The following is a 72,089-nucleotide window of genomic DNA, read 5'->3' on the forward strand; positions in this document are numbered from 1 at the left end:
TTTCCTTCTCTTCCTTCTTTCCTTTTCTCTCCTTTCTTCCTTTCCCCCTCTATTCCTTCTTTCTTTTCTCTCTTCCTCCTTTTCTTTCTTTCTTCTCTTTTATCTTTTTTTCCTTCCTCCCTTTTTTCTTTCCTTCCTTCCTCCTTTCCTTCCTTCCTTCTTTCTTTCCTTCCTTCCTTCCTTCCCTTTTCTTTTCTTCCTTCCCTTCCTCCCTCCTTTCCTACTTCCCTACTTCCTTCCTTGCTCCCTCCCTCTACCAGTATAAATTGCAGCTATCCTGGAGCTTATAATTTTAGAGAATTGATATGCTTGCAGTAATTTGTCCAAGGTCACATAATCACTAGGTGTAAGGGGCAGGACTTGAATTCATCCTGTCAATTCTATCTCCATAAGAATAATAACAAGCATTTATTTAGCACCTTAAGGCTTACAAAGCACTTTACAAATATTATCTCATTTTATTCTTACAACTCTGAGGAAAAGGTTCCATTATTATCTCCATTTTATAGTTGGGGACACTGAGGCAGACAGAGTTTTTTTTTTTTTTAAAGTGACTTGCCTAAAGTCATATTGCTAGGAAATGTCTGAGGCCAGATTTGAGCTCATATCTTCCTCCCTTTGGCCCAACATTCTATCCACTCTGCCCTCTAGCTCCACAATATATTTATTGCTTCCAGGGCCAACACCCTACTGGACATTTCAAAGTGGATGTCCCCTAGTCATCTCAAACTCACTGTGTGCACATGTAATATAGTGTCTGGCACATATTAAGTGCTAATTAAGAAATCTGTCTGTCTGTCTATCTGTCTTTCTGTCTGTCTGTCTGTCCATCTATCTACAACACAAAGCTCATCATTTCTCCCCCAAATCCTCCTTTCTTCCCAACTTTCCTGTTACTGTTGAGGGCACAACCATCCTTCTAGTTACCTAGGTTAACAATTTAGGCTGTGCTTTTCACTCTCCTTTTCCCCCAACTGTCTCTCCCCATATCCAATCAGCTGGCAAATACTGTTGTTTCAATACCCACAAGATCTTTTGCTTATGCACCCTTCCCTTTGCTCACATGGACATCACCCTGGTTCAGACTCTTATCATCTTTCACCCGGACTATTGCGATAACCTTCTAGTTGGTCTCCCTGCCTCAAATCTCACCCATTCCACCCTCCACACACATGTTAAAGCAATTTTCCTAAAGCACAGATCTGACCACATCATCTTCCTATTCAATAAACACCAGTGGCTCCCTATTATCTCTAGGGTCCATTATAAACTCCTATGTTTTCTATGAATAAGTCTCCAAATCCCAGCTGCTTCCTATCTTTCTAGTGTTTTGTTGTTGTTGTTGTTTGTTTGTTTTTACATTACTGACCTCTAAGATTCAGCCATGCTGGTCTACTTGCTATTCTCTACACATGACGCTCCCATTTCCCATCTCTGTGTCTTTGTACTGCTTGGTTCCTCCTCACCTGTACCTCTTAGAATCCCGGGTTTCCTTCAAGACTCATCTCAGCTGCCACTTTCTGTAGGTGGCCTTTTCCTGGTTCCTCTAACTATTAGTGCCTTCACCTCTAAGGTCACCTTGTATCTATACTTTATATATCATGCATATATTTATATTTGTACATGTTGCCTCCCCACTGGAATATAAGCTTCTGTTGGGCAGGGACTACTTTGTTTTTGTCTTTGTATCTCAGTGCTTAGAGCAGTGCCTGACACATTGTAAGTACTTAATAAATGCCTTAATTAGGGTCTATCCTAGATATGACTATTAATAATATATTAATATATAATAATATATGACTAATAATTGCTAATAATTACTGTTGACTATTATAGTATATGACTATTAATATAGTAACTATTATATATAATATTGTTATAATGACTATTAATGTAGTGATTATTATATAATATATACTATGTGACTACTAATAGTATATTGACTATCACATATAATATATAATAATATATTAATATAATACATTGACCATTATATAATATATGTTGGCTATTATATAAACATTATATTAACACAAACATTATATAATATATTATATAAACATTGTATATAATATATGTAATAATATATAATATTATGTTGCATGTTATGGAATAAATATAATATATAATGTATTGCTATTAAGAATATATTGGCTATTACATCATATGCTATGTATATTATATAATATATTCAATGGTATATAATATTATGTTATATATTATATAATATGATGTATTATATAATAATATATAATATATGACTGACTAGTTCATATATAATAATGTATGACTGTTAATATATTAGTATGTTATATGATTATTAATACTATACTGGCCATGACATATAATACATAACTATTAATAATATGCTATTATATAATATGTATGACTGTTGTTGTTCAATTGTTTCAGTTGTGTCCGACTCTTCATGACCCCATTTGGGGTTTTCTTGGCAAAGGTACTGGAGTGGTTGGCCATTTCCTTCTCTAGCTCATTTTGCAGATGAGGAAACTGAATCAGCCAGGGCTAAGTGACTTGCCCAGTATCACATAGCCAGTAAGTGTTTGACGTCAGATTTGAACTTAGGAAGATTGAGTCTTCCTGATTTCAAGTCCAGTGCTCTATTCACCGTGCCACCTAGCTGCCATGTGTGACTATTAACAATAAAATAATAATGACTAATAATAATAAATAGCTATTCTAACATCTTTCTAATTGGTCTCCCTTCATCCAGGCTCTTCTTTCTCCAATCCCTCTTCCACATAGCTACTAAACTGATAGCAATTACATCCAGGGTAAAATATAAACTCTTCTGTTTAAAGCCCTTCCAGTCAGGCTCCAGCCTCTCTTCCCAGGCTGATCACATCCTCCCCTCACATACATTACGTTCTGGCCAAATTGGCCTGCTTGCTGTTAATCATATGCTCCATTTCCCACCACCATGCCTTTGCATAGGTTGCTCCCCCTGCCTGGAATGCTCTCCTTCCTCTTTTCCTCTGGGAACCCCCAGTTCCCTTCCAGGCTAAGTTCTCATGCTCTCTGCTACAAGAGGCCTTTTCTAGTTTCCCCAGTTGTTAATGCTTCTTCTCTCCCTCAATCAAATTAATTTGTATCAATCCTATATATAGTGTGTATTTACTTAATTGGGAGCATGTTCTCTCCCTATTAGAATATAAGCTCCTTGAGGGAAGTGACTTCCATTTTTGTCTTTTAATCTCCAGTGCCTCAGCACAGTGCCTGGCACATAGGGGGCACTCAGTAACTGCTTCCTGTAAGCGGAATAATAGTCATCTATGGGGTATGATTTGCCCGACCCAAGAAAAAACCCCTTACAACCAATCTCCTTCATCCACATACTACAGTGTCTGAAATCCCTCTATTTAATGAGCCATTTCCTTAGACCTTCTTTCCAACTCCTCGTCATTAGAAAGCAAATTCCCCTGGAAGCAGTAACATATTGTCTCCTCCCTGTGAATTATTTTGTTAGATGACTTTTGGCAGTGACTGCATTGGGAAAAGCATGAGCACAAGAGGTGTGTGTGTGTGTGTGTGTGTGTGTGTGTGTGTGTGTATGTGTATTGTAATAGAAGCTACCAGAGGGGTGGGGAGAGGGTATAACAGTAAGGAAGGGGAATGTGAACAACAAACCAGGCCTTCTTCATAGTTTTGCTTAGACTGGTCCTGAATGTATACATAGGTAAGGAACATTTTGATCAAATTCATAATTTAGTTTAGCATTTTCCCATTCAATTCAACAAACATTGATTAAGCAGTCTACTAATGCCATGACTCATCTAAGTTTTCAAAACCTTTCCTATGAGCAAGCCTATTTGTGAACACCATTTGAACTTTAAATGACAAACAGTGGGGTTCGTGTGTGTGTGTGAGTGTGTGTGTGTGTGTGTGTGTGTGTGTGTGTGTGCGTGCTTGTTTCTTCTCCGGTGTCAGTTGGCTAGCTACATTTGAGTTTTAGGAGAATCCTTGGTCCCTCTGCAGCATCTGGCTATGATTACTCCTCATTTTTGTCTCTTTTCATTGCAGGTCTTCCTATGAGATCTAAGTGATTTCCCCAACACTGCCTGCTGTCTGTGCTGAGCACACAGCCAGGCTGGAGCGGATGCCTGAGAAATACTTCCTTCCTCTCTCCTCCTGGTCCTCCCACTCCACATTTAGGAGCCCATTGGGACCTCTAAATTAGATAGCAAAAAGTAACAATGATGATGATGATGGGGGTCAGGGGATGGAGGAGGAAGGAAGAATAATCAGAGCAAGGTCCTGATTAGGGTTACCATTGAAAGTAGAGGATATTTACCTTGTGTCTAAGACTGAGATTCCCCATCCCCAACCTCCCACTGATCCTAAAGGGAAAGAAGAGAATGTCAGTAAAGGTAGAGAGAAATCCTGAGGTATTGAGGAAGGGAAGTTGAAGGCAGGGATGTCCTTCTTATCTGTCAAATGGAGATCATAGGTCTCGAGCTTGAATGTACCTCAGAAGCCATCTGGTCTAACTCCTTCATTTTATAGGGAGATTTCAAGATGTTTCCAAGGTCACAGAGTAGCAAGCAGGATTTGAACACAGGTCCTTGGATTCTATTGTACCGTGATGCCTATGATGCCGCTACCCAACTTCACAGGATTATTAGAAGTACAAGACAAGAGAAATCCCTTCAAGAAGCTATAAGTCTTCTTTAAAATGTTGAGAAAGCAATGAGGGAAACTGCCATTCTGAGCATCATTCTGACTCCTAAAGAGGACTAGGTTGCTGAAGTGGAAATGATGGAGAGGAAGTGACCGTGCCATCATAGAGTTCATTTCAGTCAAAGCAGGAAAAGCTGAGTATGGTCTGACATGCAGCCTAGATTTGAGGAGAGCAGATTTCATAAAATGCAGAGAAAGGGTAGACAGGATGCCATGTCTAAAATTCTCCTGGGGATAGGCAGCTCTTGAGAATGAAATTCTGATGTGCCAAAGTCAAGTCAACAAGTATTTATTAAGCACTTACTATGTGCCAGACACTGTGCTAAGCTCTGAGAATGTAAAGAAAAAAAACAAGGTCCCTGCCCTCAAGGAGCTCACATTCTAATAAGAAAAATGACATATAAATAACTAAGTCCATATGGACACAGTAGATTGAAGGTAACAGAGGGGAAAGATATTAGTAGCTGGAGGAATGAGGAAAAAACTCCTGTAGAAGTTGGGAAGGGATGGAACAAGCATTTTTTGGTACAATGTTTATTTTTATTTTCCTTAGTTACATGTAAACAATTTTTTAATTTCCATTTTTAAAAATTTTGTGTTCTAAATTCTCTCCCTCCTCCCAATTCTCACCCTCCTTGAGAAGGCAAATGATTTGATATAGATTATACAGGTGCAGTCATGCAAAACATTTCCATGTTAGCCATGTTGCAAAAGAGAACACAAACAAACAAACAAAAACAATCTCCAAGAAAAATAAAGTGAAAAATAGTATGCTCCGATCTGCATTCAGATTCCATCAGGTTTTTTTTTTTCTGGAGGTGAATAGTACTTTTCATTATAAGTCCTTCAGAATTGTCTTGGATCGCTGTATTGCTGAGAATAGCTAAGTCATTCATAGCTGATCATCACACAATGTTGCTGTTACTGTGTATATGGTTCACCTGGTTCTGCTTATTTCACTTTGTTCATATAAGTCTTTCCAGGTTTTTCTGAAACCATTCTGTTCCTCATTTCTTATAGCACAATAGTATTCCATCATGTACCACAACTTGAAACAAACATTTATTAAGCATTTACTATGTGCCAGGTACTGTACTAAGTGCTTTACAAATATTATCTCATTCAATCTTCATAACAACCTTGTGAGGTAGGTATTATTATCTCCATTAAGCTGAGAAAACTGAGGCCAAGTTTAAGTGACTTGTCCAGGGTCATACAGTTAAGATCTGAGGCCAGATTGGAACTCAAGTCTTTCTGACACCAAGCCCAGCACTCTATCTATTGCACTACCTAGCTGAGATGTGAGCCGAATCTTGAAACAAGCTAGGGAAACTAAGAATCAGAGATGTAGAAGGGAGAACGTTCCAGGGAAAGTGAGAGAATATGCAAAGGCATGAATATGGAAAATGGAATGTCATGAGCAAGTAGGCCAGTATGACTGGATAACAGAGTTGGTGGAAGGATCTAAAATACAAGAAGACTGGAAAGATAGCACAGGGTCAGGTTTTAAAGAGCTATAAATGCCAAAAAGAGTTGAAATCCAAAAAAAGTAGGGATATTTTAAGAGAGCACCTAACCTTCTCAATAAGTTCAAGACACCAATACCAGTCTGTACAGAGGATACAGATCACTGGTATCCCAGAGCACCAACAAAACTAGAGGTTATGATTATTGAGTCATTGTTGGTGATGTCTAAAAAATCATGGTGAATGAGAGAAACATTGTAGGATTAAGTGAATGTTGTCCCATTGGGGAAAGAAAGGAAAGTTTTACAGTCTTCTAATAATAGGTCAAGGGCAGCTAAGTGTCACAGTGGATGGAGTGCCAGACCTGGAATCAAGAACAATCATCTTCCTGAGTTCAAATATGGTCTCAGACATTTATTAGTTACGTGACCCTGGGTAAGTCACTTAACCCTGGTTGCCTCAGTTTCCTCATCTGTAAAATGAGCTGGAGAAGGAAACAACAAATCACTGCAGTACCTTTGCCAAGAAAACCCCAAATAAATACTTGTTGACTTGACTTTGGCACATCAGAATTTCATTCTCAAGAGCTGCCTATCCCCAGGAGAATTTTAGACATGGCATCCTGTCTACCCTTTCTCTGCATTTTATGAAATCTGCTCTCCTCAAATCTAGGCTGCATGTCAGACCATACTCAGCTTTTCCTGCTTTGACTGAAATGAACTCTATGATGGCACGGTCACTTCCTCTCCATCATGAAGGGTCATGAAGAGTCAGACATGACTGATAATGATTGAACAACAACAATAGGTCAGTGAGCTTGATTTTCATTTCTGTAACTTTCAGAAAGGATGTGGTTTGTGAATACTTAGAAAGAGAAGCAGTGATTGTGAAAAGCCAGTGTGGGTTTATCAAGAGAGGTTCATTTCAAACTAGCCTTGAACAACTTAGAATTTAAAAGGACATATACAAAAGGTGAATTTTAGTGCAGATAGTAAAATATGAGGACAAATGAGTGGCATAGTCCTGTAGAAATAATGTCAGGAACCCTAAAAATTGAAGCAAAAGGGAGGTGGTAGTAAATGGTGATGGAAACATGAATGGCTGTCCCCACTGTCAAGGACAGCCAGGTGGTGCAGTGGATAGAGTGATGGGCCTGGAGTCAAGAAGACTCATCTTCCTATATTCATATCTGACTTTAGACACTTACTAGCTGTGTGACCCTGGGCAAGTCACTTCACCCCATTGCCTTGCCAAAAAAAAAAAAGGATAAACACTCCAGTATTTTGGCCAAGAAAATCCCTAATGGGGTCACGAACAATCAGACATGACTGAAACAACTGAACAATCTCAGGGAGCTCACTATTTAATGGGGAAACAACATGCAAACAACTACATCCAAACAAGATGTATGCAAGACTGGAAATAATCAGAGAGAAGACACTAGCATTATGGAAGAACAAGAAAGGCTTCTTGTAAAAGGTTGAATTTTAGCCGGAACTTGCAGGAATTTAGGGAAGTGGAGGAAGGGAATAAGCAGTTGCATAGCACCTATTTTGTTCTAGGCTCTGTGCTAGGTGCTTTATAAGTATTATCTCATTTAATCCTCACAACAACCCTGGACGGTAGGTGCTGTTATTATCCCCATCTTACAGTTAAGGAGACTGAGGCAAACAGAGGGTAAGTGACTTGCCCAGGATCACACAGCTATTAAGTGTCTGAGGTCTGATCTGAATTCAGATCTTCCTGACTTCAGGCTCAGTGCTCTATCCATTGCACCACCAGCTGCTTGTAGGAAGCCAGCAGAAGGAAATTGAGGAGGAAAATTGAGGGAGATCCAGGTATGGGGGACAGAGAGTGAAAATGCCTGGAGATGGGACATGGAGTATTGTGTGTGAAGAACAAGGAGGCTAGTGTTACTGAATAGCAGAGTACATGGAGTGAGTAAAGTGTAAGTTGGAAAACTAGGAAGGGACCAGGTTATGAAGGGCTTTAAAAACAAAAAAGAGCAGTATATAATGTAAGGAAAGTGCTGTAGGTAAGACCAAGTGTGGTGAGGGGCTGTCCTTGTGTGGCTTGAAGGGAAGTGGAGTAAACTCTGACTCTTCTTCCGTCCCCTTCTCCAAGTGGAAGCAGGAGGTTGGGGCCACAGGCCACTACTCTGTTCTCCTCAGAGAAAGGGGCTACTGGGCTAGAGGTTTATCTAAGTGTTCCTTTAAATATTGTTCTTCTAGGGGATATGATTGGCTTCCATCTAACTTTTGATTGTTTTGTTATTTTGGGGAGAAGGAGGACCCCAGGCTTGATCACTTCCTCACCTAATACCAATTCCACAGTAAACACACATAGAGAATGGCTTAAAAAAATTAATCCAAATCATAGCAAAACAGAGATAAGAGAAGGTATTCATAAGATAGTATCTGCCCGGCAATGCAGAGGGAAGGAGCTGTCCCATGGGGAACAAGATGATTCAACTCAACCAAGACAGTATCCTGGATCGCACCCAAGGGGAAACTCCCCAAAGTCTCCAGGGAAGGAAACAGGGAACAAGAGACTACCCACTCCTTTCATGTCTTCCCAGAGATTTTTCCTTCAACAGCATGGAGTCAGTCTCTTCCATCTTCTCTCTTGAAACAAGAAGCTGACAACATCCAAAGAAAACCTGAAGCTTGATCACCCCCAAAGGGGGGACTGTTGAGAACTGAAGCTGTCTATCTCTCCCACACCATCCTGCCCCTCATATAAGGCAGGGCCTTCAGCTCCATCAAAAAAGAGAGATTCACCTATCAATGGACTTTGGGGCAGGGTTACTATAACAACTGCTGTCAAAAGTTCCTATGATAACTGTTCACTCATGGAAATCAGAACTTGAAGCAAAGTGTTCTAACTGTAGAGCTTGATTTAACAAAAATTTCTTAACAATTAGATACATCCAGATGTGGAATGGATTTGCTTCAGGAAGTAATGATTTTTCCATCATGGAGGTCTTCAAGAGGATGTTGGGTAAATGCTTATTGCAGACATAGAAGGGGATTACATGGGTTGGGCTAGATGTCCACTAGGTCACATATGAGATTTTGTGCTTCTATTTGAATGTTGTTCTAGTGTGGGTAATAGTCCTTCTCCTCTCTTTCATAAGAGGAACAACACTCCCAGTTGAGCGTGAAGGGACCCAAAAGATCTGGCCAGAGGTGTTGCTTTCATATGGTGATATATGTTGTGGATTTTTATTTTTCCTCTGGTGCTTAACAGACTATTGTCTTATTGTTAGGGGCTATTGCCAAGAGTTTCCATTCAATCCTTTCCAGAGAAGGAAAGGAGACCACAAGGAGAACTTGGGAGGAATAAACACCTAAGATCTAAAATTAAGACTTTGGGCCAGGGTTCCCTAAGAAACACTGAATCAAAAGAAAGGAACTGGGTGCCAAGTGTTCCCTAAGCCATGCCAGTCTATCTAAACTGTATAATTTAGAATCAGCTCAGGATCCTGGGCTCTGTTTGTATTTTTAAAAATCTTTCTTAAGATTGTTTCTTAAAAATGTTTCTTAATAAAGGTATATTTAAAAAACACACACACAACCCTCCCACTGTTCTCTCAGGTAAACTTAGAAGAAAAGAAATACCCTATATTTCTGCTAGGCTTAGGTAAGGGAACACATGTTCTTCAGGTCTGGGCCAAGGGATAATGGGTAGGAAGGTGTTGGCTAGATTTGCCCTAGAACCTGAGGAGGGCCTTGACAAATTTAAAACAACAATAACAACAGAAGTTAGAAAACAGGAAAAGAAAGTCAGAGCCCCCCTGTGGTTTGAAAAGGAGTGTGATGTATGTAAAAAAGATTTGAAGGACCCAGGTTCAAATACCAGTTCTGCCATTTAAAAGATGTATGACCTTGGGCAAGTCACTTCATTTCTCTTGAGCCTCAATTTCCTTATCTGTAAAATGAGGTAGTCAGATTAGGGGAAACCTGAGGATTTTCCCAGCATGACACCTGTGACCTTATGGCATCAGCTGTTTCTTTTCTAGAACAGTTTCTAGGGAGGATGAAGATGACCAGAGAATCATAGATATAGAACTGGAAGGAAACCTAAATACTGCACAGTTCAAGTTCTTCATTTTACAGATGAGAAAACTGAGGTTCAGAGAGATGAAATGACTTCCCCAAGGTCATATCTAGTAAATGGTAGAAAAAAAGAGCAGGCATTTGAAATTAGGTCCTCTCCTTACAAAACTAGGGCTCTTTCCACTGTCTCCAAATGTTGATGATGAGGCTGAGTGATTGTTTTTCCCTTTTGTACTAATTCCCATATGCTGAAATATGCTGTCAAAGAGGTGGTGCAGGGGATAGGATGATGGGCCTATAATCAGGAAGACCTGAGTTCAAATTCTGCCTCAGATACTAGCTGGACAAGTCACTTAACCCCTATATGCAGTTTCTTCAACTGCAAAATGAGGACAATAGCTCCTGGGGTTGTGGTGAGGATCAAATGAAATTATAAAATGCCTGGCACATAGTAGGCACTTAACAAATGCTTGTTCCCTTTTCTCCCTTCTCAGCCCAAGAATACTCAGACATTCAGAAGGTTTACCTGTCCAGGGCATACCAAGAATGGAATGCCCATTCTCAAAAAGAGACCCAACATAGGCAACTTTCAGAGAAAACAGATCCACCCTCTAAATACTCAACCACAATTACCCATTCTTTCAGCCAACACGTAGGCAATAGCAGCCTACCCACTTCTGTTTACTGATGCATTTCTATGGTGCCTATCACCATAGTACCTACGGCACTTAGAATCTCAGGACTTAGGCAGGTGACCAGCCTGATTGCCCATGGTTCACAGATTTTAAAAAGTATGAGAATGAGGCTAAGTGGCAACCTAGATAACAGAGCTGGGATCCTGACCTCATGCTCTCAGCTTTTTTGTCCTTGTGGTTTCTGTTTGATCACAGCTCTCTTAGATAAAGTTTAGGATAATAGAGAGATGTAAACTCATACCCTCTAACCAAATGCTTTTTCATAAAAACAGCCTATTCATGTATTGTCTAGAAGCTATACGTGTATGAAGAGGACAGCATGTACAATGAAACTCTTATTAGCAGTTGTATTATCAGAGCACAGTGCTCCCTTCCTATTCAGTATTGCATTATTTATCCATACAGACATACAGGGCCACACCTGAGAATCAGAAAGGTTCCTGTGTGTATGTGTGTGTTCAATATCTAGGAGCTGAGAATATAGCAGCAGGATGATTCTAAAAATCTGGTTGGGATTTGCCAAGCAAATGGACCGCATTCAATTCAACTCAACAAGCACTTATTAGGCACCTACTATATGCCCATGTCCTACTGAGTTAGGAACGAAGGATGCAACAACTGAAATGAATGCAGTCCTTACTTATCTGTGAATTGTGACCATGGCAAGTGCTGGCTGGATTTCCTGCTGGGTCATGTGTCTCTTTGCCTTAAGGCACTGGGGGCCAGTCCAGTGGAAATTGGGAAGAAAGGTGGGACAGTGTAGGGGAAGGTTTTGGAGAGTTAGGAACAGTTGCTCAGAGCTAGACAGGCCCAGTTACCAAACCCCACTAACAAAGCCTCTAGATTTTGCCTCCCAGGAGGAATCGTGCTGGGGAATCCTGAGGGTGGGGGTGGAAATGGAGAGACTGAGAGGGTTCTCTTGGGAGCTGCCAAGGGGGTTGGTGGAGAGTGAGGAATTTGTTTTGTGAAGGGCCAAGAAGAGGGGTGGGGCGAACAGAAATGAAGGTGGAGTGTCTGAGTTCCCAATCAAACCCAAACTGGAGGAGAGTGAGATGGGGAGAGATAATGAGAAGAGGATGTGGGGGTGCGGGGTGCGGCGTGGGTAATGAAACGCATACACAGTCTCATCATCGAAAGACTGGGAAGATGGATAGTTTTCCGAGATGATAGCGGTAGCCCCCGCCTACTCTGTCGGGAGACGTCAGTCTACCGAAGTTGGTAGTTTAACAGCACCCCCCTTCTCATCCCCCCCGCAGGATTTCCATATAAATTCGAGTTACTAGCAGAGGCAGCAACTAGCGGCAGAGGCGGTGGTAGCAGCTTCTCGTCCTCTAGTCACCCTCCTCTTCCCCTACCCCCAGCCTCTGGAGGTAACCGAGCACAGGATTCGAACTTGCCACCCGGACTCACCGCAGCGAACAGGAGATTACAGCTCTCTATCCCCGGGACCAGGCAGCGGCGCTACCATGAGGGGCTGCGAGATCTCCCTGGTCCTCTTGGCCCTGGTCCTCTGCGAAGCGCCCTGGGGGACCGCGGCTCCCTTGGCGTCAGTTGGCTTGGAGAACCTGATGGCCAAGATATACCCGAGGGGGAACCACTGGGCTGTAGGTAAGTGTCCCAGAGCTGCACCCGCTCTCTTTTTATCTGCGGGGTCTTCGACACCAGGGGCCGTTGTATTTAACCTGCCTGGTGAGTCCTCTCCCCCTTAACTCCTCGTTTACTGTCGGACCAAGGCTGGGATCCGGACTCAGTCCATGCACTTCTCCAGCTGTACACGTGCTAGCCCCCCCCCCCCCCCCCATTTAGACACTTGCCCCTATTCATCCCAAGCCTCTGTAGCATCCCTACCTGACTGTCCCTCCAAGCCTCTCTGGGACACCAGTCGGTTCCTAGCTGGCCACCCACGTGTCTACTCCAAGGTACCATCCTCCGAGACAACTCACCCGCGCCCGTTCACTACCTGTGCCAGTCACTCAGTGCTGCCAACCTCTGAGCCTCGATCTGCACCTACGCCACGGGAGTGGGTAAACCAAGTAAAGCTCCCTCGGGGTCTTTCCCCGAAATGGCTCTCCGCTTATCGATCCACTTTTAGACTTTTGTATACATGCTCCACTCCCCATCCCGCAATACAACTTTAAGAGCTGGGCTCGGTCTGTCGGGGGCTCGGGATGCCAGCCCCCAGCCCCACTGTCGCCCGAGACTCGGGCTTCGCTCTGGGCTCCTAGAGAGAGGCGGCTCTTTAGCCGTGAGCCAAACCATTGGTAGGAAGCAAGAACGGATAAAAAGGGCTCTGGAGCCAGGGCAGTGGGGTTTGCTATCCGTGGTTCCGTTTCTGAGTTTGGCTCTTTGCTAGTTGCTGTTCCGCGACATTCCCCATTTTCCCTCCTTCTCCCTCCAGTTTACAGAGTTCCTTTCTCAGGAAGATGTGGTTCAGCTTTTCCATGCCAACAAGAACGCGTCCAACGGGAGCTGGGAATGGGGAGGGGGGCGCTGCTTCTCCTTTTAGAGGACTCCTAATTAGCCGTCGCCTTCCTCTCTCCCCTCCTAGCCTTTACCCTCCCTCTTTTCATTTGAGGCTTTCTTTCTCTTTCTCCTTTCCTGCCTCGCAAACAGGTGCGGGGAGCTGGGGTTCTTGTCTCTCTCGGCGTTGGGGTACCCGAGGGAAGAGGGGGGCCTGCGGGATCCTCGAGAGGAGGGCAGCAGGCTTTGGGGGCTTTGTCTGCTAAGTTCGCTCACTTTCCGCCCCAGCCGGAGGACAGGCAACGCCCTTCCCCCAGTGTTACCCTCACTCGGTCTCCTGGGTCCCCTGGAAGGATGCAGTTTCTTCAGATGTAGCATGCCCATTGTGCTCAGCCACCAAGTCTTCTCTGCCTGTAGACCTGACCTCTACAAACTGAGCAGGTAAACGGGAAAGAAGTGGGAGAGCAGACACTTCTGTTCAAATGCCACAGAGCTGACGGCATCTGTGTTTCTTCCTACTTCGAAACAGTTACCGGGAAGATAGGAAATGCTGTTTTACTGGACTGTTCCCGGTGAATTCTAGCTGAACCAAAGAGATCAAATTCCCCAGCTGCAGGTGGTTCAAGAATATCATCCACCTGCCTCCTGGCCAGCCCTATCTCTATGGCTTAATTGGATCATAAGATCTTACATTTAGAACGGCAAGGGACATTAGAGGTGATAGGTCCAGGGATAGTCAGTCAACAAACATTAAGTGACTACTATGTGCCACACACTGTGCTAAGCGCTGGGGATACAAAGAAAGGTAAAAGTCCCTGCTTTCGAGAAACTCACGATCTAATGGGGAAGACAATATTCAGTAACTGTACAAACAAGCTACAAATAAAGTGGAAAATAATAAATTGGAAATAATCAATGGAGGGAAGGCACTAGAATTAAAGGGGATCAAGAAAGGCTTCCTGTACAAGGCAGGGTTTTAGGTGACACTTGAAGGAAGCCAAGAGACAAAGATGAGGAGGAAGAGAATTTCATGCATGGGGGACAGACAGTGAAAGTGCCCAGTCGGGAGACGGAGCGTCCTGTTTGAGGCACAGCAAAAAGAGTTAGGGTGTAAGAGTAAGAGTAAGGGTGGTGTAAGGTATAAGAAGCCTGGAAAGGAGGTGAGAGTTGGGCAGGTTATATATGGCTTTGAACTAGAGTCTAGAGGATTTTATATTTGATCCCTGGAGGTGATAGGGAACTGTTGGAGTTCATGGAGTAGTACCAAGGCATTTTAGGATGATCCCTCTGACAGCTAAGCTGAGGATGGACTGGAGTGGGGAGATACTTGTGGTGGGAAGACCAACCAGCAGGCTATTGTAATAGACCAGGTGTGAGGTGATGAGGAACTGTGCTAGGGTGGTGGCAATGTCAGAGAAGAATGGGGATCTATAAGGGGGAAAGATTGGGGTAGTAGTGAAAGAAAGGAGTTCTTGAGAAAGTTTTGTCAACAGCAGGTAGCCGTGTAAGGCTTTTTGGAGTAGTTTGGAAAATACTTTCATTTGCATTTGTCTGGGTAGATGTTGATCTTTTGCTATAAAATTCCTTCTCCACAACAAGGCTTTAGTAATTTTGGGACCCAGCAGCAAAAACATTTTTGGTAAACCTGTGATTTTATCAGTCCAGAGAACTCCTGGGAAAAACTTAAAAGTTTTTGAGTTGCTTGGGAACATTGAATGGTTAAATGCCATGGCCACAGCAGGTTTGTGTGTCAGAGGTAGGACTGCACCCATGTCTTCCTAAGATTGACCCTTTCTGTCCCATTGCCTCTGGACAATAGTAACGGGTCACATTTGAGTAGCACTTTACAGTTGTGCAAAGCATTTTCCTCACAAGGTCCTTGTGAAGTAGGTAGGCTATGAATTCAGGTTCTGACGCTAAAACCAGTGAGCTTTCTACAACCCAGGTGTGGGGAACCTGCCACCTGGAGACCACATGTGGCCTTGAGGCCACAGGTTCCCCACTCCTAACTACGCTATATAACTAATTCTTGTAGCTGCTACTTCAATGGATTGTAGTGAAGATCAAATGAGGATAATGCATGTAAAGTGCTTTGTAAACCTTAAAGTACTATGTAAATATCAACTGCTGCTATTATAATATGTCTCTATTCTATAGAAAAGAAGCATTATGAGCATGAGTCTCCTTTGGGATGGTGTTTCCAGCCATTCCACTCCATTCAGAAATCAGAGAATGTTTGTTTAGCCTGTAGAAGGAAAAATTGATATGGAGGGAAGGAATAGAAGTTAGAGGTTTCTTCAAATAATTTTGGAATCCTCAGGTAGAGGAAAGCACAATAGTCAACAGGATATGGTGGAAGGAGGCAGCTGGGTAGTGTGATGGCTAGACTGCTGGAGACTTGAATTCAAATCTTGCCTCACACACTGTGTGACTCAGAGCCTCTTAATTTACAGATAAGGAGACTGAGGCCCCAAAAAGTAAAGTGACAGCTCAAGATCACACAACTAGCAAGTAACACACGTGACCTTATCCCAGGTCTTCTAGTTCCAAAAAATGCAATGCAGTTTTCAACAACAATAATAATAATAATTGTGTGACTCTAGACAAACCACTTAACTTCTCAGCCTTAGTTTCTCAGCATGAAAAATAGGAACAATAATCGTAACTACCTCACAGGGTTGTTGTGAGGACCATATGAAATAACATATGTCATTCAGTCAACTATCTTTTATTAAGCACTTACTATGTTCCAGGCACTGTGCTATGTGCTGGGGATACACAGAAAAGCAAAAAAAAAAAAAAAAAAAACAACAAAAAACAAAAAACAACCAAAAAAACAGTCCCTGCTCCCAAGGAGCTCACGGTCTAGTTGGGGACACAACACGAAAACAACTATGTACAAATAAGATATGTACAGGACAGGAGAGAGTGGAGGAGAGCCTTCAGGAGTTAGAAGTGTTAGATTTCAGGAACAGCAAGGCCATTATTACCTATCCCAGAGAATGGATTGAAATACCCCCCAAAAAGAGGGATGCTTATAATGTCTCTTTTCCAAAGAATAGAGACATGCCTTATAATTAACAGGGGTTGGTATTTCCATAGAATTTTAAGGTTTACAATGTACTTTACATACATTTTCTTGGAGTGCTCGGAAGGTAGTAAAGTATTAGAAGACTGGAAAGGTAGGAATGCCCTACATTATAGAAGGCTTTAAAAACCAAACAGTAAAATTTCTGTTTGATCCTGGAGGCAATAGGGAATTTAAGCACTTTTCAAGCCTTAAAGTGTTATATATATAAATGCCTTTTATTATTATTGTTGTTGTTATTGTTACTATTATTATTATAATTGAAAAATGCATTGGACTTGGAATTAGAAAGCCTGGGATGAGTCACTTGTGCTGCTACGTACCAGTTTTGTAACCTTGGGCAGTCACTTCCCCTCTTTGGGTCTCAGTTTCTTCATCTGTAAAATAGGAGGTTCTGACTAGATGAGCCAGCTCTAAAATTCTACACATTAGATTTGTTCTGTGTGGCCCTGAGAGGGCAAAAGTAAGACTAATTGGTAGGAAGTATAAGAGTCAGATTTGTCTCAATATAAGGAAAAGCTTTTTATAACTTAAAGCTGCCAAACAAAATGGAATGGTCTGCCTCCAAGGGTAGTGTGTCCTCTGTCACTAGAGGTGTTAAATAGAAGTCAACTTGATCCCCCAAGGTTGATGTTCTAAGGCAGGGGAGGGGAAACCTCTGGCCTCGAGGCCACATGTGGCCTTTTAGGTCCTTGGGTGTGGCCGTTTGACTGAGTCCAAGTTTTACAGAACAAATCCTTTTATTAAGGGGATGTGTTCAGTGAAGTTTAGATTCAGTCAAAGGGCCACACTAGAGGACCTAGAGGGCCACATGTGGCCTAGAGACCACAGGTTCCCCTCCCTTGTCTAAGGTTTCACATGATTCTATGACCAGTTGCTGAGAATGGAGTTAATTCATAGCTACAGGGAATGTCAACCTTCTAATTAATTTGCTTGTGTCAGACCTACAGTTCAAGGTTTATTTGGGCTTGAAAAGATTCATTCCTAGGGTTTCTCAAGACTTAGATTCCTTCAAATCCGTCCCTAGAGTCTCTAAAATAATACTAAAAAGGCTTTCTTGAGCTTGCCCATGGAGGAACTTTTTAAAATGTAGATCTCAAGGGCATCAGTGAATGCTATTTTAATATTTGGTGCTTTATAAAGGCTTCTCTGTTTTTCCTTTCCTGGTATACATAGACAAAGGAGGTTGAGAGTAAAATAGGACAGGAGAAACACTTTTCTAACCCAACAGTAGGGTTGGAAAAAGCATGGTTTGTGTAGACCAGGCCTATGCTGAATTATCTGAGGACACTCAGATGAGGAAAGAGAATGGTGGTAGGATTTTAAATTTAGGCCACCAGAAACAACAAGCAAATGCCACATCCTCCTTCATAATTTAGTTTTAATTACATAAAACTGTGGCTATATATTGGTGTCCAGGAGGAAGTTGTCAGCACATATTTGCAGATTTGTAAGTGAATTACTCCTTCAATCTGAAAGAAGCGTGATAGAGCAATCTAAACTGTTAATGGAGAACAAGTTTCCAGATTGAAAACTTAATATGGCCTCATTTGGCTTGATATTTATAGAAGTGTTTTCTTCTGAATTGAAAAATGTACATCTGAGCCTGAAATTGGAGAAATACACCAGAGATTCCTTTTGACGTTCCTTGTCGATAGAATCTAACATGGGACAAAGAAGCCTTGGAGTCAGTCCAGAAAGACTTGTTTCCAAAGAACCCAAGGGATTTTGTTTTGGTAGTGTTTTTATCAGTAATATAGACCCTGCAGGCCAGGCTTGAGCCTAGTCCTGGGACTGGATGATGGTCTTTATCAAGTTGTTGATTGCAGGAATGCTCATCCTCTAACAGTTCCTCTATTCCACATAATAAACTAAAAAAAAAAAAGCTATTGAGTGCTTACTGCCTACAAAGAACTAGAAATCCAAAGAGAGGCAAAGATAGCCCCTGCTTTCGAGGACCTTAAGTTCTAATAGAGAGAGACAATACCTGTAGGAGGTTTCAGCTGCTAGTCCAATGGAAAAGGCCCCATGATCCTTGGGGTACAGTGGCAAAGCACATGGTAATGCATCATCTTAATGCTATTTCCACTCACACATATTCCATCTAATACGTATTCATTTCTGATATTGAACTATTGATGATACCTAGGACTTCTATGAATGATTCCTCCCCCACCCCCAGTAGTTGTGACTACAGAAGGGGTAGGATCTGCAGCACCTGAAGAGGTGGTTACCAGATTACATCACACCAAGGGTTGCTTTTGTGGATGATGGTTGTGAGGCAGGGCTGGTGGTCTTGGAAAAGGAAAGTCACTGCTATTCACAGACTCCTGAGATCAGGATTCTGAGCTGCCTCCACCTTAGTTGGAAGGGAAGTGATGGTCAAGATGGTGGCAGTAAGTGGATTAGCTTGACACATGCCACTTCTTGTCTCTTCTACAGGGTGAGTGGCTGCTTGATCTAGCTAAGCTAGATGCCCTATGGGTGGCAGGCAGTTGGTGAATATGGTGGGTCCCATCTCCAGTGGGATTGCATTCCTTGATGATGGCAATGATGGCTGATCCAGAAGCAAAGCCAGTGATCTATGTAGCACTGCTATTCCTGAGGCTCTTGGTCTTACCAACTGTCTTGTCTGATTTCTTTCTGTGATACAAAGTGAAGATGGCAAACTAAAGCTTGGTTGGAAATAAGGTTTCTTTTCTAATGCTGAGTTCTTTATACAGATAAAGTGGAATCATCTAACAAATGGCTTTTGGTGGAGAAACAAAGCAGATGTTATTGATACTAGAGAGACAATTGGATTTCTTGACAGTAATGAAACCCAAAGGCACAAAAATAAGAAACCACAGTGAATTGTATTCAAGAAGGGTTTGTTATATACACTATAATGTAAACAAAGCTAGGAAAAATCGAGAAGGGATACAAGTGTTTGTGCATACCTATCAGGAACTAAGATGATACGAGTTTTCATCTAGAGTGCTTTGTAAACTATCAGACCTATGGATAGAAGAATTTATGAATAAACAGGAGATAGAAAGCATTGTGAGATATAAAATGGATAATTTTATTACATTAAATTAAAAATGCTTTTGTCCAAATAAAACCAATGTAGTCAAGATTAGAAGGAAAGCAGAAAACTGGGCAGGGCAGGAATTTTTATCGACAGTTTCCAAAATAAAGGTTGTGTATCTCAAATATATAGAGAACATTGTCAAGTTTATAAGGATATGAATCATTCTCCAATTGATAATAGTCAAAGAATATGAATAGGCAGTTTTTGGATGAAAAAATCAAAGCTATATATAGACATAAGACAACATGCTCTAAACCATTATTGATAGAGAAATTTAAATTAAAACAACTTTGAGATATCTTACACCTATCAGATTGACTAAAATGATAGAAAGGGGAAATGGCAAATGTTGGAGGGGATATGGAAAAATTGGGACACTAATACACTATTGGTGGTACCTTTACCTGATCCAACCATTTTGGAGAGCAATCTGGAATTATGCCCAAAGAGTTATTAAACTGCCTATGCCCTTTGACCCAGAAATACTACTAATAGGTCTGTTTCCCAAGGTGATCAGGGAAAAAAAAAAGAACGTATATGTTCTAAAATATTTATAGCAGCTCTCTTTGTGGTGGCAAAGAACTGGAAATTGAGAGGATGCCCAACAGTTGGGAGATGGGTGAACAAGTTGTAGTATATAATTGTGATGCAATACTACTGTGCTGTAAGAAATGATGAACTGGTTGATTTTAGGAAAACATGGAAAGATTTGCATGAAATAATGAAGAGTGAAATGAGCAGAACCAAGAGAATGTTGTATATAGTAGCAGCAATATTGTTCAAAGAATAGTTGTGAATGACTAAGCTAGTATTATGAAGTTATTAAGCTAAGCTAAGTATTATGAACATTCAGACCAACTACAAAGGACCTGTGAAGGAAGATGCTATACATCTCCGAAGAAAGAACTGATAAACAGAAGTATGCATAGTATGGTTTTACATATCTGTCTATCTATCTATCTATCTATCTATCTATCTATCTATCTATCTATACTATCTATCATGTCAAATGGTGGGGAGGGAAGGAGGGAGGGAAACAGTTCAGAACTTAAAATGTAACAAAAATAAACAAATAAAAATAATTTTAAAAAGGGTGTTTTGTAAATCTTAAGGCACTATATAAATATGAGCTGTTATTTACTTTTAGACTGGATTTGCAGATTTGTAAGTGAATTACTGCTTCAAACTGGAAAAAAAAAACACAATAGAGCAATCGAAACTGTTATTTTCCTGTTACATTTCTTTCGTTGTTATAGAGAACTGACCAGCAAGGAGGCTTCCTTTAGTAATGCAGATTTACAACTTTTCTGCAATTTATTGTCCTAGAGATTTGCTTGGGGCATCGAGAAGAAGAAAAGTAAGTTGCCCAGGGTCAGAGAACCTGACCATGTCAGAAGCAAGTCATGAACCCAGGCCTTCCAGCTCTGGTGCTTACTCTTCATCCCCTATGTGACACCACTACCTATATTTGTTGCTGATAGCAATTGTTATTATCATTATTAAAACTGCCTAATCAGCACCAGCCCTGGATTCAGGAGGACCTGAGTTCAAATCTGGCCTCAGACACCTAACACTTATTAGCTGTGTGACCCTGGGCAAGTCACTTAACCCCATTGCCTAGCCCCTCCCCTCAAAAAACTCATCTAATCTATTATACTTCTGGAAATGATCCAAGTTTTCCCTAATTTATTTCAGGATCCTTTAGCTTTCACTGTTACGAGGTCTTTCTTGTCAACACTACACTTATGTTGACCAAGCTTGTTCTTGAAGAAGAAATGACAAAATAAACCTCCCTTCTTTCTGATGTCAGGCAGGTAAAGATTCAATTAAAGATTTTGGCCCGTTACCTGCATCCTACCTAAGATAGCATTGGATTCCAGAAAGTAAAAATAATCAAAAAATTTATTGGAACTCACCTTCCCTACCCCGCCCCAACCCAGAGCTGGAAGCTCTACTATAGCTTTGGTGGTCCCATCTCCTCAGCTCTGCATATAGTAGCATTTAGCTGCTCTGCCTTCTGAAAAGTCATGTGGATTAGTCCTCATTATGGATGTCTTAACAATATCAAAAGGAAGGCACCTTAAGAGCTTTCCTAGTCCAGAACTTTGATTTTATGGATGAGGAAACTTGAAGCTTCATAAGGTGGAGCCCAAGTTCATCCAGCTCCTCACACATTAGCTAGGCCCATTGCCTAGAATTCTGACTCAGGCCAATGTTCTTTTCCTTAAAACATGTTGTTGATACAAATTACAGAAAGAGCTTTGGATTTAGAGTTGGTGTGTCCAAGTTTGCATCCTGGTTCTTTGTTGTTGTCGTTCAGTCCTGTCCGACTCTTCATGACCCCATTTGGGGTTTTCTTGGCAAAAAAATTGAAGTAGTTTTCTATTTCCTTCTCCAGCTCATTTTACAGATGAGGAAGCTGAGGCAAATAGGGTTAAGTGACTGGCCCAGGGTCATACAGCTAGTAAGTGTCTGAGGCTAGATTTGAACTCAGGAAGAGGAGTCTTCCTAACTCCGGGCCTGACACTCTATCCATTGTGCCACGTGGCTGTCCTGAATCTTGGTTTTGCCATTTACTATCTATGTGACCCTGAATAAATCAATTCCCTTCTGGACCTCAGTTTTCTCATCTGTAAATTAAGGGACTAGAAGACTTCTAATATCCCTTTCGGGCCTAGAGTTGTGATCCTACAAACATTTCTAGGCACTAGATTTAACTTACAGTTTGTTTAGTTATGCTAGAAATCTGTATGTCAGAAACTACTTAGTGAAGGACTAAACTTTGGCTTAATGGTCCTTGATATTCCACAGACTCAATCATCATTTGACAAATTGTGTCTAATACATAGATGCAGTGGGCAGATGTCATCTTCCCATAGTATTGCAGAAAGTTGGTAACAGTCATTATCCTTTCCCAGACACTGCAATTTCTGCCATTTCTTCTTTAGGAACTTACTGGCATTTTATTTGATGATCATGTGGAAGTAATGGAAATTTCCCTGTAAAAGAAGTCACTGCTCTTTAGCCAGGAGTGGGTGAATCAGTAGGATAGAAGCCTTTTTCTACTTGCAGTGGAGAAAGGCTTAGCAAACACTCACTCCTGGTAGTGTTGTCTCCTTAAGTGAGGCTTACCCTGAAGCAATTCAAAGCTGAAATCACAAAGGGCTCTTCACTCTTGGGTCCTCAATCAAAAGCGTATTACATTTCTAAATATTACCAGCCTGGCTGTGCAGCAGAGCCCATTCCTGTCTATCAAGAGCTTCAGCAAGTCCATTTAAGAAAGGAAATGACTTAATGCAAACACATGTAGCAGCTCAATCTATCAACAGTCTGAACCTTGAAAATGAGACTGAACATGGTATGATTATATTGACCCAGGCTTGTTCTTGGAGAAGAAATGACAAAATGCACTCTCTTCCTTTTCGCAGAGGTGGGGATTGGGGTGGTGGTGACTATAGGTTTAGACCATCGCATATACTGTTTGGCTCAGGTGATGTGTTGAGTTTTATGATGTTTAGTTTTTATGAATTGCTTTTTTCATTTTTTTCAAGCATTTATTAGGCACTGTGCTAAACTCTACAAAAATTCTCTCATTTGATCCTTGTGCTATCCCTGGGAGGTAGGTACCATTTTACCCCATGTATCATTTATCAGTATTTTACAGTTGTTGAGGCTGAGGCAGACAGGGGTTAAGAGACTTGCCCAAGATCACACAGCTACTAGGTGTCTGAGGCTGGGTTTGAATTCGGGTCTTCCTAAATCTAGGCACAGTGCTCTATCCAACTGTCACCTAGCTGACTCTTTCTTTTTTATTTTTTTTTTTACAAGGGAATGGCTTGATGGGTAAGGGAGGAGGCATGGATTTATATCAAAATGAAGGTATTAGAGGAACAAAAGATACCAATAAGAATGCTAAAAATTGAACAACCTGAACCTTGAATTCAATAACCCAGTTTGAGACTGTTTTGATCTGCAACAAATCTCACTCCTCATGCCTGGTAAATTTCCATCCATTCAGTGGATTTACCCATTTCATGGAAACCTATCTCTCAATTAGATATATACCCTTGAGTTGAAACTGGGCCTTAAATAGATTGCATCAGGAGTAATCACTGCTGCTTTGTGGGAGGAAAGCTTTGGCCAAAGTTTTTTTGGGGGGGGTTTTCCCTCTCATTATTACTTTCTTTAAAATTGTCATTTCTGGGTGAAATTTTCCAAATTCAAGCTCAGCTAAAGTTTCAGCATAGTTTAAATGAAAAAAATTCCTTTGACAATTTGGAAACACTGTAGAAAATAGAAACACAACTTTTCTTTCTCATCTCAAAGAAAAGCTTTGAGACTTAATATCAGCAGTAATTCAGAAAAACAACTAGGGAAAACATTCAGACAATGGTATTCTCAGTTGGGAATAGAACTTATTATAGCATCAGAGGACACTATAGTCAGAAGGGATCTTGGGGATTGTGCAATCTAAATACTTCATTTTTACCAACAAGGAAACTGAGGCTTAGAGAGAAAGAATGACTTGCCCAAAGTCTCACAGATAAATACATGAAGGACCTCAGAGGCAGTGTAGTCTAATGGAAAGAAGATTGGGTTTGGAGGTAGAGGACCTGGTTCTACCATCTATGTGACCATGGACAAATCATTTAAACAGGCTTCAGTTTCCTCATTTGTAAGATGAGAGAGTTACATATGATTAACTCTGAGGTCTCCTTCAGCTTTAAAGCTATGATCAAGTTTTAAGACCATGATCAGAACCCAGGTGTCTTAACATTCAGTCTGATATTTTTCCCATAATGCCTCCCATATTTTGGCAGGGAGCCTTGGGAGGGATCAGTCAATAAAGATGCAGCTCAGCATATTTAAACATTGGTTTTATTTTCCAGTTGACAGAGAATGACCCCAAATAATCCAGTTTATTTTCTTTCTCATCTCCCCATTACCCTTTGGCTAAGTAGGTGGTTTTCTAATGTTTTTCCCTCCTAGGGCACTTAATGGGAAAAAAGAGCACTGGAGATTTCCCATATGCTTATGAAGGAGGAGACAAGATACCTGTGGTACCTGACAGTTCCGAGCGGCTAAGTGAATACCTGCAATGGGAAGAAGCAGAGAAGAATTTACTGCCCCTGTTAGAAGGGAAAGGTAGTAGAAGCAGTCAGCTACTTCGGCATGGTCTCCTGGGCTACCGTCAGCCTACCGGGGAGTTAGACAGTGATGACCACACTAAAGATGTAAGTAGAAAATGTGAAAGTGAAGACATGGAGTAGGCTTGTGTGTAATTGGTAGGGAGGGGGAGATTGGGCAAGAGGGGGATTGAGACTTTTTTTTCCATTTGGTGCTATATAGTTGTCATAAGATTGAAGAATTACTGCTGATTCACAGGATTTGGGGTACCATGCCCATTCCCCATGCTGCACTGCACTGCACTGCACTGAGTTCAGTCCTGGGGAAAGTTAGGTTCCCTTTTCTCGCTCTTCAGCTCCTTATACCCCTCCCTCAACCGGAGCACCATGGGGATAAATTTGCTTAAGGTTTCTCCAGAAAGGGGAGTAAAAAGGTATTCAATATGAATTAATTATGGAACAGTTATTCTCATACAGTAGTTATTCCTATACACAAAATAAATGCTAAACATAAGACTGACTGAATGCACTAACAGAATAATTTAAATCAGTTATTTAACTCATAAATACTCATAATCTGGGAGCTTAATGCTTAAACCTCATCAAATACATAAAGCAGTTAGAACTGCTAAGAAGATAGTTGATATTTCACCTTGGCCCTGCACTGTTTAAACATCTCCTGGTACATGTCTTTTGGTTAAATAACCAGGCTTGGGCTAGTCTTCTAGGGGTCGCTCTTTCTAAGAACACTGGAATAAGTTCCTTTCAGCTCTGAACCAATGGGATCCAGAACCTCTGGACTTAACAAACTCAAGTCTTCCAAGCCTAGATAGGTTTGGGATAAATACTCATTTCCTAAAGTCGAGAAAGAACAAACGAAGTGAAAAAAAAAGCTAGCCCAGGGGCCCAAGCTCTATTAGTTGAATCTCCATGCATCAGATGCCATGGTTGCCATGATCTTGGGCCTTAGTTTCCTCATCTGTAAAATGAGTGGGTTGGATTAGATCACAGCTTTAATTTTGTGATCTGAGGGATTCACCAAAAATAATATTTTTTTAGAATGCCTCCACCAGTTTAGGAATAAGTGAATTAACACAAATGAGATTTTTCCACTGTCTTCTGGAATAATCTGCAATGTTTTGATGTAATCGTAGTCTCTAATGAGGACAAAAAAACATTAAGCTCATAACAGAAACCTCAATCCAGACATTATCTTCTATTTTTCTGATTGTGGATGGCTGTGAACTAACAATGGACATAGCCATTCCTGTGGATTTATCCATTAAAGTGAAAAAGAGACTTCTAAAGGATTTAGAACTAACCACCAGGTATCTTTATAAAGTAATAAGACTCATAAGCTTATCAGTCCATCCACTTTCAAGTGATTATCGCCTCCTACATGTGTCACCCTTAAGAGGTTATACTCTGATTCGATTCAAATGTTCAAATTCAACAAATATCGCTATGTGCTAAGCACTAGGAAGACAAAGACGAGCATGAAACAGGGCCTGACCTCAAGGAGCTTCTATTCTACCAGTCATCATTTCTGGGCTGCTGCTAATGCTCAAAGTACTGTGGGAATGCCTGCTCTTGGAATTCCCTTGAGAATCTAGTAGGGAAAATAAGAAATATACACAGAGAAGCATGTTACAAATTAGACTAGAGGAGCACATTGGAAGCAAGAAAAGTACTGACGTTGTAATTGCAAATTGTTTTTGTTTATTCAGACAAAAAACCAATATTCCCCAGCTTGATCACAGACCTTATTCACCAGACTTAGATCTAAATAGTTTTTTGACCATTCCCTGAAGTCAAAACTGTCCTCAAAGGGCAAACATATGCCGGCACCAAAACTATTCTGGAGAATATGTTACTGGTTCTAAAGCCAGTTCTAAAAGAGAAATCCCAGAGTGTTTTCAGTAATGGCAGCAGTAGCAGATTAGTCATGTGACCTCCTCAGGTGATGACTTTGAAGGAAACCACACTCATTTGGACATCGAATTTTCATGAAGCACTTTCAAGGACTAGTCTATGGGACTTACAGGCAAACCTCACCATTTCTATTTTCTACTAGAGCAAGAAGAAGAAAGAATTTAAAAAAATTCGGGAAGCTCATTCCCTTTATTCTACCATATGTCAAATACTTGTCTCTGGTCATTTAAGTACCATATCTTTTAAATTTTTTCTTATTTTATTTTATATTTTAACCATATTTTATATATTTGATTATATTTTAACTCTTAACCAAGGTAGTTTGACATTTCCTTTGTGTTAATCATTTTCTGCCTATTTTGACAACACACTTGTCAAAAACTGGCTACATTTAAAGTTTCCCTATTCACATAGGGAGCATACCCTGAACATAGTGCTCTTAGGAGCCCACAGACCTTCCAGTAAGAGTCAACGGTGCCACGGTGAACAGAGTTGGGGTCAAGAAGACCCAGGATCAAATCTTGTCCCTGAAACTTATTATTTGTGTGATCCTGGGCAAGTCACTGCTCCAGGCAATTACGTATTCTAAAAGGTCATTATAGACCAGTTGTTCTTCTCACTGGTTGGGAGAATGTCCATTATAATAGTTCTTTACAACAACAGAATCATATATCTGGTCACTCCCTCAAAACTGTCTCTTGGTGATCCCCGATGATGGTACAAAGAGGCTACAAAGTCACTGAGCTTTTCTAACGTTAGGTATAGTTTTCAGATAGATCTACACAGACATATGCAAGAAATGAAGGACTTAAAATTACAAATTATCCTTTTTTTTTTTTAATCAAAGGAAAATGTTCTCTTTTCCATCGCAGGCATAAAGCAACATGCCCTGGTATGGCTGTCCCTGAGCTGCAGTTCATAATTTGGAGCCTCTCTCCTTGCTTTTGATTATATACGTATTTCCTCAGCTCCAGGAGGAAGAGTTGCAAACATTGTGCCCCCAGACTATAAAACAATGGATGTGTCATTGAGAACAGGGCTCAGGGGCCTTAACAGGTCTCTGCCAAGTCAATATCTCAGTAATCTTTACCTTCTTGCGGGCTGCCTCTCTGCTAGTCACAGTTTGATCAGTTTAAAGCTGGAAGGAATCTCAGAGGCCATTTGCCCCAATCCTTTCATTTTACAGATGAAGAAACTGAGGCCCAAGAGGGTGAAGTGATTTGCCCTGGGTTACAAAGATATGAAGTGGCAGAGCTGGGATTTGAACCTGAGTGCTCAGACTTAAATTATACACTCCATCCAGGATTTTTGGAACTGCTTTCCAGCAGTCTCAGCAATGTGGAGCTGAGTCCAACTTTATTCTAGGGCTTCATTTGTAATCTGAGATAATCTGAACTTCCCTCTGGGTCTAAATGGGTCCTCAGAGGAATACCTTGAGTTTTTGTCTCTGGAGGCCATGAGTAGAAGAGGCTGGGCAGCACTCTTTGAGAAAGGAGGGAAAGGAAGAGAATTGAGCTTTGTAGATTTGCATTTGCTGTACGTCCCTGTAGATTGATTCACTGTGTGACTTCTATTTATTTCTGTTTGAGGAGTTTGAAACCAGAAAAGTTCTAATGACTAGAAAACTCACAAGCATCCAAGAATCATTCACATGCATTTTGAGTGGCCTGGTCATCCTCTTGTAAAAAGCAGAATCAATTCTCCCAATTGAGAGCATACTCACTTTTTTTTATTCTTCACAGAAATCTAATTTAAAAAATTTTTTGTAATACTGTATTTCCCCATCCCAGTACATGTAAAGACAATTTTTAACATTCGTTTTTTAAAATTTTGAGTTCCAAATTTCCTCTCTTCCTTACTTCCTCTCCCCAGAGCGTACTCACTTTTAATAATCATGCACCTATGAGAACCTGTGGATTCCTCCCATTCAGGGTCAGAGATTGAAAGCCAGAAGAAACCTTGGAGATTATCTCATTGAACCTACTCATTCTCTGCATGAGAGAGTCCGGAGGAAGGATTTGAGAGATTCAAGGTCACTCAGGTAGAAAGTAGCCAAGTTGGGATTTAAACTCAGATCCTCTGAGGTCAAAGCCAGCCCTCTTTTTTTCATAGCATCTCACACTCAGTAAGAACTTTTTTTTCCAAAAAGAGATCTGGCTCAGAGACCTTTGGCTTTGACAACCCTCTCTATGTGGTGTCCATGAACCATAGTATGGTTCTCTTTTTCTTCTTTATTTAATCCACCTAGGCCAGACATGGAATCAACAGCAGGACATTCATTTTGAGACAGTGATGGATTTCTATTGATCTATCCATTCCCCCTCAAATTGTCCCTCTTCATAACCAATGGCACACATTTGCGAGATGGATGATACTGATATTTGCAATATGGCTGGCAGAGGTTAGTAGTACAAGTTGTGATGGAAGAGAGGGGAAGTTAATTGGTCAATATGGGAATTGAACTCAGGACTTTGTCACCTTAGGCAAAACAGTGAAACAATGGACTATATAATAACATCACCTGGGATATCCATTCTTTCTTTATTTGCTAGTAAGATAGTAATTGGAAGTCAGGAAACCTGAATTGCTTGAGTATCTTAGGAAGATTAATGAGAGCATGGCTGGCAGGTGTTTTTTCATCTAAATGGATGAAGTATTCTTTTGGAACAAGGTAGTATTTTCCCATCATAACTAGCCATCCTTTCTTCAATATAGTTAGTCTTAGCCAGCTACAACCAAAACATAAAAACCTGAGTGAATACATGTTCCCAATTGTCTTAGCCCCCTCACAGCTGGAAATATGGTACTGTGCAAAGAGTGTTGGCCCTGGATCAGGCATCCCAGGTTCTAAGTACGGCTCTGTCTCAACGTGATCTTGAATCAGTCATTTTAACTTTATTGGCCTCAGTTTTCTCATATATAAATTGGAGTTGGACTAGACAAGGCAGGTAGATGGTGCAGCGGATAGAGCCACGGACTTGGAGTCAGAAAGATTTGAGTTTGAATCCTGCCTCAGACATTTACTAACTGTGACCTAAGGCAAGCCACTTAATATCCCTTAACTTCACTTTTCTCATTTGTAAAATGGAGATAATAATAGCACTCACAGAGTTGTTGTGAGTTTTAAATTAGATTACCCAAGTGAAGCTCTTTGTCAGTCTTCAAGTATCCTATAAATAATAGCTGCTTATCATTATTGTTATCATCATCAACGTTAATGGAGGATCTCCAAGAACCATAGAGTTATTATTGGAAGAGAATCTACAAATGATTTGTTCTAACCCCCTCATTTTGCAGATAAGGAAACCGAGGCCCATGGAGGTCATGGCTTCTCTTAAGAGCACACAAGGAGTAAGTTGCAGGCAAGTTTAGATCCTGGGTCCTTTGATTTCAGAGCCAGTGGTCTGTCTACTACACTGTATAACTTTGTTCCTTAGTGAAACTAAATTAGAGGGAGACAGATAGCTTCTAGTATACGGTTTCCCTTGTAGTCTCCCTATCCTTTTGGCTAGGTAGTATGGTGTGGTGAAAATGACACTAGATCTGAAGTCAGAAGACCTGAGTTCAAATTCTAGCTCTGCTAGGTGCTGAAAGCTCACATACTCTACTTGTGTGACTTTGGGTGAGTTATTTATCCACTGTGGGCCTGGGATTCCTCATATGTAAAATAGAAATGGGGGACTTGAAGCAGATGACCTCTGGGGTCTCTTTGATTAGAGGCCATCCAGTTGAACCCTCTCATTTTACATACAAGGAATCTGAGGCTTTGGGAGATGAACCACTTGCCCAAGGTCACAAAGGTAGAAAGTAGAAGAGCCAGGATTTGAAGAGCCAGGCCTCAAGTCCAGAGTTCTTTCCATTGTATCACAACACCTTTTACCTATGATTCTATCAAGAAAAAAGATTGTGTCATTTAGTTGAGGTGACAGATACCTGGTGGAAGATACTGAGGACCACTTTGTTCTATTTATGAGTAGTTAGAAGTCCTCATTTGTAGCTGTGGAGAAGCCAGGGTTTAGGCCCCATCTGCCTTAGGTTTTTTTTTTTTTAATACTTTCTGTCAACCATGGAGATTGTATGTATGTATATGGTTTGTTTTGTGGGAGGCAATGGGATTGAGTGACTTGCCCAGGACCACACAGCTAATAAGTGTCTGAGGTGACATTTGAACTCAGGTCTTCCTGACTCTAGAGCCAGTGCTGTATCTACTTCACCGCCACTCAGCTGCCCGAGATGGTATTTAGAACAAATGGACTGGGAAGTCACAGTGTTTCTTGTTAGTGGATTCCCAAAATTTGACTTTGTGATTGACAATAATGTTCATTAAACGCTGTTTTCTTCCTGTCTTCCTTTTCTTTTCTTCTTTTCTTTTCTCTCCTTCAAGATGCTGGAATCCTTACTTCAGGTTCTTGACATGAAGGAAAGCATCCTGAGCTGAACTGGAGATGGCCTCTTTCAAAGAAACAATATCCTTAAGCAACTGTGGTCTACCTACACTGATTATTTCAGATGACAATGTTGTTTGCTTTGTGTAAAAAAGATTGCTTTTGAGCACATCATGTCGCTGTTCTTGTATCATTCCACCTTGACTAAATCCAAGTTTTTTGAGCAGTATTTTGTTTGAACTGCTTTGCTGCCAATAATTGTTGAGGAAGGATCTTCAGATCTTTATATTTTCCCAACCCATTCAGTCTATTTGTCTTTTAGTTTTGAGATTCCTGATATGTCAACATTCACAATAAAAATTAAACTTCTTTTGAAAAGGCAAGTTAATGCTATTGCTTTAGTACAGAAATGGAGAAGGCTCATGCAACAGAGATTACATTTGTCAAATTGTTTGATGATTGGTTATTAGTTTGGTCAATTTCATGGTAATCCTCAATATTTTCTACTTATACAATCTGGAGAAAGGCCACTCACATAGCAGTTAAAAGATCAAACGGTTTGTCCTGTGGTTACTTCTTCAGCCTCATTTCCTCTTCTGCTTAAGACCATCCCAATCTGTTTAATGGGAACACACTGAAGTTCGATAGGCTGACTATTATTAACTCACAATTTACCTCCAGTGCTATATGTGATAGATGTCATTAAGTATCTGAAGAAAAGAGATGGAGAAGGGATCAGACTTGTTCTCTTGGGCCCCAGACAATAAAATCTTAAGTAATGGGTATAACTTGAAAAGGGGTGAACTTTATCTTCACATCAGGAAAAATTTCCTAATGCTTAGAAGAGTGGAAAGGAATGCCCACTTGTTGAACGTGTTGTAATAGGAATTTCTTTTCAGGGAGAGGTTGCAACTGGGAAACTCTAGTATGGGCAAACTCGCTAAGGAGTGACTGCTTTGGGGGAAGTCATCAGAGGTGGAGGATAGGCCAACCAAGTGCCACACACATCAGCCAGCAATACAACTGAATAATATGCCTGGACAGGATTGCTCCCTCTTTGTTGTATGTGGGGGGGAAGGGCCTGCCTATGCTCTGCTGCAATTTTTAGGGAGGGTATCTTTTGCAAGAGCCTAGTTTAATGTTGACCTTCATCATTTGTTATAGGTTACCCAGGCTACAGTCAGGTAGGAGCTCAGATCTTCTACCTTCCTTATGGGATCTGAAATCTTCTCTTTTGGAGGACGGGAAAACAAGACCTCCTCTGTCATAATGTATTTTGCTCCATGATCTGACTATTACATTGTTTGTCATGGACTCACCTCATTGGTAATAATTCCTCTGATTGCTAGTAGCCCTGGCCAGATTTCTAAGGCTGATCCAAGTTTGTCTTGATAATCTCCTGCCTTCCCTTTTTTGGGATTCCCTCTTCTTTCTTGTCTGTCAACAAACATTTTATTGAGTACTTACAATGTGCCAGGCACTATGCTGAGAGCTGAGATACTCTTGTGTCTCATTTTTGTAGAACTTCAAATTTATCTAGCTGTCAACTCATTCCCTTGGACAGCAAGGAGATCAATTCAGTCAATACTTAAAGAAATTCATGGAGATTAGTCTCCATGACTGCCATGAAGGTCAAATATTGAATGAAGCTGAAGCTTAAATACTTTGGCCACATAATGAGTAGACAGGACTCATTAGAAAAGACCTTGATGTTGGAAAAGATTGAAGGCAGAAGGAAAGGGAGATGTCAGAGCATGAGATGGATAGATAGTGTCATGGAAACAATGAACATGAGCTTGGACAGACTTTGGGAGATAGTGGAGGATAGGAGGGCCATGTGTGCTATAGTCCATGGGGTCATGATTGAATGGCTGAACAACAACTCCTCTCCAGTAATTTATTAGCTAACAACTTAAATTGTTAGGCCTTTCCAGGGTATATGCATACCAGGAGAATTTGAAGATTGAGAAGCCAAAGACATACATCATTAATGGTGGAATTTCAGGCACCATGACAAGTAGGAGAAATATTAGGGGTCATGGAACACCGTATCATCATCTATCATACCTCATACTCTGACTACATCTAAGGTTATCCCTTAATCTTATGTTTTAGAAGCTATCACTCATTTTAAATTTGTTGTTCAGTCATGTCCAACTCTTCATGAGTCCATTTGATGTTTTCTTGTCAAAGATCCTGGAGAGTTCTGCCATTTCTTTCTCTATCATTTTTAATAGCTGCACCCCAAAATATGAGTTGTTTGTGCAAACCTAGTGACCAGCAGTTATTTAGTTAGTTCGAGTGACAACTTGAGGTCTCTTTCTATGGAAGAGAAGTTTATAATCCCCCTACCCAAAGAAGTCATCCCAGAACCTCACTTGCAAGTGGAACCAGAGTTGCACTTGCTTTGTTCTGGGACCTAGGTTGCCTCTTTGCATTACCTCATATTGACTGCAGAGAACCATCTAGGGTTGCATAATAACCTAGCCCCAAATTCTGTGAAAAGCCAAGCCCATTGGGCAGATTCATGATAGCTGTGGGTCACAGGAGGATATGCAGTGAGAAAAGAAGGGTGTATTAAAAAGAAAGGGTGATGCAGGTTAGAAATCCTGTTAGTGGAGCAAGGTAATAAAGAAGAAAAACACTATAGGGAGGCAATAAGCATTTTTCAAATATCTTTTCTGAGCAAAGCCTTGTATTGTGTAGGACAGGGCTGGCGACTGTGGGTAATTCAGCCTGTGGTTATGATCAGAGGTGCCGCAGTAGACACTTCAGATGGCCCATTACAATTTTCTAGCCCCACAAAGCCCACCTTGGAGTTTCCTCTGGGGGTAGTTGATCATTAGAAAACACTTTAACCCAGCCCAGACACACGTAGTATAATTACAAGTGAAATGTAGGAAATATGCTATTGCTTTTATTAACCATAGATGGCCTTAATCAGGAACCAGGAGTGCTTTGTGGAATAACTCTTCAAGGATAACAATAAAACCACTCATTCTGAAGGCACTTTTACATTAACTAATTACACCGGATGAGAGGAGTAACCATGTTTACCAAATGCAATGGATGCCTGGGGCTGTATGTGTTCCTTTAGCTCCTAATTCCTTTCTGTCTTTTCTCAAGTTAGCCCTAAACAAAAGCCTAGAAATAGAACACCCCCTTAATTTTTCTTATTCCCACACAACCTTGGTAATTTATTTTTTAAAAAAGAAACAGTTCCCTGCAGATGGCCACTCAACTTAGAGTCAAGTAAATCAATAAACAAACATTTATTAGGCACTGAGATACAAAAAATAAACAGTCCTTACCCTCAGGAAGCTTACATTCTTTTGAGGGAAACAACATGTACACATATAAATAAATACAAAATATGGGTGGGGGATCCCTATCAGTCCTCCTTAAATATGTTAAGTGAACACAAAGTGAATTCTTTTAGAAGTATGAAGTAGGCCTTAGTACCTGGGGGTGGGGAAGAGGGAAAGAAGAAGGGGCTGGTGGAAGGAAAGGTCTCCTGTATGAAGAGATCTTGGATCTAACACTTCAAAGTTATGTGACCTTGGGTAAGTTGCTTAATGTCTCCATTAGTCTCTTTGTCCATAAAATAAGGAGCCCAAACCACATATCTCTAAGATCCTTTATAGTGTTTGTTACGTGCTCTGATCCTGTGGATTCTGAGGTAAGGTATTTGGCAGACAGGATCAAATCATGATGCTGGCTTTGTGGGGCTAAGAGAATTCCTTCAATGGCATACATGGAAACACCGCATTATAATGGTTTCTGTAAAGCATCTTGCAAACCTACTAGAAAGCCTGCTGGTCTCCGAGGAAAGAAATGAGGGAGTAATTACTAGAAATGAGGGACTGGCTACTAACTCTTCACCCCTGGCTAAAAGACTTCATACAAGGCATTTCTCCGTTTTGTACTGATGAAACTCAAACCAAATGACCCCCTTCCTTGGAAGTGCCTGGCAAAGCAGCATTCGGTGCAACACAGCCGCCGGATAAATGTTATATGCCAGTCATGCCGCCATCAAACTAACCATATTCCCCCAGTTAATTAGGAGAGCCTTGGTTCTGAAGCTCTAGATGACAGAGTTTGGGAGATGTTAGTTCAAGTCTTTGTTTCTGTTTTTTGATGTCTCCCTACCTAAATTCCTCATAGTCCCTGTGTCCCAGGGGCTAGGGCAGAGTTGGTGTGGATGAATTGGCACATCACAGTTCATACTATCTAAATTAGTAGAGAGGTCAAGGTAGATGTGAATGGCAAACATTCCATTCTTCAAAAGATGGGGATTATGCAGGGACCTGTTGTCCTGGATCTCACTGACCAATAAGGAAGAATTTGTTACAGAAGTACAACACATGTGAGCCCCCACAAAAGCTATCCCAGGTACAAGGTACTCTTTGGGCTGTATCCACTCAGGAGCCCTTACCAATAGGTTGACTTTAATTGGCTAGACAATGGACACAATTCAAATGAATTTAATGCAATAATGGAGTAAGAAGATCAGTGAAAACACATTCTCCCACATAAACTCAGTTCCATAAACACACACTGCCTGTCATTCAGAAGACTATATATGCATAGGAATAATGGGGGAGCAGTGTGTGTGTGACACATAGAATGTTTGTAATTGAGGCATACCTAAGGTTGCAAATAGGGAACCCATGTGGCTAGCACACAAGAAAGGGAAAATGATTTTTAATCCTTCCTCAGACACTAGTTTCCTCATCTGTAAAATGGAATTGATAATAGCATCTACCTCCCAGGGTTGTGACGATGGTATTAAGATGTCTCCAACACTGCAAGGTCACTGGTATCCTCTGGTGATGGCCCTTCTTCCCCTCCTCCTTCTTTGCCCATACCTCAACCTTCCCCTCCCCTGCCCCCCTCCCATTGTGCAGGCTCTTCTAACCTACTGAGCCTCAGCTATAGCCTCCCTGTCTGTCTCTCTATCTCTGTTTCTGTCTGTCTGAGTTTCTTTCTCAAGCCCTAGGGGCAAAGCTCTTTCAAAACACAGTCCATCAAGTCAGTTAATTACATTAAACCTTAATCTAATAAATAATAATAAAAATAATAAAAGGATTTATTCTGTGAAGTTTGGATTCAGTCAAAGGGCCACACTTGAGGACCTAGAGGGCCACCCATTGCCTTGAGGTCCCAGGTTCCCCACCCCTGGATTAAGGCATTTAGTATGTCTTTCGAAGTTATTTCTTCCTGCTAGCAGGAGCAATGTCTTTGTCCTGAGACTCTCTCTTACTAATGTTAAAAGTCTCTTAACCCTAGACATTTCCTAATTATCAGCTTACATCACCATATTTGGGAAGTGAGGGCATTGCAGTCCAACAAACTGTAAAGAACTTTGTAGGTTTTGAGGCCTTACAACTTCTCTTCAGTACCAAGATACTCTATGAGTCAGCAATGCAAATCAATGAATGGAGGAAAGTACCTCCATCCCTCTTCAGGAACAGAAGAAAGAATGAGAAAGTTGAAAATTCAACTCTTAGTACAAGGAGTCTAATACATTTTTTTTTCAATGTCACTTCAAATTAGTATCAAATGAGTTAAATTTTATTATAATAATTGAAATTAGCCTCTGTGGAAAGTCAGTGAGTTCTTTGGTGCTACTTTGAGAAGAGAGACAAAATTGGAATCCAAGTGAGTGAGAACCTCTTAAGCCACTGAGACAAGAAATGCTTTATTTGGGTTTATTGTGGAGCACGGTATACTCAGCACCAGGGAAATGTCTGTTTGCGTTTGTACATGATCAGTTGAGTGAGGTGGTGTGGCTCTAGCTTAGGTTGCCACCTTCTGGCCTTCAAAGATATAGCAAGCTACAAGCTGCTTCAAGCTACCTCCCTCTAGGTCAGAAACACCATCAACAACTGTTAAATTGGCAAATTTAGAGTTTACAAATATGATTTTGTTTGAGTCTCCCAACAACCCAGTAAAGCATATACTATAAATATTAGGATTGATTCTATCTCTGAAATTTCCTTTACATAACTCCTTAAAGTTTACAAAACATTTTCCTTACAACTTTGTATACTAGATAGTAAAAAGTATTGTTCCCCTCATTTTACTGACGTGAAAACTGGAGCTGAGAGTAGTTGTGTTACCCATCATCACACAGGTAGTAAGTAGCAGAGAAGGAATTTGAACCTGGATCTTCCTGACTTCAAGTGCAGCAAGCTATCCACACTTGACCTTCACACCTGCATCTATTTTTCCTCTTTATTCATATCAGTGCATAGTAGTGGATAGTGTGTTGGACTTGAAGTCAGGAAGACCTGGGTTCAAATCCTGTGACACTTACCAGCTATGCCAATGTATCATTTAACGTCTCTGAGCCTTAGTTTTCTCATCTGCAAACTGGGGATAATATTACCTGTCATACCTAGTAGCCCCACTGGCTTGTTGTAAGGTTCCAATGAGATAATATATAGAGAGCACTTAATACAATTTTTAGAACACTAGCTATCACTACCATTCACATAGCTTAATATAATAGCGTCCTAACATTGCCCTGTCTTCTCTCTCTTTCCTCAGACATCAATCCTCCATACTACTGGCAGAATAACATCCCTTATGCACAGTTGTGGCCAGGGGACTCCTCTGCTGGAAAATCTTCATTGGCTCCTGTTGTCTACCAAGTAAAGTTCAAATTCCTTTCTGGGAGTCCAAGACCTGTTACTTTCCCAGGTTACTTTCCCAGACTTATTTCCTTTCCTTATCACTTTCCTCCATGCACAATTCTATGTGCAAGTCAAACTGAAATCACTGGCCCATGAAAATGTCTTGTTCTCTCCTATCTCCACATCCTTGCTCATTCCATTCTAAATATCTGGAATATCTTGCTTCCCTCCCATTCTTTGTCTGTTCAATACCTACCCATGCTTTTAAAATGATTGGAAATGGGCTGATGCATCCTGGGAAGATGGTGGAGTAGGTCGGAAATTTCCAGGCTCTCTTGATTTACTATCTCCTCCAAGAAGGCTCCCTGATGATCCTCAGGTGCTGAAGAACTGGGATTGGTGCTGAAGGCCTGTTTTCAAATCCTGGTTCTCCTCCTTATGCCTTGTATGACCTTAGACAAATCCTTTCACCACAGCTGTCTCATCTGCAAAATAATGAGATTGGATTAGGTGATCTGTAAAGTCCTTTTAAACTCAATATGCTAGGGACCAACCTCAATCTAATGCTTTGTTTTTCTCCTAATGCACTTAAAAAAATAATAATAGCTAGCATTTGCATACCACTTTAAGGTTTGCAAAGAACTTTACATATACCATTTCAGCTGATCCTCACAACAGCCGAATGAGGTAGGTGCTGTTATTACCCTTATTTTACAGATAAGGAAACTGAGGTTGATAGAGCTTAAGTAACTTGATCACACAACTAATAAATGTCTGAGGCAGGATTTGAACTTAGGCCTTCCTGAGTCCAGGCCCCTGACACTATCCAGTTGCCTCCAAGTACAGTACTCTATCCACTACAACACCAAGTTGTCTTGATAAGTTCCATTAGGGCAGGGGCCATGTCTTTTCTGAACTTCTGAACTCCTCCAGAACCTAGCATAGTACTCTGCATATAGTAAGCCCCCAATAAATGTTGTTGAATGAAGTAACAAATGAATCAAGAATAGGTCACGAATGCTGCAACAAGCTCATTCATTTCCTTTTCTTTTTTTTTTTTGGACAGGAGTAGCAGACTGGTAGATTGTATGCCTAGATTTATCAAAGAATTGACAAAGTCTCTCAAGTTTTCCTTGTAGATGAGATGGAGAGATGTGGGTAAGATGATGTAGAGTTAAGTGACTTCAGAACTGATGGAATGATTTGTTTTGTGAAGTTTGGATTCAGTCAAAGGGTTGCACTTGAGGACCTAGAGGGTCACATGTGGCGTGGAGGACTCAGGTTCCCCACCCTGGACTGGATCCACAGAGTACAGTAATTAAAGATTCAATGAAAACCTGAAAGGAGGTTTTAATTTATTGCCACACGGAACCAATTGCCCTTAACTCTGAACTATTCAATCAGCATTTTTATCAGTGACTTGGATTGAAAGCATCACATTTTCAGATACTCTAATGCTAGGAGAGATAACTTATACATTGGATGAGACTTATGATCCAAGGAGATCTCAACTGGATGAAAGAAAATGGACTGAATACTACAAGATGAAATGTAATAGAGATAAAGTCCTACTCTTGGCTTCCAAAGATTAAAGGTACAAGTAACTAAATCAGGCATAATAAATAACAAATAACATGAATAAATAAATAAATCTAAACTAGTCAAGCCAATCTGTCTAGAAAATTTTAGCTGTCTTAGCATGATGATGTGGTTCCAGAAAAAAAGTCAGAAAGAAGGCCAGATGAGTAGAATAGCTTTGAAAGTTACAGGTTGAGTTTACTAAATACTTTAGAAGAAAATCAAGTTGTACATAATTGAGAACTGAAGTTTTATGTAAAATCTTTTTCTATTCTATTATGTATATGCAAATGTCCGTTCTATTGGGTGTTGGTTAAGTTCAAAATCAAAATCAAAATTAGTTAAAAAAAAATTCTTGTGAAAGGAGATATGGAGGTTTTAGAAGACTGAAAAGGAACTAGGAGTCTACGGTAATGCAGAACAACCTATAGAGTGACTGTGATTTTAGGGATAGAGTACAGAATAAAGGAGGTGAAAATCCTATTGCATTCTGACCTAGTTGGCCCATATCTGGGGCATTGTGTTCAGGTCTGGGTACCACATTCAGAGAAGAGAATGATGTGGGAACTGGATCCTGTGCTGAATGAGACTAGGCTGAACCACATGAAGATGCTTAGCTTGGGCAAGGCTGTGAGAATTGTTTTCAAGTATTTGCAGGATTAACATGTACTATATGGATTGACCTTATTGTGATTGGTTCCAGAAACCAGAAGTAGGAGCAACGGGTGGAGTTATAGGTGGGCAGATTTCCTCTTCATATAAGGAAAAAACTTGCTAACAATCCAGCTGTCCCAAAGTGAATTGGCTGTTGTGGGAAATAATGAATTCAAGTAGAGTCTGGATAACCAGGGATGTGGAGAGGTCGCTTTTATTTGGTCATGAGTGGATTAGGTGACTTCTAAAGTGCTTTCCAGCTTTGGATGGCTGTGATTTTGTGAAGACTTTGATGCTTCAGTAAACTGCAAACATAACTGAAAACCGTGTGAGACAGCAGCCTTCAAAGCTACCCAGAATGGGGAAGGTTGTAGGGCAAGGTGGGAAACCTGTGGCTTTGAGGTCACATGTGGCCTTCTAGGTCCTTGGGTGCAGCCTTTTGATTGAGTCCAAGCTTTACAGAACAAATTCTTTTATTAAGGGGATTTGTTCTGTGAAGTTTGGATTCAGTCAAAGAGCTGCACTTGAGGACCTAGAGGGCTACATGTGGCCTCAGGGTCATAGGTTCCCCACCACTATATAGGGTTAAGTTTCATAGAACTTAGAGTTGTAAGGGACACCTCAAAGTCAACCAGTCCAACTTGATCATTGAACAAATAGGGACACTGAGGTCCACAAAAGTTAAGAGACTTGCCTAAGGTCACACAGCAATTAGAAGAGATGATATTCAGACTAAGGTCCTTTGATGGCAAATTAAGTGCTCTTTAAAGCACACTGTACTATGTTCTTCAGGGGGCCATGTTTTAGGGAATATTTTGACAAGTCTAAATATGCCAGGAGGAGGGTAAGCAGCAATGTGAAGGGATTAAAAACCATACCACAGCAGATTAGCTGAAAGAGGTAGGGATGGTAAGCTTGACTAAGGGAAGGGGTGTGTGTGTGTGTGTGTGTGTGTGTGTGTGTGTGTGTGTGGTAGGGTGGGGAGGTATACACAGGGGCTATCTTTAAATACTCTCCAGATGTAGGAGGGAGAAATTGCAGAAAGGCAGATTTTGACTACACATAAGGAAAAACTTAATAATAATAACTCTGCTAGCATTTATACAGGGAGTCCAAAGTGTCTCAGTGCAGTTTCAACTATTAAAGCTTTTGAGACACCCAGTGCAGCACTTTAAGATTTGCAAAGCTCTTTGTATATTTTATCTCATTAGATCCTCAAAACTACCCTGTGGAGCTATTCCTATTTAACAGGTGGGGAAAGAGAGGCTGAGAGATAAGCAACTTGCTTAGTGTCTTTAGTTAGGATTTGAACTCAGGTCTTCCTGACTTTAAGTTCAGAGCTTTGTCCACTACACCATCTAATTTCCTTACCAATTAGAGTTATTTAAAAATGGAACAGATTACTTTTGTCGATGATGATGATGACTTTGGACTAGACCTCTCATTTTAATGGTATGTGGCACTTCTTAAACTATGGGTCATGATCCCATAAGGTAGCCAAAAATTTGGCAACAGTGAAAGGTTTCTGAGAGCTCAATGACCAAAAATTAATTAAAAATAAAATGCATAATGAATCCAAGGTGTTTTTGGCAGCACTTGCCTGTATTGCATCTTGAAACTTCACTGCAGCTTGGTTCTGAACACACAGCATACGCACATTGCACTGAGCGTGCCCTTAGGTCACACAATACCATCTCCAAACTCAAGTAGAAAGAGTTGAAGAAGCCCTGGTAGAGTATCAAGGGAACTAATGAATAGAAATGCAAGGGAAGGTGGCCTAGTTGTACCAGATCTTAAATTGTATTATAAAGCAGCAATTATTAAAACTACCTGGTACTGGCTAAAAAAATAGAGTGGTGGATCAGTGGAATAGGTTAGATATGCAAGACACAACAGTCAATGACTATACTAATCTATCATTTGATAAATCCAAAGACTCCAGCTTCTGGGATAAGAACTCACTATTTAACAAAAACTACTGGGAAAACTGGAAAAATGTATGGCAGAAACTAAGTATAGACCAACATCTTTCACCGTATACCAAGATAAAGTCAAAATGGGTACAGGGTTTAGATATAAAGACTGATACTATAAGCAAACTAGAAGAGCAAAGAATAGTTTCCCTATCAGATCTATGGAGAAGGGAAGAATTTGTGACCAAACAAGAGATAGCAAACATTATGCAGTGCAAAATGGATAATTTTGATTACATTAAATTGAAAAGTTTTTGCGCAAACAAAGCCAATACATCCACAATTAAGAAGGAAGCAGAAGACTGGGAAAGAAATTTTACAATCAGTGTCTCTGATAAAGGCCTCATTTCTAAAATATATAGAGAACTGAGTCAAATTTATAAGAATACAAGTCATTCCCCAATTGATAAATGGTCAAAGGATATGAATAGGAAGTTTTCAGATGAAGAAACTAAAGTTATCTATAGTCATATGAAAAAAAATGTTCTAAATCACTATTAATTAGAGAAATGCAAATCAAAATGACTCTGAGGTACCACATAACACCTATCAGACTGGCTAACATGACAAAACAGGACGATGATAAATGTTGGAGAAGATGCGGGAAAATTGGAACACTAATGCATTGTTGGTGGAGTTGTGAAATGATCTAACCATTTTAGAGAGCAATTTGGAACTATGCCCAAAGGGCTATAAAATTGTGCATATGCTTTGACCCAGGAATAGCACTTCTAGGTATGTATCCCAAAGAGATCATAAAAACCGAAAAAGGACCCACATGTACAAAAATATTTATAGCAGCTCTTTCTGTGGTGCAAAGAATTGGAAATTGAGGGGATGCCCATCAATTGGGAAATGGCTGAACAAAGTTGTGGTATATGAGTGTAACAGAATTCTATTGTGCTATAAGAAATGATGAACAGGCTGACTTCAAAAAAACCTGGAAATACTAACATGAACTGATGCTGAGTGAAATGAGCAGAACCAGAACATTGTACACAGCAACAGCCGTGCTGTGCGATGACTGACTTTGATAGACTTGGCTCTTCTCAGCAATGCAAAAATCTAAGATATCTCCAAAAGTCTCATGATGGAAAATGCTGTCCACATCCAAAGAAAGAACTATGAAGTCTGAATGCAGATGGAAACATACTGTTTGCTCTCCTTTTCCTTTGTTGTTTTGTTTTATTGCTTCATTCACGTGGTTCCTCCCATTAGTTCCAACTGTTCTTTACATCATGACCAATGGGAAAATATGCTTAATATGAATGTATAAGTAGAGCCTATATCAGATTCCATGTCACTTAGGGGGGCAGCATGGGAGGGCGAGAAAATTTAAAACACAAAAGCTTATGGAAGTGAATGTTGAAAACTAAAAATAAATTAATTATCAAGGGAAAAAAAAAGAAGCCCTGCCAGTGAGGAAACTCTATCTACCAATGCAGCTCAGTATCTGTACTTCTACTTATCATTTCAGTGCTTAGGGTTAATGAAAGGTTAAGTGACTGACTAGTCCAGGGTCACGCAGCCAGCATGTGACAAAGGTAGGACTTGAACACAGGTATTTCTTATTCCAATGCTTGCATTTTATTCACTGTGTGCCTCTCATACCCATTTTACAGATGAAAAAAAATGGAATCTCAGAGACTAGCACATAATCACAAGGCTTAATAAGGCAGAATTTAAACCCATGTCTTCTGCTTCCAAGTCCAGAACTCTCTCCACAGCACCATGATGCCTCTCTGGTTAGAAACTGGGGCCCAAACTATGCCTCTCAACAACAATATTAGCCTGTACTAAGATAAACTTCCAGTAGATAAGTTACAGACATAAAAGGTGATAGCTTAAGCAAATTATGAGGGCAAAGAAGAAATTACTCTTCAAATCTATGGATAAGGGAAGAATTTATGACCAAACAAGGGATAGAGAAGATCACAAAAGAGAAAATGAACAATTTTGATTTTATAAAATCGATAAGCTTCTGCACAAACAAAACCAACATAGCTAAAATTAGAGGGAAAACAAGTAATTGGGGAAAAATCTTCGTATCAAGTTTCTCTGATAGAGTTCTCATATTCAAGATATATAAGGAACTGCTTCAAATTTATAAGAACAAGAGCCATTTCCCAATATATAAATAAATGGTCAAAGTATATGAACAGTTGTCAAAGGAACCATCCAAATTATCAACATGAAAAACTCCAAATCACTAATAATTTGAGAAATGCAAGTCAAATTAAGGTAACTCTGAGTTTCTACTTCATTTCCATCAGATTAAAAAAGATGACAAAAAAAAAGGAAGATGTTAATTGTTAGAGGCACTGAGAGAGGACAGGAACAGTAATGCACTGTTGATGGAACTATGCGTTGGGTCAATCTTTCTGGAAGCAGTTTAGGACTGTGCCCCAGTCACTCAATTGTGCAAACTGTTTGACTCACTAATAAGCCACTACTAGGCCTAGACACTGCAGTGATCAAGAAAAAGGAAAAAGACCCATCTGTACAAAAATATTTATAGCAACTCCTTGGATGTGACAAAGAACTGGAAACTAAGGGGATGGCCATCAGCTGGGGAAAGGCTAAACAAATGATGGTATATGAATATAATGAAATTTTATTTTACCATAAGAAATGATGAAAGCAATGGTTTCAGAGAAACCTGGGAAAACATATGAACTGATGTCGAATGAAGTGAGCAGAACAAGGAAAACAATTTATACAATAACAACTTCATAAAGAAAAACAATTTGGAAAGACTTAAGCTCTCAATGATCAACCACAATTCCAGAGGATTGATGACATAATACTATCCACATCCTGACAAAGAAGTAATTGATTCAGGGTGGAGAATGAGACATAATGAATATGGACAATGTGGAAATTTGTTTTGCTTGACTATATATATTTGTTACAAGGGCTTTGTTTCTTCTCTCTCTCTTTCTCTCTCTGTCTTTCCCTTTCTCCCTCTCTCTCACTCCCCATTTTGGGGTGGTGATTGGGGAAGGAAGATGGAGTAGTAAAAAAAAAAAGGAAGAAAAGAGGGTCATTGAAGTGACCCTGGACAGAAGTCCAGAAAGGATTAGTGACAAACAGAACAATTTTGAAAGTTACATATTGAATTTATTATATATATAAAAGAAAAGCCAGCTGTACATAATAGATATCTCTAATTTCGTGTATAATTCTCTTCCGTTATACTATATGTATGGAAATGTTCATTTTATTTGGTGTTTGTTAAGTTCATCATGACATAATAATAGCTCACTTTTGTATGGTGTTCTAAGTTTTTCCAAAGCATTTTACATGTCAATCAATCAATAAGCATTTATTAATACTTGTTATGTTCTAGGCAGTATAGTAGGTACTGAAGATATGAGACAAAAATGTAATATGCCCTGCCCTTGGGGGTTAGAAATATTTTTACAAGGCTTATTAATATGATCAAATGAGATAATATTTGTAAAAAGCTCTTATCACAGTGCCTGGCACATGGTAGAAGCTATATAAATATTTGTTCCCTTCCTCTTCATCCCAAGGAGTTTATAATCTCTGCATGAGAGAAATGTGTATGTATGTATATATGTGTGTGTGTCTGCAAATATAGATAAGTGTGAAAGCATTTAAGACCTCAACTCTCTCTTTTAGAAATATTAAGAAATAAGTGTATCTTCCATGGGAAATCCTTTCAAGACATACTTGAATTAAGAAAAACTTAGAACTTAATTAAACTTCTGTGAAAATAGTCCTTTTTTTACATGATTCTTATCAGAAACCTAACCATTTGGTAAAAGGAGAGTCCCGGGTAGCCCAGGAAGGATTCTTTTCAGGAGGTATTAGGGTATTGATCAGTCCATAAGAGAAGAAAGAAATCTTATTGATTTAACTAATAGAAGAATCTCTTGGGTTCACATTTGGTCTGACTGAGACAAGAAATTGTACAGGGCGTGGTGAACGAGGAAATTAAATGGTTTAGAAAGATGATTCTCCAGGATTTACTGACATTTTAATTAACTGTTGTTCTGTTTGAGAAATGAACACTATTAATGTTTATCCAGGCTTGGTAACTAAGTTTTATCTTATTGTGGAAATTTTCTTTGTTTGGTAATATTATAAATTGTAACTCCAAAAAGGGCGTATGTCAGAGAAAGAGATATTTTCAAAAGCAAGTTAGATTTCTGTCTATTTGGATTCTATCTAAAAGCAGAGATGTTTCATTTGGGATAATTTAATTAATAAATTGTTCCTGGCAGGCTTATGCCTATAACACAAAGTACAGTATTTTTCTTTGATAACAATTTTATCTAGTTTGATCCTCACAAACAACTCCATGAAGTAGGTCCTTTTGTTATCCCCATTTTCCAGATTAGGAATTTTTGGTTGAGAAAGATTCATGCCTTGCCCAGGATCACAAAGCTAACGTGTTTGAGAGAGAATTTTTTAAAAATTCATTTATTTTAGTTTTCAAAATTCACTTCCATAAGATTTTGAATTTTAAATTTTCTCCCCCTCCCTCCCCTTCCCCTTCCCCAAGACAGTGTGCAATCTGATATGGGCTCTACATATATATTCATATTAAATGTATTTGCAAATTAGTCATGTTGTAAAGAAGAATTAGAATCAATGGGAGAAACCATGAGAAAGAAGAAACAGAGAGAGAGAGAGAGAGAGACAGTTAGCAAATAGTATGTTTTGATCTGTATTCAGACTCCATAGTTCCTTTTCTAGATGTGGGTAGCATTTTCCATCATGAGTCTTTTGGAGTTGTCTTAGATCCTTGCATTGCTGAGAAGAGCTAAGTCTATTAAAGTTAGTCATCCACCAACATGGCTGTTACTATGTACAATGTTCTCCTGGTTCCACTCATTTCACTCAGTCCATACAAGTCTTTCCAGGTTTTTCTGAAGTCTACATAATCATCATTTCTTATGGAACAGTAGTATTCCATTACATACATATACCACAGCTTATTCAGCCATTCCCCAATTGATGGGGATCTTCTCAATATTCAATTCTTGGCTACCACAAAAAGGTGAGATAGGATTAAAACCCAGATCTCGTTTCATCCAATTCCAGTGCTTTCTCATCATTATTGGAAATCATCTCGTAGTAGAGGCTGAGTGGCACTTTTCAAGAATTTTGTAGCTGGATTCCTGGTCAGTTATGGGTAGAATTTGGTGACTCTGAGGTCCCTGCCAATTTGGAGGCTCTCTGATTTGTAATTTTTTACTCTTCCCCCCCCCCCCCCATTTGTTAGACCTATGTCTTGGATTCCTTAAAATAATCCTCTTTAAAACAGAAATAGAGAATTCAGATTCCCCTTTCATGAAACTCTTTGACAAAATATAATAATAATATAATACAATATAGTAAATATAATACAATCTAGTCTGCCTTCTCACATCTCTCTCAAAGGTATTGTCAGGATTTTATGTCTAGTGCGTTATTTCAATATGAAAAGTCCTCTATAGTGACTGTTTTTATACCAGACCTTAAAAAAATTTCACTCTTAATGAAGCAAAAAAAACCATACTTTAATATATTTTCAACTTTTAAATTATTTAAAAATCAATTCAGACATTAAGTAGCATTATTCCATTTCCAAATAAATGATGGTTTTTGGTAAGTTTTATATCTTTAAAAAACATGCTTGCATTTGAAATTGGCTCAAATTTCAGCTGTGCTATTTATTATCTCTGTCATCTTGGATAAGTCACTTGACCTCTGTGGGCCTTGGTTTCCTCATTTTTAAAGGGAAGGAGCTGGACCAAATAATCTCTAAGGTCCCTTGCAGCTCTAAATCTCTGATCCTATGATATCACTGTGATATAGGAAAATGTGACATTTTTGGCAGCTTCAACCATTGGCAGACAGTCCTGAGGAAAGAAAAGACTTTGATTTGTTTAATATGACTCAAGGACTTCACAAGCTACAAATCTTCAGCATCTAAGATGTTGCTATTGAATATGAAAGCATCCCCACAAGATCTTTTCTGAAAATGATGAATTTTTTGAAAGCATCACTCCAATCAGCATACTTTCTCTATGTCCTCTATTCTTCTTCAGCTAAGAGGATTCATTTAAAAGATGAATAACAAGAATTCATCCTGGTCCTAAGAGAGAATCTAGATTTGCTCTCTTTTGGGAGTTTATTCAATATTAATAAAATAAAACCATAAGATTCTCTCTCATTTGGATTAACTCCCCAGCCAGGAAAGAGCCTGGTACTTGGGACCAGAGTTGGAACTCCTGTCCTATTTTGTGTTTGTATACCACAAGCCAATCATGGCTCTGTCTTTGGTAGCTCCTCTTTTTCCCGCAAAAAGAAACACACATAAGAAGCAATTATGATCAGTCATAACTGTTTATCTAAAGTGAGTTGGTTTTAAAGCACTAATTAAATAAATAATTGGGCAGCTGGTTAGCTCAGTAGATAGAGCACTGGGCCTGGAGTCAGGAAGAACTGAGTTCAAATCTGGTCTCAGACACTTACTAGCTATATGACCCTGGGTAAGTCACTTACCCCTGTTTGCCTCAGTTTCCTCAACTGTAAAATGAGCTGGAGAAGGAAATGGTTACTCCAGTATCTTTGCCAAGAAAACTCCAAATAGGGTCACAGTCAGTCAGATATGACTGAAACAAAAGAACACAACAAATAAGAAATTATGAGCAGATTTAAAGAACAGAGAAACCTCGAAGCAAATCTCTGAAGTCTCAGGCAGAGGCAACAAAGGCCAGCAGAATGAAAGCATGTCACCAGCTTTCTCAGTCCTCCTGGAGAGAAACAGTTCAGCAAGCTTCAGTGTCTTCCAGCCCCACCTCTCCTGAGGGTCAGTCGGGGTAGAAGTAGAGGAAGTGGGAGCAGCTAGGTGGCACAGTGGATAGAGCACCAGTCCTGGACTCAGGAGGACCTGAGTTCAAATCTGACCTCAGACACTTACTCGTGGTGTGACCTTGGGCAAGTCACTTAACCCCAATTGCTTTAAAAAAAAACAACCCTAAACAAAAGAAGTAGAAGAAGTGGCAAGTGGAGGCAATTCACCTCCACCCCCAGTCTATGCTTGCAATCCAGCTTCCTTTACCTCTCCTTGATCCTACTCTCAATCGATCAATCAATAAACAGATGCTAAGCACCTACTATGTGCCAAGCACCATGCTAAGCATTGGGGATACAAAAGGAAGTAAAAGACAAGAGGTTTAAAAAGACTCTGCCCTGACTGTCCCAACTAGGTATCAGAGATCATTCTGGCTTCAGGTTTTCTGGAATATCTTTCACCCTCCCCACCCCAGGCTTTCCAGGTTGTTTTTACTCTACATTTCCTTGGGTCATCCCCGATCAGGAGCTGCTTCTGATAGAATATGAAAGCCAGCCTGGTTTCATGCCTCTTGGAGGGCCCCAATCTGTGCATACACAGTCCCTTCCTTGTACAATATTTACCGAAAGCTGACTTTGTTCCTTTCTGAGGCTCTGGCAGGCCAAGTTCAATATCCCTCCGATTTCAGGCTCCATTTACCTTAAAATTGGACTGTCTTCAAACTCTCTCCCTATATCACCGCTCTGGGTGCCTGCAGGCTTCTGGCCAGCTTCTTGTGCAGTCTCATACTGGATGGAGGAGCTTACTAGTGTTTTTCTTTAGTTTTATTGATCATTGCTTTATCTTGAGCTCTTTAAAATGTCTGCTGACACGTAAAACCCATATTAGATTGCTTGCCATCTTGGGGAGGGGGGATTAAGGGAGGGAGGGAGAAAATTTTGGAACTCAAAATATTATAAAAATAAATGTTGAAAATTATTTTTTACATGTAATTGGAAAAAATAAATACAATTTTTTAAAAAAGTATCTGCTGGGTTGTTTTTCAGGGGAACTAGGCTGGACCAAGAACTTTCATTCTTTTCATCTTAACTGGAAGTCTTTTCTTATTTGAAAGGCTGTTATGGAGGCATTTGACTCATTCTGTGTGACCCCCAAACAGCAGAACTGAGGGCAGTTGGTAGAAACTGCAGAGAGGTGAAATTTGATTCCATAAGAGAAAAACAATTTTGTAACTATTTGAGTCATCCCAAAGTGGAATGGGCTGCCTAGTGAGGTGGCAAGTTCCTTTTTTTCGTGGAGGTCTTCAGGCAGTGGTTAGATAACCTTAGGAATGCTGTAGAGATTTTGGTTCAGGTATGATTTGAACTATATGGCCTCTGAGGTCCTTTCCAACTCTGAAGTTTTTGTCTCTGTCATTCTGTAATTCTATTATTTTCTACATTTCTGTTCACTGGTATGTTGACCTCACAAGGCCCTGGCTGGTTCTCTCAGTAATCAGTACAGCAATTTCATAATTGCTGCAGTAATCATTATTAAGTATAATTATTCTTGGTCCAATTCTAACCTCAGATATATTCCCTTTTGATATTGTTTGAGTGCAGCACTTCAAGGACATGAATCAGCCTATTTACCTTGTCCTAAAATCATGGCTGTAGATGACAGACCCACTCCTTTTCTGTTCTAGCCTGCTTTCTTCTCTTTGCCTTGAATGACAAGAGTGACAGTCACTGTAACAACTTAGTGGTTCCCACTGAAATAAACAGAGAGGAGGAAATGGAGAATTTTTAAATTGTACTCCCTTCCATCTGGACTTACCAATAGCCCCCAAACTCCTCTTCTGTTTGGGGGCTAGCTGGGAATTGGTACAATGGAATAAAATTAAGGAATGAAGAGCAATGGAATGGTACTAATGCAGCTTCTTGGCTGGAGGAAGGCAGAGTATAGTGGTGATCTTGACAGCTCACACTGTATTCAAACTCTCCACTCTGATGTCTTTCCCCATTTCCCACAAAAGCAGTGGTTCTTTCTTAAAAACATAGTGAAATTCACCACCCCAGGGCATGAGGAAACAAAGTAGGGTGAGGGTTTATGTGTAAACCTAGACTTCTTCTCCTGGACTGTGTTTGTGGGCTTTTACAGAAGAAAGATTAGCATGGCTCATAGATGTCCTACCTATGGGACAAAGCTAGATGTCACATTTGGCCCTTTGAGGCTTTTTCTTCCATGTGGCCAGGACAGGAGAAGTTTCTGAGAGGCTGGATGCCCGTAGGCAAGGCGGGGAGGGTGGGGCTCAAGAGGGATACATTAGAAACATGGCTTTTCCCTTTTATGTCTGCCTTCTATAGTCTATTCTCTTTCTTTCTGGGTTTTTCTCCAAAGAGGATCTAGAATTCTCTCAAAGACAAAATGAAGAAAGTCTTTCTTCTCCCCACAAATTCTTGTGCCAACTCCACCCCTCACACAGGACGGCACTGAGCCATCATTCTCTCCGCCAATTAGGAGAGTCATATGCAAGTGGTCCAGGCTTGAACTCAGGGTCACTTCAATGACCCTCTTTTCTTCCTTTTTTTTTTTTTCTACTCCATCCTCCTTCCCCAAAAACCACCCCAAAATGGGGAGAGAGAGAGAGAAAGGCAGAAAGAGAGAGAGAGAAGAAACAAAGCCCTTGTAACAAATTTATATAGTCAAGCAAAACAAATTCCCACATTGTCCATATTCAATATCTCATTCTCCACCCTGAATCAATTGCTTGTAGCCTCATCGGTTAGCAAAGTGCCTAGCACATGAGTAGGTACATTGTAACTGATATCGAGTAAAGTAAACAGAACAAGGAGAATAACTTATGCCTTAATAATATTATAAAGACAAGCATTTTTTAAAGACTTAAGAATTGTGATCAATGCAATGATCAATTGTGATTCCAGAGGACCGGTGATGAGCTATGTTACTCACCTCCTGACCAACAGAGATTCAAGATGTAGAATAAGACATTCATGTAATTAATTCAGTAATGTGAGAAGTTTTTTGCTTGACTATGAATATTTATTTCAAGGGTCTCATTTTTCTTCTTTTCTTTTGAGGTAGGAGCTGGAAAGAGAGAAAAGAAATACTTATTAATTGAAAAAGAAGGAGGGAGGGAGAGAGAAAAAATGAAATAAAAAGTACACAACAGAGAACAAAAGAAAACCTAGTAGGAATCACAGAAAAACTGGGTTGCTTTGAAAATAATGTGTGGAATTTATGCTTTTATGAAATGGAAATTAATTATTCTACATTGAATCCTCTTGTGTTCTGCTGTGTACATAGAAAGTTCTTTTTTTCTTTTCTAATTTTGCATTTGTTTAAAATAAATTATTTTTAAAAGAAAAGAAAAGAAAAAAATAAAAGAAATTAGAATAGCAAGAGCTATCCAATCAGTTCACTTTAAAGAGAAAGGCAACTTCCAGTCTCTCAGCATCAATGGCAATGTCCACACCTATCAGTGAACATATTTGCTGGTCTAGAAGGGACTGAGTCTGACCTGAAGTCTCTGGCTGCTTCTCCTGCTTTATATTTCTTTCCCCGAGCACTGGTGACCAAATGGTAATCTTGAGATAGTTGTTTTCTGGTTTTGGAATCAACCTCATGGGTCCTAGAGGATGGGAGCTTCTGGGGTCCGGGTGATAGTTGTCTATGAGGAAATGATCTCTAAAACATTATCTCAGAAGAGAAGATGATCACTAACAGGAGTATTACCCAAAACATACCCTGGTTTGTCTTAAAGGATCTTAAAGTTTGGGTAATGAAGAGCCAAGGTGAAGGCGAAATGGTTGTTTAGCAGTTCCATAAAGCTCCTAGGGGAATATAAAAGATTTTATGGGATTCTATTATGTTTTGAGTGTTTTTATTTTTTTATTTGGTTTTTTATTAATAAATTTATTTATTTTTAGTTTTCAACATTTACTTCCACAAGATTTTGAGTTCCAAATTTTCACCCCATCTCCCCCTTCCCCCCACCCCAAGATGGCATGTATTCTGAATACCCCTTCCCCTAGTCTGCCTTCCCTTCTATTCTGCCCCCCTCTCTTATCCCCTTCCCCTTCTATTTTCCTATAGGGCAGGATAGATTTCTGTACCCCATTTCCTGTACTTCTTATTTCCCAGTTGCATGTGAAAACATTTTTTTTAAAACATGTGTTTTTAAAACTTTGGGTTCCAAATGTTCTCCCTTCCTCCCTCCCCACCCACCCTCATTGAAAAGGCAAGCAACTCAATATAGGTTATACATATGCAGTTATGCAAAACATTTCCACGGTAGACATGCTGTGAAGAACTAACTCTATTTCCCTTAATCCTATCCTGCCCCCCCCATTTATTCTATTCTTTCTTTTGACCCTGTCCCCCCTCAGAAGTATTTGCTTCTGATTACCCCCTTTCCCAATCTGCCCTCCTCTCTATCATCCCCCTACTTTCTTGTCCCCTTCTCCCCCTATTTTCCTGTAGAGTAAGACAGATTTCCATACCCAATTGAGTGTATATGTTACTCCCTCCTTAAGTCAAATCCTATGAGAATAAGATTCACTCATTCCCTCTCACCTTCCCCCATTTCCTCTCCATTGTAAGAGCCTTTTCTGTTTTTTGTAAGATAGTTTACCCCATTCTACCTCTCCCTTTCTCCTTCTCCTAGTACAATCCCCTCTCACCCCTTAATTTTATTCTCTAGATACGCCTTCATTTTCAACTCACCCTGTGCCCTCCATCTATCTATATCTATGTATGCGTACATATAATTTTTTCCCCTCCAACTACCCTAATACTGACAAAGGTCTCATGAGTTACAAATATCATCTTTGCATGCAGGAATGTAAACAGTTCAACCTTAATAAGTCTCTTATGATTTCTCTTTCCTGTTTACCTCTTCATGTTCCACTTGAGTCTTGTATTTGAAAATCAGATTTTCTATTCAACTCTGGTCTTTTCATCAAGAATGCTTGAAAGTCCTCTATTTCACTGAATGACCATTTTTTCCCCTGCAGGATTATACTCAGTTTTGCCGGGTAGGTGATTCTTGGTTGTAATCCTATCTCCTTTGCTCTCCGGAATATTATATTCCATGCCCTGTGGTCCTTTAATGTAGAAGCAGTTAAATCTTGTGTTATCCTGATTGTGTTTCCACAATACTTGAATTGTTTCTTTCTGGCTGCTTGTGTATTTTCTCCTTGACCTGGGAACTCTGGATTTGGCTACAATATTCCTAGGAGTTTTTCGTTGGGGATCTCTTTCAGGAGGAGATTGGTGGATTCTTTCAATTTCCATTTTGCCTTCTGGTTTTAAAGTATCAGGACAGTTTTCCTCGATAATTTCTTGAAAGATGATGTCTAGGCTCTTTTTTTGATCATGGCTTTCAGATAGTCCAATAATTTTTAAATTCTGTCTCCTGGATCTATTTTCCAGGTCAGTTATTTTTCCAATGAGATATTTCACATTGTTTTCTAATTTTTCATTCTTTTGGATTTGTTTTACAGTGTCTTGATTTCTCATAAAGTCACTAGCTTCCAATTGGTCTATTCTAATTTTTAAGGAAGTATTTTCTTCAGTAATCTTTAGGACTTCCTTTTCCATTTGGCTAAATTTGCTTTTTAGGGCATTCTTCTCCTCATTGGCTTTTTGGACCTCTTTTGCCATTTGGGTTAGGCTATTTTTTAAGGTGTTATTTTCTTCAGTACTTTTTTGGGTCTCCTTTAGCAAGCTATTGACTTGTTTTTCATGATTTTCTTGCATCACTCTCATTTCTCCTCCCAGTTTTTCTTCTACTTCTCTTATTTGCTTCTCAAAATCCCTTTTGAGCTCTTCCAAGTCCTGGGACTGATTCATATTTTTCTTGGAGGCTTTGGATGTAGGAGCTTTGACTCTTTTGTCTTCTTCTGGTTGTATGTTTTGACCTTCTTTGTCACCAAAGTAAGATAATATAGTCTGACTCTTTTTGTGAGGTTTGCTCATGATCTCAGCCAATTACTTGAGTTTTAAACTCTTTGTTAAGGTAAGCGTCTGCTTCCAATGTGGAGAATGTACTGTCCTAAGCTTTGGGGGTTTGTACAGCTGTTTTCAGAGATACTTCTAGGGACCTGTAAATTTTCAGTTCTTCCAAGGTGCTATGACAAGGGACAAGGTGTTTCCTGTGCACCGCCACAACAAGCTCCACCACACCAGCACTCCTCCTTGCCCCAGGACCGCTCCTCAGAACTGTGACCCAGATCCAAACATGGGCAAAGCAAGAGATTCCTGCCTCAGCACTGGCAAAGAGATCCCTGCAATCACCCTCTGATCAGCCACTTGATTCCCCCTCAGTCTGTGGGCTGGAAGCTCAGGAGGTAGCCACCATCCCAGGGCACGCTCAGGACTTAGCGCTGAGACCTAGCTCCTCTCTCACTGCAGTCACAGACTTTTCCCACTGACCTTCTAAGTTGTCTTTGGCATTCATGGGTTGAGAAGTCTGGAAACTGACACCGCTGCCTGTGATTCAGTCCTCTGAGGCCTGCTCCACCCACACCGCACCGCGCTCCTCTCCCAGCCTGGCACAATATACCTTTCCGATCAACCATCCAGGTTGTCTTGTGCTGGAAATTTGTTTCACTCTGCCTTTTTTTGTAGGTTCTGCTCCTTCAGAGTTTGTTACAGTCATTTTTTACAGGTATTTGGAGGGGTTTGGGGGACAGCTCAAGCAAGTCACTGCTTTCACTCTGCCATCTTGGCTCTGCCTCCCTTGAGTGTTTTTCAATAAGTACTTATGAGCATATTTTCTTTTAAGTATTTCTTTTGTGACAGTTGAAATAAATAGCTGTGTTATTCCCAATTTACTTTGTATGTGTCTTTCTAGAAGGGACTCTTAATCCTATTATGAGAAACTCTAGACATGAGTCATTTCTAAACTTTAAGTTCTACTGTGATATGGAGGCATAATGATTGAGAAAAATCCTTGATCTATCTCTTTAGAGTCAGGCTGTCTCATGACTATACTTGAAAGCCTTAATGGGGGACACTTCCCTCCAGCCTGGGCTACTAAACTTTATAACCACCTAACTGTACTATCACCTAACCTAAGCTGTTAGGTGGTGCAGTAGATTGCATGCTGGGTCTGGAGTCAAGAAGACCTAGGTTCAAATCTAGCATCAGACACTACTAGCTATGTAATCCACTTAACCTCTGTTTGCCTTAGTTTCCTTAATGGAACAATGGGGATAATAACCCTACCTCCTAGGATTGTTATGAGGGTGAAATGAGATAATAATTGTAAAGTGATGCAGAATAGGTGCTACATAAATGTTCTCATATCTCTTAGCATTTGTCAAATGTGTTGCTAAAATCCGGGAATATAATCTATAGCAACCTCCTAATCTGCCCATTCAATAATATTTTGTTTTAAAAAGGAAATTAGATTAAGCTAGCATGATTAAGAAACTTTTATTAATGCTTTTTGTTTTTATATTGCTTTCACTATTCAATTAACTCTACTCCCCCCCCCCACTCCCACCCCAAAGAACCTGCCCTTGTAACAAAGAAATACAGTTAAACAAAGCAAACAGTTCCATTGACCTTGTCTGACAATCTGACAACGTTCTGCACCTGGTGTCTAACATTTCTCTCCTAAGAGGAGGGAGGAATGCTTCATCTTTAGTGCTCTGGAGTCACAAGTGGAATCACACAATGGGCTTCGGTGATCTGAATTCTGGTGTATTCTAGTGTTGTTTTCTCCATTCTTCTAGAAGCAGCTAGGTGGTTTAACGGATAGCATGCTGGGCTTGGAGTCAGAAAGTCTTGAGTTCAAATTTAACATCAGACACTTATTAGATGTATGAACATTGGCAAGTCATTATTCATAAATTGCATGACACATAGTAGGTGCTTAACAAATGCTTGTTTCCTTCCTCTGTATCATTGAGGTAATTTTATACCTTGTTCTCTTCATTCTGCTTACTTCGACCTGCAACAGTATAAATGAGTTTTCCCAAATACCTTTTAATTCCTCACATTCACTAGTTGTCATGGCATGATAACATGATGAAAATAAAATACCATGATTTCTCTAGCCATTAGTTACTAGTTTTTTTTTTTGCTACTACCACAAAAAAATACCATTGTGAATAGTTTGTGGTCTATGGGGACTTACAAATCTGGCATAACCTGTTTTTGATAAGATTGTTCTAGTTTTTCTTGTCTCTTTTTCTGGACGTTTACCAACCATCTATTTAATAATATGTCCTAGACTTTTGTCCTAAATTAACTCAACAGCCTATAGTTTATAGATTCTACTTTCTTCCCTTTTTTGAAAATTGAGACATTTGTTCTTCCTCAGTTCCATGGCACCTCTCACTTTCTCTCCAGCTTTCCAAGAATGATTTGTAGTGGCTCAGCAATCACATCTGCCAGTGCTTTCATGCCCTGGAGTGTAGTTAGGCTGGGCCTGGTGAATTCTTATTATCTCTTTGATTTTATTTGCTTTTTAGTTCCCTTACAGACATCTTGATCCTATCCTTTCCAATTTTCTTCACAGAGAAAACAGAAAAAAAATAACAGTAGTTCTGCCTTCATTCCATAATTTTTATCATTGTCTTCCCATCTACCTGAATGGTAGTCCTTCCATTCATTTTTTGATTCTCCTCTTTTTTCCAATACAGATTTTTAAAAATCCTTTTGTTGTCCTTAGCATTCCTTAGTAGCCTCCCTCATCCTGAACTTTATCAATTCTGACACTTCTGACAAGACCATAGTCATAGCTATAATAATAGCTAGCATTTATATAGCGATTTAAGGTTCGCAAAGCACTTTACCAATAATATCTCATTTTATCTTCATAACAATACTTGGGGGTAGCTGCTATTATTATCCTCATTTTACAGTTGAGGAAACCACAGGGTCACACAGCTCTATCTGAGTCAAAATTTGAATTCCTGTCTTCCTGACATCAGGTCCAATGTTTTATCCACTATGCACTAAACTATACCATATTTTTGTACCTGTCCTAGGTTCCTTCTTCTGTACATGCCTTTTAAAAACATGTAAGTTGGACAATAAGCAATAGGAGGAGGAAAGGGGGAAAAAACGAAGTAAAAAGTGCACAGCAGAGAACAAAAGAAAACCTACAAGGAAGCAAAGAAAAGATTGACAGCTCTCAACACAGTGCGTAATATTTATTATATAGGCTTTCTTGAAATGGAAATTTATTTCTGTATATTTTGAATCCTCTTTTATCTTCTGCTGTGCATATGACAATGCTTTGTTTTTCCTTTTCTTATTTTCTATTTAACTTACAATTATATAATATATAAAAATTTACAATATAATATTTCTTTTTTCTTTTCTTATTGTGTATTTAAGTCTAAAATTTTAAAAAAATCTCTCTGCATTTACTTTGATCTCTTTAGATGCTGGCCTCTGTTTCTTCTCATTAGAATCATTCACGTTTGTGTCTTTCCAATGTCATTCTCTGGAGGTTCCCATTCTTCCTTGACTGCCTTCCTCTGAAGAATTTTAGTCTCTGTGACCTTTCCTTCCTCTGAACCCCATGAAAACTTCTCTGCCCAGCTCTATGGTGCATGACAATCTGTGTCCAACACACACACACACAACAACAACAACAACACAACACCACCCTTTCTAACATGGTAAGATAATTTCCCTAAAAAGTTCCCACCTTTTCTATTTTGGCAACCCTATCTATTGGGAGATTTTTAAGAAAACAGATTTTGGAAGATTCTACAGATGAAGTCAGTCTAGGAGGAATGAGAGAGGCTCTCGAGAAAGAAATCTGGAATGTGAAAATATGTTTAATAGGAATGTATTGTAGAGCCTATATCAGATTGCACGCCATCTTGGGAAGGAAGGTGGGAAAGGAGGGGGAGAAAAAATTAAAATCCAAAAGCTTGTGGAAGTGATTGTTGAAAACTTAAAATAAATCAATTAATAAAAAAGGGAAAAAATGGATATCAAAAAATAAAGAATGTGCCCAGAAAAAAAAATAGACAAATCTGGAAGACACAAACATAAACCTTTCTACTAAGGAGGAAAAGGTGTGTGTGTGGGTGGGTGGGGGGTATATAAATAGACTAAAGTGTTCCAGAATAAAAGCTAATCTTGTCCCATCTGTCATCTTTTGAAGTATAAAGGAAGAAAGGCAGAAAAGGAACATGGGTAGATAGAAAGGGAACACCACAATTTCAAAAAGAGTGGGTTGTTCTTCGGTCTTGAGTATCTAAGAAATAAGGATTCTGTTCCCGTGGTTTTTTTGTATTCCTATAGAGGCAACATGATGAGGAGATAAAGGACACTGGAATTTGAGTGAGATAATAATGAAGCAAGCTACCCACTTCTTGGCAGAGATATAATAATGGACTCAAAGTACAGAATATATACATATACATATATGTATCTCTCACATATATATCACATATATATCACACAATACACCCCCCAGCTACAAATATACATAGAAAATAAAAACAAATTCCTGCATAGATGATGTCTTATAGATATCTATCTATAGGATATAGCCTATATCTACAGGACATAGCCTATGTAGGAATTTGATTGTTTATGTATATTTGTAGCAGGAATTTCGTTTTTGTTTTTCTTTTTAAGGGAGATGGGGAGATAAGTGTATGTGGGGGGAGGAGACAGATTTTTGTTCATTAAAAAATAAAATGTAATTTTGAAAAAGAAAAAGAAAACTTGAGTTGAAACCATGCATCCACTGCCTGATGTGACCTTAAAACAAGTTGTTTAACTTCTCTAAGACTCCATAAAATGGTGGTATTAATTAAATGGTGATATTAATTTCATCATTACCTTCTTCACACGGTTGTTGGTTATAGAGTGTCCCAAGTGCCTTTGTGCAGGCTATGAAAGGTTTAAACTATACTAAGACTTTTTGTGTAACCTGTTATGTATAAGCTATTAGGCAGGATGAAATTCTCCACATGCCCAGGAGATGGCGCCCTCAGTCAAACTACAGTATGGGCTCTGAGAAATACATGCCAAAAGAAATCCTATACTCATAGAATGTTTGAGTTGGAAGGCAGCCTAAAGGTCATTTTCAATCATTTCAATAAACATTTATTAAGCAGTCATTATGCACTTTACAGATGAGACAACTGAGGCCCAGGAAGTCATTCATATCTAAAGCAAACAAAAGGGGAAAAGAAGTGGTAAGTAGCAAGGAGATGTGAGGACAGATAGACCCTTTTTTCAGTGATTCTGAAAAAGACTCTGGGGTCACAAGGCCTGAAGACTGCCAGGTTTCTAGTAAATAGGCACAGCTCCATCTACTGAGGCCCACCCTGTGCCAAGCACTATGTTAATAGGACTTGAGCAGAGGTGGGATGATAGACAAAGGAACAGAGCTCTGATCCTTAGAGAACATAAAAGGGATTTGAGCAGGGGAAGGTCAATCAGGGAAGCTTTTATTGGAGAAGTGAGATTTGAATTCAATTTGGGAATAAGAACCTGAATAAAGACATGAAGGTAAGAGATGGAATATCTTGTGAGGACCAGCAATAAGGCCATTCGTGGAGTACATAGGGGGATGTTAATGTGTAATAAGTCTGGAAATAGGTTAGAGCCTACCTTTAAAGACCAAAGGGTTATAAATGCCCAAGAGGGGAGTTTGTATTTGATCTTAGGTGCAACCACTGGAACTTTATGGGCAGGAGAATGATGTAGTCAGAACTGTGCTTAAGGAATCTAATTTAGTAGCTATGTGGAGGGTGAATCAGAAGAGGGAGAGACTTGGGCAGAGAGAATGTTTTAAAGCTTATTTCGGGGGGCAGCTAGGTGGTGCAGTGGATTCCAGAGCGCTGGCCCTGGAATCAGGAGGACCTGAGTTCAAATCTGGCCTCAGACACATAATACTTCCTAGCTGTGTGACCCTGGGCAAGTCACTTAACCCCACTTGCCTCACTTAAAAAAAAAACAAAAAACTTATTTCAATAGTCTTTGGCCAGAGGTGTCAAACTTGCTGCCCACAAAGCAAGCTGAACCAGGTTAAACTGTAATCGGGAAATGTTGAACAAAATAAATAAAAATACAATGTAATGAAGATAATGCTGGTTTTTGGTCTCCTAACTTAATGTGTGGCTTTCAGGGATCTGTTTCTATCTGAGTTTGATACCACTGGTCTAAGCAAAAGCTGCTGAAGGCCTGAACTTGGGTGGTGACTAGATGAGTGAAGAGGAGAAGGATACAACAGATGCTGTCAGGTTAAAATGGACAAGATTTGGCAACTGATTAAATAAAGGAGATAAAGTGAGGCGTTGAGGACATCTCTGAGGTCATGAAGCTGGATGACTAGAATAATAATGGGAATGATAATGAAGGATGTTTTGAACATATTGAACTTGAGATATCTAAATGGCATCTAATTGGAAACATCCAATAGGCAGTTGGTGTTTTGATAGAGGAGCTCAGTAAAGATAGATAGATAGATAGATAGATAGATAGATAGATAGATAGATAGATAGATAGATAGATAGATAGATTTTGGAGTCATCTGCATAGAGGTGATAATTAAACCCAAGTGAGCTGATGATATCATCGAGAAAGAATGCAGAAAGGGAAAATTAGAGGTCCCAGGACAGATTCTCGGGATATGTACCCAGCTAAGGAGCAGGACATGAATGATGATTCAGCAAAGAAAACTGAGAAGTTACCAGAGAGAGGTAGGGGAAGGTAAAGGCATAGTGCCTACTATGTGCCAGGCACTATGCTAAGTGCTTTAGAAATATTATCTCATTTGATGCTCACAACAACCCTGGGAGGTAGGTGTTATTATTCCCATTTTACAGTTGAGAAAACTGAGTCAAACAAAGGTTGTGACTTTTCCAGGGTCAATATATTCCTAGGAGCAATATATGAAAGCTTCAAGAAGGCAGCTTTTGTCTGGTTGTAATGAAAAGCTTTTTTCCTCCACATTTGTTTTATTTTTAGTTTATGGAATAAAACAAGCATTTCCATAACACAGTAGAATAAAAAAGATGACTGCATGTAAAACTTCAAATCTACTATGTACACTTGATATTTCTTTTAAATATATAATAATCATGTAAACTTTTTTCTTTTTTTCCTCTTTTTCTTCACCCCCTCCCCATTAGACAAAAACAGGAATATATAGGTAAAACCATTCTATACATACTTCTATTTCTCAGTTCTTTCTCTGGATACAGATAGTATCTTTCTTCATATGTCCTTTGTAGTCATTCTTAAAACAATATTGCTGTTACTGTATACAATGTTCTCTTGGTTCTGCTCCTTTTGCTCTTCATTATTTCATGCAAGTCTCTCCATGTTTTTCTAAGACCACTGAGTTCATCATTTGTTATAGCACAGTAGTATTCCATCACAATCATATACCACAACTTGTTAAGCCCTTCCCTAATTGATGGACATCCCCTCAATGTCCAGTTCTTTACCACAATAAAGAGAGCTGCTACAAACATTTTAGAACATATAGGTTCTTTTCCTTTTCCCCTAATTCATCTTTGGAAATAGACCTAGAAGTCTTATTGCTGGATCAAAGGGTATAGGCAATTTAATAATTCTTTGGGCATAATTGTAAATTGCTCTCCAAAATGGTTGGATCAGTTCACAACTCCACCAACAATGAATTAGTGTCCCAATTTTTCCACATCCCCTCTTTCCAATTAGAACTCTCCTAAAGTGGAACTGACTACCCTAGGAGATACTGAATTCCATAACACTGGAGACAGAATAAGTACTTTTCAGAGATGTTGTAAAAGGGATTCCTGTCCACATATAGATGACCATTGAAATTCCTCTCAGCTCTAAGATTCTGTTAATTGGCTTAAGGGAGGAGAAAGAGCATTCTGGGCAATAAACCAATGTTTTTACTAATAGGTTCTCTTCCAAGCTTCCTACCCAACCTGATGGACTCTTGTCTAGGTCTTCCCATAAGGTGACTACAGGAAATCCATTCTATGTGCTAAAGGTCTTCCATGAGTTCTCCTAGAGTAAATTCCCTCCCAAGCTATCTCCAGAGATCATGCCCTCTCCAATGCTTTTATTAAAATCACTTCTTCAAAAGGATATATCAGTCACCCACATATTAGTTGGAATGTAAGTAACTACATTCCCTTTCCCAGAAGTATTTGCATTGGTGATCTCTAATTATAGAACAAAAAGCTATGCCCCATTGGAGAAATAGAAAGATAAATACTTTGTGGAAGGGATCAAGAGCTTGCCTTTTTTTTGGGGGAGGGGTTGATGTACAATAACCATTGCAGAGTATAGTAACAGGAAATGAGACTGGTGAAATAATGATGGTAGCAAGTCTCAAAAGCTCAGAAAGGAGTTTAAGACAATAGGAAGCCACCAGTTCTTGGGCAAGGAATTAAACTAAGGGTAATAGTGCTTGAGGAAAAATATTTCAATAATGAAAATAGAATGTATGAAATCAGGAAGAAACTAATGACAGGGAGACCAGCAATGAGATTTGTCTTATTATGCCTGGTGCTTTGCAACATATCCCATGGCTATGGGTCAGAGTCTTATACAGTCACTTCATTAAAGATAAAGGTTTAGCAGGGGAGAGTCATTTGAGACCACCTCAAACTGGTATTTCATTACACATTCTGGTGAATCTGAAAATTTTTTTGTTGTATCCCACTGAGTTATGGAGAACCCACTAAGCTGTAGTCTTTCTCTAGAGAGTGAACCTTCACCACTAATCTGATAAAGCATTTCTTCCTTATGTTTAAGTATCTTTGGAGATGGGGTGGGGCAGGGAGACTGGTTGCGTCTTTCTCCCAGATTAGAAGTACAGTGGCCTTTCATAGCCAGATCTCACTCCTGCTCAGTATAGAAATTTTATCCTGTTCCATTTCAGATTTGGGTGAGTTGGCCCTTCTTTAGAAAGCCTTGTAGCCTCCCCAACTCTCCTCCCTTCCCGGTGGCTCACCATATTAGTTCCAGATGTAGTGTGGATACCTGTTTAACTTAGTCCACTTCAGACCATAATTCCTGAGTTCAAGTGATCTACCAGCCTTAGCCTCCTGGGTAGCAGGGAATATAGGGAATGCCACCATGCCTGGAGCTATTTAGGTAACATTTAAAATTACACCCAAACTTTCCTCAGGACAGGTTCTTGGCAACCTCATGAAGTAGGCCGTGTTTCACTTCCCAGATTCCAACCTGCCTTTTTGGTACCCCCTTCCCTTCTCCACAGCACCCTACTTCCTTACATGCCCATGAACCTCTGGTTCTCTCTTAACTCTCTTTCCCCCGTCTCTTTGGCAAAGGATTTTATATTAGTCATTTATAGTTTAGCATGAATGAGTTCAACACAATTTAGGTACCTCTTCCAGGACACTGGCATTTTTAGGCCTAGTAATGAACTTAGGAATAGGCTTCGGTTTGGTGAAAATATTTTTAATATTAGAGAAAAAATGGAGAAAGTTGAGTGGTGGCTGCAAGGCCTTTCAAAGCTACCCCAAAACTTACAAAGCAGCTAGCCATCTCTTCCATGAAACCTGGCTCTTCTAAAAGAAACGCTCAAAGGCACAAGCTTCCATACCAGCTCCTGGAAACTACCAATTCTCCTTCTAAGGGAGGTAGCAGATGGAAGTTTGGCCACCATGGTAGATGATGACCAGACAGCAGAAACCACTGAGAGTTTCCAAACTAACCAGTCCCTCAGAGAGCAAGGATTATTTCCTCCTACCACTTCAAGGGCTGCTTTTCCAAGGCTTTCAATGTAATCAATCAAAGTCACTAGTTTTCAGTTTTAAGTACAATACCATCTGTCCTAACCCCAACCATTCTATTTCCATGCTAACATTGATATCCTCAGTGGTGACAGTTAAGAATTGTAGAAGGCATTTCAAGGCCACAAACTAAATGCCAAGATCTATTCTGAATTAATTATACAGGTTTTCCCCCCATTATTTAATTATAAGTTGTTGATAAATTAAGTTCTCCACTCACAACACTTTTAAAAAATAAAATTAGTAGAATAGGGACAAGGAGATATCTTCCATTTAAAATTTTATAACATGACACAACAGGCTAAAAATTAATCTTTGAAATTTTCAATTAAAGAAAACCTATTAATAAGGTCAATATAAAATGGAAAAGACATATTCACCAATGAAATAATATTCGCCTTTGGAGAGATTCCCAGAACCTTCCTTACAACATGGAGAATTGAGCCACTGGCTTAGGTTATATTGTCTGGAAGGCCTTCATGCCTTGGTCCAGAAGGATCCAGAAAGAAGCAGCTTCTTATTTTGCAATGATTCCTGAGGGCTCTATAACCCCAGAAAAGTTTTGGTTTGAGGAAACCCACAATAAAGAAGTCTAGTCTTTGCTCATTGAGTTTTTTAGGTGGTACAAGGGAGATGTGGAAGATGGAATTCTAGCACACCCATTATCAGGTTACTTCCACCTGTGGCAACCACAGAGTTATCACTGCCCAACACTTTGGTGTTCTCTATGCCCAAGACTTTACGAATAGTTTGTAGTGGAGCTCAGCACAGACTTTCCCAGGAATACTCACAAGGAATGGGAACACAAATATAGACACATTAGGAAAGACACTGAGAGACAACATATTTCTTTCTTTTTTTTGTTTGTTTGTTTTGTTAGGGTGAGGCAATTGGGGTTAAGTGACTTGCCCAGGGTCACACAGCTAGTAAGTGTTATGTGTCTGAGGCTGGATTTGAACTCAGGTCCTCCTGACTCCAAGTCCGGGGCTCTATCCACTGCACCACGTAGCTGCCCCGAGACAACATATTTCTTCCCCCAGAGCTATACTATTGTCTCATGAAAAAAAATCTGCTGGTCACTCTTACTCTCCTTCCTTTCAAGGCAATCTCTTCTGCAACCACAGTATAATGGATCAGATTACAACCAACAGTAGTCCAGAAGCTCTGACTCACTATTTTTGTTAGTGTCTACAGACAACTTCCTCAGAGAGGGAAAAGCCAGGTGCCCTTCCTTGTTAGGACTATTGGCAGGAACGACTGTCTTCCTGCCCTTGCATATCAATTGCTCTGCACCCCTTCCTGATTGTGGTAACTCTTTGAAATGTCAGAAGGAAAAGCAACAAAGAAAAACAAAAGATTGTCATTTGGGTTTTTGTCTTTCTCTTAAGCTCTGCTACCTGCTAACTGAAGGGCTAAGAATATTAGATGGGACATTTTTTAAAAAATAGATTAGGTCTCATTGACTCACCCTGTTTCAACTCCAGCCACTTCAAACCACTCCATCCCCTTTAAAAAATCCCATTTATCACATTTTTCTTCCTCTTTCCTCTGACCTTTTTCCTTCTTAAGTTTTCCTAAAGAATAAGATTGATCATGTCATCTCTTATTCAATAAACTCCAGTGTTTCCATGTTGCCTCCAGGTTCAAATACAAAATGCTCCATTTGGCATTCATAGGCCTTCATAACCTTTACTTCTTACTCCCTGACATGTACTCTTTGATCCAGTGACACTGGTCTCCTGGTTGTTCCACGAACAAGACACTTCTTTCTCATGACTCTGGGCATTCTCTCTGACTATTTCCCATGCCTAGAATGCTCTACCTCCTGTTCTTTGACTACTGACCTCCCTAGCTTCCTTTAAGACCCACTTAAAATTCCATCTTTTACTGGAAGCCTTCCTAACCCCTCTTAATTGTAATGCCTTCCCTCTGTCAATTATGTCCCATTTATCCTGTAATACAATTTACCCTTTATATATTTGTTTGTAAACTTATAAGCTTCTTGAGGCTGGAGACTGTCTTTTGCTTGCTTTTATATCTCCAGTGTTTAGCACAGTGCCTAGAACATAGTAGGTCCTTAATAAAAATGTTTGTTGATTAATTGTATATAATCACCTGGTAGGAGATGCGGCAGTGACTCACAAAATCATTGGCAGAATGAATGCTGAGTGAATCTCCATATCCTCCCCCACCTCATGAAATTACCTGCCAGCATAAGCAAAAATAAAACCCTAATAAATCTCAAGCAATAGAAAAACATGGTTGAATTCATCAACCCTCAAATTTGCTATGGCACCTTTTACTTCCAGCTAGGACCAGGTGTCCCCAAATGAAGCAATGCTTCTCTAAGATGCTTCTCTAATCTCTAAGATGGTTATAGCCCCCAGACCAACCACAAACTCACAGAGTTGGAAATGACCTCAGATGCCATCTTGTCCAACAAAGATCCTAATCAGAAGTCTTATATCATGTAAGTATCTATCCTTTTCTTAAAGAACTCTGATGAAGGGGACTCTCCCCACTCAGCCCATTCCACCTGGGGATACCTCTCTTAGGAAGCTTTTCCTTACATTGTTTCAAAAACTACCTTTACAGCACCTTTTACCTATTGCTTCTGGGACCAAGTAGAACAAGTGTAATCTTTCTTTCCACATCAAAGACTTAAAAACAGCTATCATGTCCTTCCTAAATCTTTTCTTCTCCAGGCTAAACATGTCCAGTTCTTTAAACCTATCCTCATACTTTATGATCTGATTATGTGATTACCTCCAGTGGATACCCACCAAGTTATTATGTCCTTTCTAAAGTATGGGGCTCAGAAAAGACACTAACAATTGTAAGCATGTTATTTTCCTGCCCAATCACCTTCATTAGAACCTTGTTGCCTTTAGAATATTTTAAGCCATTCATCATTTGACATTGGCTTACTTTTCTTGACTTATTTCATGTTCCTTCCTTTCGTACCTGCTACATTTGAGCCAAACTGTTTACTGATTCTTGTACAGGATTTTCCAGCTCTTGCTTCCATTCCTTTTCATGCCTGGAATATTCTTCTTTACTTCCATGTCTTGGAATCTCTAGCTTCTTTTACAGTTCAGATCAAATGCCACCTCCTATATGAGGCTTTTTTTGATCGCCAGGTTGGTAGTACCCCACTCTAAATAGACATATATTTTATGTATACACACACATATAGACATTGATCGATGATTGATAGAATGATAGATAGATGGATGGATGGATAGATAGCATCTGCTAGTAGGCATACACCCTGATTGGTTGGTTGATTGGTTGGTTGTTGTCCTTCGTTCTTGAAGAGGACCAAAATGGCATCATTATATTGGAGTCAAGGTACTCTATCACAGGTCAGGTACAAATAGTCCAAGTGAACATTATGAGTAGAGATGTATCTAAATTTGTGCATCTCATGTTTCTTTTGAGCTACTACAATGAATGGTACCATGAGAAGAGCTCCAATCTGGCGAACTGAGTAATCTTCTGATCACCCCTGCATCTCCATTATTTGTTTCCACTGATAGAATGTGATAGAATGTATGTTCCTTGATGGCAGGAGCTATTTGTTGGTTTGGTATATATACCCTGCACCTAATACAAAGCCTGACCCACAGTAGATGCTTTATAAATGCATGTTGATTAATTGGTTTTAAAATGTGGGTCTCCAAACTTCACACAATACCTCAGATGTGACCTGATCACAGTAAATTGCCGAAGAAATATCATCTCCTTATACCAGGAGCCATGACTCTTTTAATGTAATCCAAGATCACACTAGTATTTTTGGCTTCTATATATGAGTGGTAATTCTTATTGAACTTGCAGCCCACCAAAATCCTCCAATCTTTTCAAATATTTCTATATCATACTTATGAGGTTAATGTTTTAACCTAACTATAAAACTTTACATTCATCTCTATGAAATTTCATTTTCTTAGATTCAGCCCACTCATAACCTGTTGGGATATATATTTTTTGGATCCTGACTCTGTCACACTCATAACCTGTTGGGATATATATTTTTTGGATCCTGACTCTGTAACATTTTAGTTATCCCTCCCAGTTTTATGTCATCTGAAAACTGAATAAGTATGGGATCTGGGCATTTATCCAAACCACTGATAAAAATGTTTAGCAGTCCTGGGCCAGGACTAATCTCTTGGGCACTCAACTAGAAAATGTCTTCCAAGTTGCTATTGAATCATTATTAATAATTGCACCTTGGGTCTGGCCATTCATCTAGTTCTGAATCCATCTAACTATTTTATCATTCTAGCCCACATTTCTCAATAATGTCTATAAGATTGCATTAGGTTTTATTAAATGCTTTGCTAAAATTTAGGTATGTATATATATTACATATTCCCAACTAGATTATAAACTCTGTGAGAATGGAGACTTTTATTTCATCTTTTCCACAGTGCCTAGAAGGATGCCTTACATGTAGCAGATGCTATAAGAATGTTTATGGAAGGAAAGGTGAATGGGAGTAAGGAAGAGAGAGAAGAAGAAAAGAAAAGAAAAGAGGAAGAGGGAAAGGAAAGAAAGAAAGAAAGAAGAAAGGAAGTAAGGAATATTGGAAGGAAGGGAGAGAGGGAGATGGAATGTAGGAAAATTTGGAGAGTTGATAGAAAAAAAGTAAAGGCTCTAAGATGTTACTGTAAAATTTTACAGTTTTTATTATAGAATCATGGAATTTCAGAATTGGAAGTGACATTGGTAGCCACTTAATTTGACCCATACTCCTAAAATAATCTCTTGTAAAACATATTTGACAAGTGGTCATCCAGCTTTTGCTTAAAAACCTCCAATGAAGAACACTAATGCATTGTTGGTGGAGTTGTGAAATGATCCAACTGTTTTGGAGAGCAATTTGAAACTATGCCCAAAGGGCTATAAAAATGTGCATACCCTTTGACCCAACAATAGCACTTCTAGGGCTATATCCCAGAGAGATCATACAAATGGGAAAAGGATCCACATGTACAAAAATATTTATAGCAGTTCTTTTTGTGGTGGCAAAGAATTGGAAATTGAGAGGATGCCCATCAATTGGGGAATGGCTGAACAAGTTGTGGTATATGAATGTAACGGAATACTATTGTGCTATAAGAAATGATGAACAGGCTGACTTCAGAAAAACCTGGAAAGACTTGTATGGTCTGATTCTGAGTGAAGTGAGCAGAACCAGGAGAACATTAATAGTAATAGCCACATTGTGGGATGACTAATATTGATAGACTTAACTCTTCTCAGCAATACAAGGATCTAAGACATCTCCAAAGGCCTCATGTTGGAAAATGCTATCCATATCCAAAGAAAGAACTATGGAGTTTGAATGCAGATTGAAGCATACTATTTGCTATTTTTTTCTTTTGTTGTGTTTTGTTTCCTCTTTCTGGTGGTTTCTCCTATTGATTCTAATTCTTACTTACAACATTACTAATATGAAAATATGTTTAATAGGAATGTATATTTATAGCCTATATCAGATTGCTCGCTGTCTTGGGGGGGTAGGGAAGTAGGGGGAGAAAAATTTAAAACTCAAAAGCTTATGGAAGTGATTGTTGATAATTCAAAATAAATTAATTAAAATTTTAAAAAATAAAAATAAAAACCTCCAATCAGGAGGGAATTCTCTTTGCTCTAGAGCCAGCAGATTGTATATCATTATAATTGTCAGGAAGGTCTGCTCCTCCCACCTCCCCTTAAATCATGCCTTTATTCATTTCTTTGAAACTTCTTTAGATGACTTTCAAGGTCATCTAATCCAACTCCTGCCTGAAGCACAAATCCTCCTAAAATAACCTTGACAAGTAGTCTTGCCTTTAGAACTCTCTTTTCCCTCTTACACTCTTACCCCTTTGATCTATTCCTCTGGCATTAGGCTTGTTGTATATATTGTTGTTGTATATGGCTTTTAGTCAATCAAGGGCTAGTCTTGTCACTTGCTTCTAAACCCACCTACATTTGTAGCAGGTATGAAGGTAATGACTGTTTAAACATGAACAGAATTTAAACCAATATTTTTTTTCCCTTTTGAGTAGTCATCCTAGGAAACTGTACACCAATTCTAATGATGCTGCTATGACTCAAAACATGTTCAGAACTTTCCTTTCGAGAGCGCAGTTGATAAGTCCTGCAAGTGATTATCTTATTATTTTGTACTTGCACCTCACAAAAAAAAAAATTTAAACAAAGAAACACAATACTGCCATCTCATTTACCAGTCTTGTCCCTGAATGGTTTTTGGTAGTTTCCAAAAAACCAAAGGGTAGAGATTTGTCTTCAGTGAAAATAGTCAAAAGAATAGAGAGGTAGTATCAGGAAGAGGAAAGAGCATTGAATCTGCCATCGGAAGACCTGGTCATTCACAAGTTTGTGCCAAACTGGGAAAATCCCCCAAATCTCCCTGAATCCCAAACTGGAATAATAATAATTACTTAACCCAGGGTTGTTGTGAGGGAAGTGTTTTACATATAAATGTTGCGTTGTTAACAATAACAATGTGCTGCATGTATTACTTTACTTACCAGATTGCTTACCATCTCAGAGAGGGGGGAGAAGAGGGACAGAAGGATAGAATTTGAAACTCAAAACTTAAAAAAAAAAGAATGTTAAAAATTGTTTTTACATGTAATTGGAAAAAATAATGAAAAACAATAATAACAATGTGTTGGAACCTCTGAAGGCAGTTCCAAAAGAATTCCAAAATTTGTGAACAATGGCAGCAGAGTTAAAATAAGTGTTGATTCAGCCTCCCTGTACCTGCAGCTAGGTGGCCAGGTGGTCTAAATCTTTAAGAGTTGAAATCTGGTCTCACACTTTACTAGCTATGTGATCCTGGGCAGGTCACTTAACCCTGGTTACCTCAGTTTCCTCATCTGCAAAATAAGCTGGAGAAGGAAATAGCAAACCACTTCAGTATCCTTGCCGAGTAAACCCCAAATGAGGTCACAAACAGTCAGACATAACTGAACTACAATGACACAGCCTCCCAAGAAGACTTCTTTGAAGGGAACATGAACACATCCCATGTGCGAGTTCTGGTCTGTTGATTAAAAAATAAATACAAAGACCAGAACACATTGCTTTACAAATCTTAGAACCTAGAAGTCATCTCCTACCAAATAATAAAGATTTACCAAAAAGATCTGGTCAAGACTGAGAAGATCCCATTCTTGTACTGGTATCCATACACTGAGACAATCTTGTCATTAGATTCCAGACCTTCCCTTTGAGAAGTGGTATCACAAAGGGGAGAGTTAACCACTGGGCTTCTTCATCTGGAGAAAGTAGCTCAAGAATAGGACCTCCTCTTTCTTAAGTGGGGTTTGTACCTGATACTGTCACAAAAACAAAACAAAAAAACACTTCAAATGTGCCTGTGATCCCGATCCTTTAGATGTTCTCCTCAACCCTCTCAGGCCTGCTCATCCCCTTGGGACTCTTGTCCATCTCCTCCCATAAATTGAACACAGGGGGTCTACCTAATGGACTAGAGGCCTTCCTCCACTTTCCTGGAAATCTAAACATTTGGATTTTAGATTTTCAGGGAGAGATTTTAAGAATCCAGCCTTCTTTGCCTGAGGAGGAAACTGGGGCCTCAGATGAAGTGATTTGTCTGTAGTAACCCAGATAGTTGTAGAGGTGGGATAGGAACCCAGTTATCATGATTTCCAGCTCAGGG

The 72,089-nt window shown here is 39.6% G+C and overlaps 1 protein-coding gene across 2 annotated transcripts; it reads left to right on the plus strand.

The window, feature by feature from the left end:
* Positions 1–12,224: 12,224 nt before the first annotated feature.
* GRP (gastrin releasing peptide) lies at positions 12,225–31,308 on the plus strand. Of its 2 annotated transcripts, XM_027869094.1 has the most exons (4): positions 12,225–12,525; positions 24,528–24,772; positions 29,894–29,958; positions 30,981–31,308. In XM_027869094.1, the coding sequence occupies exons 1-4, from the start codon at positions 12,384–12,386 to the stop codon at positions 31,012–31,014; spliced, it is 486 nt and encodes a 161-aa protein (XP_027724895.1). In that variant the 5' UTR covers positions 12,225–12,383; the 3' UTR covers positions 31,015–31,308. The 2 variants fall into 2 exon arrangements, with proteins under 2 accessions (XP_027724895.1, XP_027724896.1); XM_027869095.1 differs by lacking the exon at positions 29,894–29,958 and having other exon boundaries at positions 30,981–31,306.
* Positions 31,309–72,089: the final 40,781 nt, after the last annotated feature.

This window comes from Vombatus ursinus, unplaced genomic scaffold, assembly GCF_900497805.2.
Source record: "Vombatus ursinus unplaced genomic scaffold, bare-nosed wombat genome assembly UNPS02014791.1, whole genome shotgun sequence".
NCBI lineage: Eukaryota > Metazoa > Chordata > Mammalia > Diprotodontia > Vombatidae > Vombatus > Vombatus ursinus.

What these genes read in the sequence shown, in the direction of transcription:
- GRP (XM_027869094.1), top strand. Translation starts at nt 12,384, where the DNA reads ATGAGGGGCTGCGAGATCTCCCTGGTCCTCTTGGCCCTGGTCCTCTGC. An exon ending in GTGATGACCACACTAAAGAT is followed by an intron (nt 24,773 to 29,893) that starts GTAAGTAGAAAA and finishes CTCATTTTGCAG; the next exon opens with ATAAGGAAACCGAGGCCCAT. An exon ending in ACACAAGGAGTAAGTTGCAG is followed by an intron (nt 29,959 to 30,980) that starts GCAAGTTTAGAT and finishes CTCTCCTTCAAG; the next exon opens with ATGCTGGAATCCTTACTTCA.